General features: G+C 32.1%; 1 protein-coding gene across 1 annotated transcript; it reads left to right on the top strand.

The window, feature by feature from the left end:
- Window positions 1–2,234: 2,234 nt before the first annotated feature.
- On the top strand, window positions 2,235–45,524 carry Smp_165430 (hypothetical protein; the record flags this gene model as incomplete). The annotated part of the gene is made up of 8 exons (XM_018789168.1): window positions 2,235–2,465; window positions 6,805–6,993; window positions 9,449–9,652; window positions 10,808–10,990; window positions 14,149–14,299; window positions 26,896–27,146; window positions 27,884–27,974; window positions 45,463–45,524. The coding sequence occupies 8 exons, from the start codon at window positions 2,235–2,237 to the stop codon at window positions 45,522–45,524; spliced, it is 1,362 nt and encodes a 453-aa protein (XP_018654638.1).
- Window positions 45,525–72,089: the final 26,565 nt, after the last annotated feature.

The following is a 72,089-nucleotide window of genomic DNA, read 5'->3' on the forward strand; positions in this document are numbered from 1 at the left end:
GTCACCTACCGTAGCCTAATTTGCATGGCAATTAGCCACTATTCTGTTTTGTCACTCATGTTTTTAGCTTGTGACATAGTATCAGATCAGGGTAGGCCTTGACCGAATCTGTGAAGAGCAAGAATAATAGACATGCGGGAGCGCACTGGAACAACTGACTGGTCAGTAAATACTAGCTCATCGATCGATGGAGCAAGGTCCGTATTTAAAGCCTAGTTGTGTCCCCATTTATATCGTTCTTAGTGCCACATAGACCTAAAAACTGTCCACTATGGCTAACTAAACAGGTCAGGAAACTTCTTAGACGCACGATGAAGTATCAAAGTATATGTATTTCTACAGATTCCGAGAAGTACAAATCCATTTCTTGTAACACTAGGAACGAATGCGAAGCAGTGATAAGTAATTCCAAACGTTCATATGGAAGACAGTTAGTTAGGTATTGTGAAAATAGGCCGAAAAGATTGTTTCCGTATACGAGGAAGAGGATTCCGAGAAGTGATGGAATTCTACCACTTTTGGTGCAAGAAAATCCTCTGATATTAGCAAAGGATGATGCTAGTAAAGCTGAAGCCCTATCAGAATATTTGAATAAAGTTATTTTTACCATTGATGATGCAAGCCAACAACCAATTATAATGACGATCTATCGATAGTTCCTGTGGTCGCTGAGAAAAGATATGTTTTACTATTAGTTTGACATCTCAGACCAGATAAGTCCAGTGTTCCCGAGGATGTCCATCCTAGTGTTCTGAAAACCCGGGTGGATGAGATTGCTGAACCTTTGGGAATACTGTCTCATATGTCTTTATGACAGTCCAAACTGCCAAAAGACTGGAAAAACGCAATTGTCAGCCCGGTTTATAAAACGAGGGGTAGAGACTTTGTAACTACCAACACGTTAGTCTGATCCATGTAGGTGTCTATCTAATGGAAATGAATTTTAGGATTTTCATTCTAAGTGTATAGACAGAAATGGTCTTTCATTCAAAGAATAGCACGGTATTAGGAAAGGACTATCATGCCTGAAAAATCTGCTCACTGCAAGAGAGGGTTGGGCTTCAGATAAAGATAGAAATATTCCAGATGTGATTTTCATAGATCCAGGTAAAGGCTTCTTCAAGGTCTTTTGGCATGGTCTTAGATTAAAAATGGAAGGTTTTGGGATTGATTATGAAACCATAGATAGGAAAAGTGGCTGTTTGAGTGATAGAGGGCAACGGGTACAGGTGAATAGGACTTTATCAACATGGGATTCTGTAAAATGTGGAACTCCTCAACAAACAATGCTTGGCTCTTTACATTTTACTTCATTTAAATGACCGACCACCTGTAGTAAAGTCATCTGTTCTACTCTTTGCAGATGATATCGAGATTTGGTGAACAATAAACAATATGTCAGGCAGGATAATATTACCGGATGACTTAAGTTTGCTGGTTGAGTGAATGGGTAGGTGGTCATTAAAAGTTAGTTCTAGCAAGAGTGTGGTGATGAAAAAATATGGTTGCGACGATTCATCTCACCAAACAAAACGTGTAGTTATATTATCGTAGTAATGGACTATAAAGACCAAGGAGTCGTAGTGAGCAATGAACTCGAAACTAAGAATAACTTCAAGGTTGCTGTTACCAAATGCTTCGGGGTTTTAGGGGGTGTTTGTAGGTCATTTCATTACTTGGACGAAATGTCCGGGATATTATACCCGACTTTTGTGAACCCGAATCAGAATATGGAGCTCAAGCAGTAGGCCATTGTTTCAAGTATCAGGCAGGTATACTAGGACGGCGATGGACCGAAATAGTAAAAGATCTCAGTGGCCTACTTTATTAAGACAGACTGGGACGCTCCAACCTAATTTCGTTATCTTACCGCAGGTATCAGGCCGATCCAACACTTGTTTGCAGAATGCCGGATGTCTTACCTTCTACTTCTATCTAGCAGTGATCATCTGGGAGGAAACCTCAAGAAAGTTCACCGATTAATGAATTACTGGGATTATCTTCCAGAACACATAACACCAGCACCTTCTAAGGATACATTCAATCGAGGTTGTATCTACAGAGCACTCAAAATTACATGGATTAACATAGGTCGACTGACTTCCTACCCTCAATACATCCAAACCATCTCGTTGCCTTATTGTTCAATGAAACCATCTTGATAGTTATTGCCTATCGTATTGTGTGCGCAAATTAAACTTCGATCTTGTTACCGTGATGATATTTAGATAAAGATGTATGACCGACAAGAGCGAATCTTCACGTTTCAAGAGAAAACGGCAACCGATGAAAATTTGGGCCCAGGATCATATTGCATTCAGGCTTCATTAACCTCTGGGTGCGATGTTGGATACGCCCCGTTCGAGTCACTGACGGAAAGAAAATTAAATTTCAGTTTTTCAGGTGCTGAGTCATCCCCTTCGCCAGCGGAATACTTTCCAAAGTTACCCTCTGAAAAAGTCAAGGTGAAAATATGCACTACCTATTTTTCTTCTTAAGAATTATATTTCATATGATTCATTTACAGAGTTTTGCACAAAATAATCATGAAGAGTAGTAAACAACACACAATATGTTCTGACAGCCATTTTTCATAATAAACTTAAGGTTATTTATTGATATCTACATGAGTTGCTTGAATTTGTTTATAACCCTGGTTTTGGGTTTTTCCCCAAAATAACTTGAAATTTCGGGAAATCTTCAAAACGTTTCAGGAAATATTGAGTAAAACCCAAACTTTCTTAAAAGTCCAGAGATTGTTAAATATAGGTACATCGTAAAGGTTGTGTATTTATGTCAACGTCTTTGAGACATGTATTCAAAAAATAACCTGTTATGTTGAAAATTTGTCTTGAAAGATTGCTGGAATTAAAGATTGACAGAAATGGCTTGTGAAACCTCATGACCATCGTTTTTTATCACGGGGACTAAAAAATATAACGGGCGAAATTTCGTCCAAACTCTCTTTATGTCAATGTTTTTCTATTATCCTTTCATAGACTAACTAAATATTTTAAAGTAGATCAAGCTAATGGCAATAAAATAAGAATAGAGAACTTTTCTGTAACTCTGAGATGTAAATATCGGATTGACTCAAACAAATTTTAGTCTACATTAACTTGTCGTATGTTTAGTTTGGTTACTCCCATGAATTTCTGTTGCACTGCAGTGTTATCGTAAATTTGACGTACCTAGTTTTTAGAATGTGTTTATTACGGTGTTTAGTGACCGTTTGGTCAAAGTTAGTTGTGCTTCACAAATGTGGTTTGGTGACTTTGAGATATAAGAGACTTTTATTTTGTAAATTAAAATAGGACGTATAAGCGAGCGTTGTTCTTTCCACTAAAGCCTTCACATAAACTCCTTACTCCAAATAGATTACATTTAACACATCTATGAATTGTTTTTTACTGATTTTTTGGCAAATATTTGACGGATAATAATATCGTTTGTTTGGTTGTATATTTTTATGCGGAAAATTTTCGGAATATTTGTTTGTCGAAAATTACACTAATGGAAAAAGGGTTTATTTAGCCTTCTTGTTTGCTTATTCAAAGCCTTAAGCATAGTATCTCAACAGAATGCGGGTATTAATCAGAAAACGTTTTGCTACTGTTAGAAATGTCCTACATGTAGCCTTATCACAAAACTCCCTTTGTACTGCCTATGGTTCTACAAAAATGACCGCTCATTATTGCTTCTAATTAAAGAAGTCATAAAGCAACTGTAACAATTTGAGTGGGAAGCTTCGTGGCTTAATTCATGGTCTTTTAGCTACTAAACTGAATTAGCATTGTAGTCTACGATAGCGAAACTATTAATAAAGGGATTGCACTTTACTTCTAGAAGTACTATTCATTCAAAGAATTTGAGTTATGAAAAGAGTAAAGAATTTACTTGTTGTCACAACCTTTTATTTTTCTTCCTTTTAAGGAATTCTGTCAACCAAGCTGGTTCTTAGAATGCCAGCAGGTGTGAGTCTGTACATTATCTAGCGTATTTTGTAAATGATCCTTATATAAATAAGCTAACTCACAACCATGTCTATGAGATTTAGTGAATTACTTGTTTCTTTTGGAGTACGCACTTATGAATAGAGCAAACAACTTTCAGTAATCACATTATTGGTTTTTCAGATAATTTTATGCAAACTTAACAGCACAAAGGCAATTTTGTATGACAAACTGGCTGCTTGGCACCGATTTTACTAACTAAAAAGATAAAACATAATTTTACTAGCAGCTAGTTTACTTTAAGATTTTTGAATCATGAACTGATGTTATGTGCGAGTGACAGCACAATTAGCGTTTTATTATGAGTTAACGTTTTTAGTTGTATGTTTAAGTAAATGGTCAGATATGAAAGGTCTATTAGTGACCATTAAACGGTGACATGGCGTTCTGATTAGTAGGAAAGATACAGATTTTCGTCAAATTTTACTTGGCTGGATCCTTAAATATCAAAATTTTCATTCATAAATATTGCAAAATGTGGAAAGTAACGGCTGTATTTAATTACATCTAATTAGGTGACCGAAAGTGGTTTTATTGAATTGTCAAATCTGGGAACTAAGAAGTAAAAATGTCCATCGGTTTGGTTTTTGAGAGATTGAGCATCTGAATTATGACGCGTAGGTTAACAGAAGGCCAGGAAACAGTAAAACATCATAAATCCCTTATTATTGCTATTGTATAAATTTCTATATCCTTCAGAAGGTGAGTTTGTATCAGATATGAAAAATGTTTAAATGTCCTGTGAATCATCAAGTAGGCTGAACATAATTGATCATAAGGAGCTAAATATTTCTCGTGAAACTTTGTGGTTTGTCTTTTATGAGCTCTAGCAAGTCACTATAGGACACTGATTTCGTTTCACAGATAACTGATTCTTCAGAAGCAGCTGAATTAAGGAGTGTAGAATTAAGCTAAAGCATATTAGGTCCTGTATTTCTAACACAGCGATAAGAAACAAACTCCGCCTGTAGCTCTTCTGGAGTTACTGCCGGTCCCAAGCCCGGGTAAAGGAGGAGGGTTGGGCATGGGGTTATCGACCCCATCCCGTAGAAAACTAACTCGCTAAAAATGCTAACCAGAAAAAATAATGCTGGTCGGCGGCCTATGCTCCATTGGGAGTAACAGGCGTAAGTTGTTGTTGTTGTTGTCCAGGTAAATGTAGTAAACGTGAATAGTCAACTTTTATCGACAGTAGATGGGTTTAAAACTTATTCATTTATCTTCCACGGACCTGGAGGAAAGATATTTCTGGGCACCAATTTTGTACTATTTTTACTTAAAATAGGTACAAACAAAATTTAAAATCGCCACATCTATTTTGTCATTGCATCGGAAAATAAAAATGAACTTAAGTATTAATATGGTGTAAGCAAATTGTAATCATAAATAGTATCACACTACCAAATTTTCTGTACATCAAATCAGGGATTGTAGAAATGAAAATATGCCCTTATATTAAGATTAGATATGGTTAAAACCAGTCATATTTTTCCCTTTACAAGGAAACTGAATTTTATGAAATAGCTTGTTTGAAGAGTTACTAGCTGAAACCTAAGCAGTCTTTCGTTAGTCATTCTAAGGTAAAATAACTAAAAGTGATTAAATAATTATGGACAAGTAGACGTTTACCAATAAGTAAGGAAGCGATGATCAATGGAGGTAGCTGGATGTTAATAAAAAGGAATACAAACTAATAAAAGTATTTATTTAGGTATAATTGTGGTCGTAACTCTCGATGTTAATCTCAAATAATTATATATATATATATATATATATATATATTCAGCATACCAGTCTGTAATGTGTGAGTCACAGTTTAGAGCGTTACATTTTCTAGCTTGGAATATTTGTTTAATTTTGATTGTAGAAGTTTAGAAAGAATCTTGTGAAGAATCTCTGTTCAGTGTTAGGTAGTTTTGGCCGAGATCATCCACAATGTTTTTACTTTTTACTGAGTCCATTGTACTCAGCACTTAAAGTTATTTTCCGTCCATTCAAGGGGTAAATAATATATATTATAGTGCATTTTCAGCTAAAGATTTTATTTTAGGCTTACGAAATTATCGACAACTATCTGCTATCCACCTGTTCACTGTAACGTAGCCCTAGATAGCAGGTAAAAACATAAACGTATCAAAACTCAGGGTTTAAAATAAGACTTTTAGTGAAAATTATACCGTAATATACAACTTTCGCTCAATAAATGAGCTAATAAACGGCTGGAATTATCGAGTGCAACACAATTAGTGAACATCAAAGGAGTTGAGGATAACTTAAGCCCCAAGTTTTTAAATATAGTTACTATTGTGAGTAAAAAAGCATCATTAGTAGTTATTATGAAAACCAATTATATTCTGAATTAACAAATAGTCCATGTACATTTTAAGTCTTTATAGTATGGGGTGGCTTTGGAAGTGTAATACGTTCGCTTGAAAGTTTTTATTACCTGCTATCTGATAACATGGAGCCTTTGAGTTCACAGTCAGAAGTTGGCGTTTCATTTCAACCGGACCTATGGGAAACATGTCCTATATTTTAATGTGGATAATGTCAAACATTTCAATAATTACACCGAATTTTTAAACAATATTATCTAATAATCAAAGTAAATAATTACCTTCGTTTTTAAGTAAACAGTTTAAAAGTATTAAATTGGTCTTATTGATTTTGAATGGCCTGTATTTCATACTTAAAAGTATTGCTCTATAGTCATTTTTGTGCGCATTCATGTAACTATAGGAACCATGTATTTCTTATTTTAATCGTATTTCTGCTCTCTCAATCCATACAGGGATGTAGTTCTATTGCAAATAAGGCTAAGCGGTTTCCATCGTTTCACTCAGATGGACCAGGACCTGAAACATATAATATAGTATCAAAATGGGCAGTCAGGAAAGCGGATCCGCATAGCCCTCGGCTTTCGGAAAAGATGAAAAATCAGTCAGCCAGCGAACAAGACAGGGGAAAACGGTTAACTTCTGTAAGTTGGTCGTGCCGTTATCTAAGAATATAGACTAATTATAAGTTGGACAGTTATTTAAGTTGATGAATATTTGTTAAATACTGGGTAGATCAATAATATATTTTTAATTTTTATATTCCTTGTATCTTTTATCAGATTACATATTGCACTTGCCAACCCTTGGTTATAGGGTAAACCTGAATTTCGTTTAGTAGTAACTTTGGTTTCTTCTGGATCAGATGTCAGTGTAAAACTGATATTTCTATTTGACCTATCTGTTTGTCACAACTTATCTTGACATCTCTCTGAATCGAAGCAACGAGTAGGTTCATTATAACCAAAAAACAGAATATATGTCTTCCCTATCAGTTTACAGACATTGAGAAGGTATATATTATATGCAATTGTTTTATTTAACTGGTTGCTTTCTTACCCCACTAGGTTTTATGTTGAGGCATGTTTGATTATAATAAGCAGACAGTTTATCAAACCTCCTTTGTGTCAATCCAGCCATAAAATATGTATACCTGTATAGACTTTCTTTTAGAAAGAAAGTTTGGTCACCTCGGTTTTCTGTACAGTAATAAGTATATTGAAAAAGGATCACTAATTATTTATTTCATTTTCAAGCCGAAAGTGACTTTATTCTCTATTTAGTTCTAAGCTTTCCATTGCATTTTGTATTATTTTCCTTTCCATATTTCTGTTCTTGTCAACTTCTTCACCATGATCGGATATGAGATCTGAAAATTCGGAAAGATAAGAGTTCGTAGCAGAACTTAATTTAACGATAATCAGCTGTCACAGATACCAACGATATAATCTACACGTGTTTTAAAGGAACAAACATTTCGGTCGATAAGGTTTCTAAAGGAGTAGGCATAGGAACACAAATTTTTCTAAAGTATTCACCGTAAAGTGTAAGATAAATTTTAGTGGATGACAATAGCAAACTATTTGAATTGTAAGGGTGAGACAGGATAAAAGGTGGTCTTAAGAAATATAATTACATCAGTTAGTCAATCAAACGCAACATGGATCCTGGCACATGTGTGTATCGGTTCAAGCTCCTATACTCTATAAGCACAGCGAGATGAAACTGTCAGATTTCATCCCTGAGTAGTAGAAGTAGTAAAAGTATGAATGTTTGCAGAAAAGATTAGGCATCAAAGATACTATTCGATAAAATATAATCTAGTCTTCACAGACTGGTTCTGTGTCTTGCTTTGGCCAACCCTAACTTTCTTTCGACCTACTCCTACACCAGCCATCATTTCAGTCGATTAAGATTCACTATCTCATCAGTCTAATTGCCATACTTACCTAATATTCTGAGTTTAATCTCAATTGCTAACTACACGGTATTAAAATGTACGAGCAATACTTTGAAGACATTTAGGACCGAATACTAGTAACCTAATAATATCCTCTATTTCTAAAGACCACACTTCATAGTCAGAGAGTAGGATGGAATGAACTGGTGCACAGTAAGCTCATTCTTCAGTTCGTAGACAGATATCTCTCTTAAGCCACAATTAACATAAATTGGAAAAAGCCATTTACGGAGGGGAAGTGGTCGTAATAATGATTTCCAAGTACCAAGTAAGAGGTATTTAGCCAAAGGTGTCCTCGAATTACTGCTACCGTATGTTGGGACCACTGAGTGAGGAGTGATGGGGATTCTAGGCAAAGATTAGTGATTAATTGGTGAGGTTATGAATCTTCATCGACTCAGGTGATTAGGACATATCACATATGCCAAACCATCCCACACCTCGACACTCGATATTAAGTTGCGTGTTAATATGATTAAAGGAATAGCTGTGTGTACAATACTGTCCTTTCATTTTGTCCTCATTTTCTCATATTTTTCATTGTTTTAATTTGACATCTTTATTTACACATACCTTGCACATTTTCAGTATGTAATCAAATTACTCAGAATACCCTAGACAAGGCTCTGGTTAGCTGCATTTTTTACTATATTACTTAAATACTGCGGATAGACTTCTCAAAGGAACTTTTTTTCTTAATTTGGAGTTTTATAAGTAGTCTTTTAGGAATATCACAAACCATCATAAAATCTTTCCTTGTCAGTAAATCATTTCAAATCCTTAGAAATTAAGTAATTCTTATGAAGACCGTCAACATTCCTTGGTTTTTTGTTTCACAGACATTTTCACTGTTGTTTGATGAATAAGGACCGCTTAAAACATGTAAGAATTCCAAGGATTTGTTAATGTTTATGCCTGATGGGTTGTTGTAAGTCATTTTAGAGTACGGTAGAAAGAATACCTATTTAATTAAGTAGACTGTGCGATTCACTGTTATTTTTTGAGAATTGTGAATGATGTATTGATAAATCAGGGTTTATTTTCGTATGACACGGTTTATCTGCTGTTCATGTCATCTCAGAATGTTTATTATTTGAAGCTAAATTTGATGTTCTTATTCACGGTAAATTCCGTTTCAGTACGAGATAATTCCTGATGTTCGATTTCGAGATGTACCAAGCATACCTTCTGGTGACTATGTGCATGGTTACGAAGAGGGTCTAGATGGTCGACTTCACCCTCAATCTGGACCAAAAAGGGATGTAACACTTGGTCCAGCGTTTTATGGGCCTACCAAAGACCCTGTTTTTACGCGGTATAAAGGGTGTGGTTGGTCAAAGAGTGTGAGTTTTTCTTTTGCGATTTTCATTACAGTTGATTTTTTTGAACGATGTTTTTAATTGTGATATTTAAAGTAAGATTACTCTTTGGTAGTTAAGTAATTCTAGGTTATCCAAGTTTAAGTTTCACACTGTCGTAAACCATATATTCTTGTAGGGAATCATAATATTAATTTTAAATTTTATAGCAATGATTTTATTAAACAGAAACAGAAGCTGTATAACAACATGAAACAGTCTTAGTCAACTATTTCCTTGGAAATTTACAGCGTTATTTTCTAATCTTCTACTTTAGCTAAAGGTCAATATTCTTTATTTAGGAAAGCGTATATACAAAGCATTCTCCTATATTCCGCAGTTTACAAATAATAATCTACCGATAAACGATAGATTTAACCTTAAAAATAAATGAAGTATTGTTTAAAAAACTTTGTTTTATGAATATATTGCAGTAACCATAGTATTTTATACCGAAATAGAATTTTCAAGGATAGTGTGCTCATATAGAATTTGATGAACGTCACTAAAGGCAAGTATGTAAAATATAGGAAGGCGAATTATCATGTAGCTATAATGGAGGGGAAACCATTCCTTTATTTGGTATTAAAAATATTTTTTCTGTACAGAATTTAAAGTTGGCAACACTTCAAGATTTCTCGTAGTCAATTTACAGATCACTGGCAAATACAGGTGATAATATTTGTGAATATTTTAAAGTCTCAATAATTTGGACTGAATTCCCACTGGTCATTAGAAGTAACACTGGCTTATGGCCACTAAAATGCATCCAGGTGCTTTTAAAAAAATAAGCTAAATGTCTGTAATTAACTCAATGTGTGGCTGAATCCCACATGCAGGATGGTGGATGCTCACCGCCGAGGAGTCCCATACTAGGACGGAACATCCGTCCAGTATTTTCGGGTTTTCAGTGGGGGTCTAACATCGATCGATTCATGATCTCAATCAAAAACGTAACGACCTCCACAACCCCATACTGATGATTCTAGTTTTTGCATTGATACAATTACAGTTTGTAGCTATCATTCGTTGCAAAATGGTGATCATTGTAAATATGTCCTGGCATTTTTTCTATGAGTTACTTTTGCTTTCCGCAAATTTTTATTCTTACCACGTTGTATTTTTGTTTCTATCTTTCAGACTTCGGAACGTTATCTACCATACAGAGCTTCAAATTCAGTTGGTCCAGGGAAATATGATCCTTATAATGATCCTTGGCTAAAACTTATTGAAACTGCTAGAGAAAGAAGTAACATTGAGGCTGAACATCCTTTGGCAGTTCCGAGATTCATGGATAAAGTTGTTTATGAATTACACAAACAAGTATCTTCCTTTTGTATCTAAATTTGGATATTTCCTAGTTTACTGACTCTTTTGTTATTTCCTAAGGCTAACTTCGTGACGTGTATATTTCTACTAGGTTTCCAGTCGTGATTCACACCTATATTTTAACTGAGTTTATTATTTTAAATAACATATGGATCAAGAACAATAAAATGATATTTAAGTTAGCTTGTTATCTACTTGGATAGACAATAGAAAATCCTCTGCAAACTACTGAAGTTTAGCCGTTGATTCACAGTTATTCACCGCATAAGCATGAGTTGATTTACGAAATTAATTAAAAATATTCATTTACTATGTAGGAAGTAATTTTAGCAAATGATTCTTTTTTTTCTACGATACATGCTGCCCATAATATAATTCTTCGGCCTCTCTTATAATGGCTTACATAAAGAGTAGAAAACATACTTAAAGTTTTGTTGAATGCGTTACTTAAAAGATCATCAACCACAGGTTAAAAAGAATCTTTTTTATTTTGCTCGAACTATTTATTATACTTTTAGAGATTAAGTTAACTTCATTTCAAACTAGTAACCTTCAGTTTTTTTATTTAATAAACTAACAGTAACAACTTGACTTATTTGTTTGATAGAACTTACACCCGATTTGTTCGTACCAGTATTGTTATTATTAAACCAACGCTATTAATCATACATATATAGATTCAAAATAATTTGTTGTCCTTACAATAATACGAGACATAACAATCAAAATTATTGAGTTAATTTGGTACACTATATATATATATATATATATATATATATATATATAAGCATGCATTAACTCAGAAAATAGATTAATAACTATTTGACTCGTCAAAATAAAGACGAAAATACATCACTGTGACGATGGTTAGGTACTTATATAAGAATGTAGTACTGTCAAAACAAAAACTCGCTACAGTTTAGATTCACAAACCCATGTTTGTGTCTTTTTTTTGAAGACCAGTTCGAGGAGCTTAAGATAATAACGTTGAACTAACCGTTTATCCTGAAGCAAAGCTAAAGGATCAATGTAGTTTATGAATTGAAAATCTGAATGTAATTTATCAACTGTCAGGCGTAATTTAAACTACCAATACTTCATTACACAAAATATTTTGAAGATCAATGGTAGTCTATATTTACATCATAAATTCATTGAGAAAACCAATTTATATTAGAAACTACAAATCGTCATCCCAAATTATTGCTACAGCCAAACTAGTCTACTAAAAACTCATGGAGACGTAAAAGCAAATGCTTTCCGTTAATTAGATAATAACATAAGTTGCCGAATTAGCAATGCGGTTATCCGTGAAATCTAGGATGGGCATTTCGTCCTATTTGAGACTAGTCAGCTGGACGTGCCTGGATCCCAGAGTTGATGTTCACTCCGGCATTACAACTCGACACTTTTAGTTTCTAACGTTTACGATCTATCCAAATGGTTACTGAGTCCACGTAGACTCTCATAAATGCAACGAGTATGAATTTTAGTTCAATTTGAAATGGTTTGGATTATCACATTGTTGATATTTTGACTGAAATTTGATCAGTCTAAGTCGTTATATATGAATTCTGTGCGGATTGCCTCGAAATATACATCATGACACAAGTTTGTATAGAATAGGTTAAATATGACTAGTAGCGGAATCAAAGACGCCTGTTTCGTCCTGTTTGCGACTCATCATATCCGTTGCACAGGTGGTTATGTTAACTCTATAGCTATGTGAATGTCGTAGGTGTTTGAAGCGAAAAAGTGTCGAATTTGAATATCGGAGTAAACATCAACTCTGGGATGCAGGTACATCCAGCTGACTAGTCTCAAATAAGACAAAATGCCCGTCATAGATTCCACTGATAATCACGTTTCATTTGTTCTTACAATTTTGTGTCGTAATGGGTATATCGAGGCAATCCGCACAAAATCCATATCTACTAATTTAGACTGATCGAATTTCAGTCAAAATGTCTACAACGCGATAACTCATACCATTCAAATCCAGTAAAATTAGAAGGTAAAAATATTTATCATCTATAACAGTTGTTAGATGTTAATATATATATATATATATATATATATATATATATATATATAATTTAATGACAGATTTCGCAAACTTTTGTTTATTATCAATATTTCGAATTTAATTTCCTTTTACTTTTTTTGCCACTCAATAGAACTTCCCTAGTCCCTGTTCATACAACATACAAGACAAGCAAATATCTAAGGCTAATGCGGTGCAAGTGCCTTTTAATACTGAAGAGCAAGTAATTCATACCTAATCTTCGCTAAGTTTTTTAAAGATTGTTTAAGTTGGTACAAGGCTTACATAATGAATATAGCGTTAAGTTTTTCCACGTAATCGCGGTGGCTCCATTTCTCGTGGAGAATCTTTATCTTGATATGTGTCTTCTAGCTGCTTCATTTTTCAATTTTCAATAATTCTGACTAGAATTGATATCTGTAACCGATATTTGACTACAATGGATTCAACAGACTTACTCACAGAGTTAGTAATGAGCTCTAAGTTTTCGTAGCAGTGCTATAATACATATTCTTCAATCAGATATGTATAAAAAATTAGAAGTGATCATCAGAGGGTAAGCGGTGACCAGGTGATTGTAGATAAACCAACAATTTATAATGGTTTAGGTAGGATTGCTTGTTCATGATTTGATTAAAAATGATGGTTTCTTAGGCCTAGATACTTTAAACAAATTTCTGTCCTACTGAAAATATGATTTGAAGGAACATGTTTTTAGCATGGATTATCTTTTATTATGAGAGTTTTTGTACGACTTTTTTCTAGGTTACCTAGATAACTGTAGATCTTTCTCCACCGAGTTTATAAGTAGCTCATTTTATTATATGTAAGTGGCTAAGTAGAAGTTTCAAGTTTTATCGATAGAAGAGAAAAAAATTTTAAGTTATATTATGTGTGAAAATAACTCCGCCAGTAGCCCCTCCGGGGGCTGTATATATAATGACATTTCACTCAGTTTGCACATAAATTTAGTTGTCGAAATAGTTCAGACTTCAAGGTAAATCTTATTATCTTACTACTGTTTATTAACAACTTTTTATCTTTATTTTCGATCATTAATTTCATTTTCCACAGATCAAAAGCTTCATTTTATTTCATATTTGTTAAGAGATTCAAAGAGAAAGTCATTGACACGCCAGGACCAAACGCATATGACTTAAAAAGTGGTGCGATTTCAAGAAGGTGGTTAAGGCGTTTCCAGCCTAAACCTTTTGATGCTACGTCTGAAAGGTTCACTACCCAAAGTGACGCAAGACCAGGTGGGTCTCAATATTTCACTCTCTACATCATGAGATGGATGGACTTTGTAAGACTCAGACGTATAGCTACTTCCAAATAAGTTTTTATCACCACAAATATTATGTAGGGAACCTATAAAGTCTGTTTAGTCCCTTAGATCATTTTGCCATAAAGGGAAATCCACCAAGATATGTTGATTAAAGCGTTTATTTTAAGTGGAACTATGATTTTTGAGTCATCCTAATTCTGGTCAAATTCTAAATGAAACTAAGGGTAAATAGAATTAAACATATGTTTAATAATTTCAGCATTCGAGATGGGAATAATACAATTATATGAAAAGTTTTGATCTGTTTTCCTGACAGAAATAATCGTATTAAAGTTTATAGTATGCTTGATGTTATAGAAAGTTCAGTGTGATTGTTCCACTTCCACTTTGAAATGTGGATGTTGTAAGTATATTCTCTGACTAGGATTTTCATGCTATCTTACCAAGGTCCTAGGGTTTCGATATAGATGTTTATAGTCGTCCATATGATTAGTCCCTCAGTGTTATAGAAAAGCAGATTACTGCTATGTTAGCTTTCATGAACTGTTATAAAAGGGCGAAAATTGGCATTCCACTATTCAGTTTATAAAAACTGATCTTATCTTGTAAGTACCTCAGAATTTATCTCATATATTGACCTTTTAGTGGCCCAATGATTTGATTCCTGTTTGAACGAGTGATGATGTTAACAAATAAAAAAAATGTCGGCTACCATCGTATATAATTATCCACTTAATTCGCGTCAGAGAACAATGGAGTAAAAGTAGTCAAATACGAGAATGAATTTTGGATTTTTGGGTGCTTTACACATACGTTGATCTAGATAGATAGTCAGAGAAACGAAGTCGAGAGGCAGACCGGAGAAGGCAAGTGTGCCAATTTCATTTAATAAAGCATGACTCAATATTTGTAGCCAGACAAAATAAACTAAAGACATGTGATGAATAGGATAAGCAACGGACACATCTATGCTCATATAAAAACAACCAATGTTTTAAGCAAACTATTGACAAGGTCAAAATGTGACTCAAGAGTAATAAACAAATTGGTCTGTCGGGAAGCTAGAAGAACTCATGTGGGCTTGGAATGGTACTAGGCACTACAGCGTATCTCATCTGATTTGAGATGGCAAGTGAAAGGACATGAATGTCTTTGAGACAGTAATTTTAGTTAACATGATCAGCAGTCAAAATTTGAGCTAAAGATTTCACAAGTTATACTTGGAGTACATATATGATGTCAAAAAACGCCAAAACTTCAATTTTAGTCGCTGTATTGTTTACACGCGTAGTTTTTCAATAAAATGATTTTTTTTACTGAAAATTACTGAGCAGTTAAATAAGGTTACTCAAATTTTCAAGATTTAGCATCCCTATTATTTGGTGAAATTTTATTAACTTTTAGTTTGTAACTTTTCATTATTGAACAATCCTCTTAACCTTTTCCATCCAAGGAATTTAAATCCGATTTGAGTGTGCTTCGATCATATTTAATTGGTCACGAGATAACCCTGTTGTCAGTCAATCAAACCTTTAACTATCAATGTTAGATTTATTAGTCTGTCATTACTAATAATGTCCTTTTTCCCGTAGTTATTTGTTTGGCTTTATTATTATCAGTTTTTCTGTCAGTGTAAACTAACTTCTTCAAAACTTTGTTAAACTGTTTAATAATACTTAATTAAACATTAGAATACATAAATGACTTCCAACGTCCATTAAAAGCACCTAGCGCCTTTTTGTCCCTGGAAATAAAACTGAGCAGTCCAAGAAAAATTGGCACAAGATACTCTATTTCAACCTTATGATCAGTGTAACACTTAATGACGGAACTTATTAAGTAGGCGTAGGAAAGAGATTTTAAGATTATTTTATTTAATGGGCTGAGAGTATCATCAAGAAATCTGAAGAAACTTTAGGAGGGGTGAGCTTCCTCATATCCTTAACCCCCAGACTTTGGTAGGGATACAAAGTGAGATTTAACACCTGATTTTTGGGTGGAAGTTTAAAGATTGTATTCAGCACATAGATACTGGTATCTATGATTAAGGTAGCTCTCAGTACTACATGTTTTAAGCAACGTTGTATAGAACAGTGGTTCACTTCCAGGTTTATCAAAGACATTTATTCTTATTGAAGTTATCCATACTTCAGTGAACACTTTTTGGAATGACTAGTTTTTTGGTACTACTCAGTTATTGAACGCTTTTCCATAATCTTCCTATTAAGTATGTTTAAGTTTTTAATGAGGGACGTTTTATTAGGAATTTTATGTCACCTGTAACGCTTTGAGTGAAGTTGGTTTAAGCCTGTTCAGCCTCTTCATTCAATTGTCCCTGAACTGGAAAAGTATTATGTGCCATCAACTGACCCATCTTGGTTTTTTCGATCCAGTTGTTTTGTCAGTTTTATGTTTCTTACTACTGACTGTTGAAGATGGTGTCAAATGACTATAAACATGTAAATTACAAATCCTCATTAAGTTCATAATATCGTAGTAATTGATAGGTGATTTTGAGGAAACCATTATGATATAGTTGGGTATAAAAAGGAACTACAGCTGTTCATTTAGATGAGAGGAGTTATACAACTAGATTTCCATAAAGTAGGTTATAACAGCTTGTTGTTACAGTAAATAACTTTCTGTGGTTATGACGCTTACTAAATGGAAATTATGATACGCTGATCGATTTGTGAAAAAGATAAGGTGATGCTTTTTCAAGATTCTTTGACTTTACACGATGTTTTACGATAATGGCTTGATATTCACGTAAAGGCTTATGAGAATATTTATATAGAAATTAAATCTGAATTCGTCTTGACCAAAATAAATAATGAAGAACATTTGACTACTCATGAGTAGTTAAATAATAAAAATATTAAACTCCAGTCAGTCATCCTTCGTTTCTGAAAAAACAAATAGCCTAAATAAAAAAAATAGGAGGATAACTTCAGACTGTCATTATTTTTCTAGGTGAAGGTAGTCAATGGCTAAATTTTTCTTAGTTGCTGACAGTTCAAATCTATCGTTTTAGTTGATTTAAGCAAGTGAGTTTTTGTGCTTCTGAAACAAAAGAATGTGTAGTCCACCTAATTTTTTCATTAGTAACAAGGTATCTCCAAAAACAAGCCTAAAGACTTCAGGTCTCTCTAATTCGATGTGATTTAATAGCACACGAGAAAATATTGAAAACAGATAGGAATGAATGACGGAAATGATTCTTTGGGATGAAGATAAGACACTAAATTATTGGATGTTGGGGAAATGACATCAAACAATAGCTGAATTGTCAAGATGGTTTGATTAAATTTGTTGATCTTTTTAGGCTTTAAAATAAACATTTTAAAATCATTTGGAGTATTTAACCTCTGCTCATCAAGTAAATAAAAATGAGTAAAAGTAAAATCACATGGGTAGATTTGAAGTTTACTCCAAGAAATGTGCCTTTATTTAGTTTTGGTAGTTAACATCGAGATATTTTGAAGAAATTTCTCTTGACGTTAAAATTTCAGTCACACTAGTCTACGTGTGTTTGAACTGACGATTGATTTTGAAAATTAATATGGGTTAATCATAAATAGCAACTGAAACAATGGAGACTTGTGTTTTGGTTAACTCTTAGTGATTTACTGTATTTCCAAAATTCAAAATACACTTCTTGAAATTAAAGAGAATAAACAACAAATCTTTAATACATCTGATTTAAAATGTATTTGTTAGGTTACTTATATCATTGAAAGTGTGGCTATATTACCGTAGTACTGTTTGCTCTGTTATTAAACGTCTTATCTAGTTACGGTTCAACAAAATCTTCAGATTATTGAATTATGTTTTTCGGAAATAATCAAATTAAATAAAACACTTGTTTTTATCTGACACTAAATTCTCTTATGCTGAATTACTTTGAAAGTATATAAATCCGTTTTTGATCGTTTTAGCTAATGCATATCATGGAGTTCTATAATGTTATCTAACTCAGAATTCCTTAGCAAATACAGTTGTGGTATCACTTTAATTATCAGATACAAGTCTGTTGACATACAGGATATATATATATATATATATATATATATATAACGTTTTTAATTCATGTTGAATATCGACTCAAGAGTTAGTCATTAACTGTTCTGACAGCAAGGTTCAAAACTAGTGTTCAGTTTCCCTCCACTTTCTTCTTGTAATTACTTTAAGGCAACTGATAATGTTTTTGTCTTAAAAATCTTAATTTATATATTCCAAACAGTATTGAGTAAAATAATATAACAGTCAACCTGTGTGTATTGTGGAGTCATTCTCTGATAGACATACTTAACCTTATGTGGGGTGTTACCGGTGAAAATGTTATAACCCACATGAATTTTCGTTGGGCTCCAAACAACTATTAACTATTTCAAAAATAGAATGAAATGTACATCTATATTATGAGATTATTTGCCCCTAAGCAAACCGAAAAGAGTAATCTAAGTCAGAATTCCTTAGTTACAGGTTTCTTCTTCGTTGAATAGTCTACTGATGGTCTTGAGTAATATTGTAGAGATACCCGACGAACTCCTAATGGAAAACTTATTCAAACTTGACTTTTAACATTAAGAGGAACGTAATTATGATACTGCGTATTTGTGATTTTAACCCATGAAATTAAAAGGTCTTGGTCCGGATACTGTTTCCTTTGTTTGAAAGTGACTAATATTCACTCAAAATGTGTTAGGAATTACTGTAATTATCTGTACTTCTTACCAATTGATGAAGTTACTAAGTTCAAGACTTTTAACTCAAATGTCCTTCACAGTGTCTTAGATGAAGCACTAGTTATACCCAGGTTTCTCGTTAAAAAGGATTGCATTTCGTTTCCTTGTTGGGTGCCTCCGCTTCCAATTGGTTATTTTTTGACCTAATTCGACTTTACAAGATAAGTTTATTTCTTAACCTATTTCCCTGTTTCATATTCAGTAATTTACTGATTACAATTAAACTGAGTTTGATTTGTCAAAATGCTTCAATAATCTCATTCTTGAATGAGAATAGGATTTCTTAAAATGAGCGTTAAAAAGAATTGTTAGGTAGGAGAGGAATTCACATCTTCCTTAAATCTTTCTATAAAGTAATTTGATTTCCGAATTTTGTTTGAATAAATTGTCATACTTTAACAAGCAACTGATTATGATGATGGGATGAATAATAAACTGAATAAAAACAAATTATGAAACTTTCAGTACATAGGTGATTTGATCATGTGACATAAATCCGTCATCTGTTTTGTTGCGGTACTTTGTTAAAATAATGATCACCGTAATAAATATCACTGGCAAGTCAAATTTTGTTAAACTCCTGAAGAAGATAGATAAGCAAGACTATTTTGATAACATCGTCTAAATAAATATTTATGCTTGTACAGCAATTGTAAGCCAGGTGAAACAAACAGGCAATAAGTCTTTAAATAAATCCCACTTTAATAGAAATTATTAAGAAAAAGAGTGAACCGCCAATTTCATCATATCACTGTATAAAATGTTAGTTCTTTTAACCATCATGGTGATATGAAATTACTTTTTTGTTTTTTAAACGAAGAAGTTATTTATTTTATTAATTCAGTAATAACAGATAGATGTCACGACAACTTTTTAGAATATTTATCACTCTTAATTTCATATATTAACAAACGACTTCATACGAATGACATTTTTGAAATTTCTACTTAACTAGCTCTCGGTGTACTGTATCCATATGTGAATAACACTGTTTGTGGTAAACACTCCTATCTAGGTATTTCACGTAGGGCAGAAAATGCAAATTATAAGATAGCTCACCTTTCTATTAGTTTACACGAATAATTCTATTTCAGAAAATGATTTTAGATTAAAGTCACTTAATGGGCTTAGTCTTAACTTTGTAAGCACATCCAGTAGTTGGTTACGGTAAGAAAGTATTCTGGCTGATGGAGTTACAGTTGAAACATATGTATCAGTCTTGCTTCTCGTGGGAAGCTAGTTATCCATCTCATATAAAGTTATAACAAAGAGCCCGGATGTACATGACTTATTTACTGTGTATAGTAGTAAAGAACAATTAATACGATGAAAGATATTGTTATACTTAAAACAGCAACACCCGTGCCAAAATATTACTTTCAATGATTCCGTTTATTAAGGCTATACTGTTAAATTAAAATAACTTCAGCATCTTGTTGTGCCAATTATTAAACCACAAGTTTTCCTTTGAAGAGTAGTACAAGGGTAATTCAGCAAAATTTAGACGGTTCTAATCATTAAAATAACAAACTTGCGAACATGATTTTCAACAAAGGATATAAAAAAGGATAAGGTGGTAAGCGTCGTAGTTTTTTATTTTTCTGAGAACCGTTTTTTTTATTCGATTTGTTGTAAATCGTGAAAAGCTGAGTATCAGTCTAGTTCGTAACTAAAACTTGTGGCTACACTAAGTTTACTCAAATACAAAATGTTTTCAATTTTCATTGTTATATTTTTTAAAGCCTAAGAACATTGGCCTTAGATAAAACACACTTTTCTCATACAATTTCCATTGGCTAGATGGTAATGAGTTAGGAATCCATTAATTTATATAGAAATTATTTGAAGGTTTCTAACTTAGAAAACGATGTGTTTAAGAGCAAGGTATGTATTTCTATCATATTGGTTTGATATGACTATTTAGTGTTAGTGGGATTCATACAAAGAACAACCTTATAATAATAATTGAACATAAATAAAAATAGACTGCGGTATATTTCAGAGTAGTCCAGAATATCACATTATTTATAGTTTAAAATAACGTAAATGAAAAGCAAACAAACTACAAGTACATTTTTTTTCGGTATAAGGCCTATACCGACGTAGATGACTAATTTTAAAGTTAACCAAGATTTTGAGAGTTGTGGTAAAGTTAAGTAGATATTTCCCTAGTATATAAAGTTATCTACTAAGTGATATCTTACATATTTTATGAATATAAGTTGGAAATAAGTAAAATTGTATGAACACATATATTTTGATATACTCGAGATATTTAGTGGATAATATTGCATTATGCAGTTGAGTTTATCATATAAAATATAATTCTGGAAATTATATATGTATATTTACACATAACTTTCTAGTAGGAAAATGGAGTATAATTAATAAGCAATTCATTCGGCTTAATACTGTCAAACTTTCGAATATATATATATATATATATATATATATATATATATAGCTTACATTTAAGACTGTATACTGTTTATATTTGTAGCATCCAGTCATTCATTTTAATACTTAATTCTTTCTGGTTTACAGAAAATATTATTCAGTCTGTCTTAATTTCACCTACCACCTGACACGCTTATGGAAAAATCCATGCAAATGCAGTGTCTAGATGAACACATGAGTCATCTATCACTTAAAATACCGTAACTGACTTACTGATTAAAAATTTAAAGAATTTCATCATAATGGAACTACGAAGAATGTTTATTGTTCCCATATTTTGATAAATAAAGGTTTTCATTGGAACTTTTTGCTGAGGAATATTCACTTGTTTTCCTCATTCAGGATGTCAGTGTTCTTATATTGAGGTCTTGTTTTTAGTCATTAAAACTGGGATCTTTTGATAAATGTATGACTAAATTAAACTCGGGAGGAATTTTTTATCAAATAAATCTTGATGAAAGAAGTATAAAACTTATATGCCGTCAGAGAACATAAGATGGAATGCGCTTGTTTGTTGATAAAGATGGGTTAAAGTCTGACGAACTAAACTTCACAATTCCGTGCTTTAAATTTTAATGGTCTAACTTGAGATAACGTACCATCTTGAAAGCTTATAGAATAACTGCTGCTGTATGTTTTGTTATATCAATCTAAGCCTTACTTAGTTGAACAATATATTTGTTTTTACTTTCATATGTCAGTGGTCTTGCTTACTCGTTGTTAGTTAGGTTTCGTGTCATTATTTATTAATAAAAAAATTTCTGGATTAAACAGGATATTATGTATAGTAAATCAGTAGTAAGGTGTTATATATCTTCTGATGTGCCTAATATTGTTTTTAGTTAGGTACAGCGGTTTTTTTTATATAAAGCTTACACTTCAGAAAGAACATCAGAAAGAGTGCTATAACACATTCTTTATAAGGTTATCAAGGGTTTACGCTTGACAAAGTAGTTCCCAGTTTATTATTTTCATTTAATGTGCATATAAACGATTGTCTCGACAAATATTATCCATCACTTTATAATGGCGCTGGTGTCTTCGTTAACAGATATCTCTTTATTAGAAGGCGGTTTTGTGGAGATTTTAGTAATTTTATGTAGTTGAAATCATCAGTCAATTGAAGCTAGACCACCATGGAAAACCTGGAAGCACTGGACGGCCGTTTCGTCCTATTGTGGGAGTCATCAGCAGTGCGCGCCCACGATCCCGCCTCGTGAGATATCTCTTTTCATGTTGCGAAAAAATTGCGAAGTAATTTGAACAACTAGAAATAGATTAAAACTTTGTAATCTAGTATTACTTCAATGACTATGTTTTTCGGTCACTGATGGGTTTTATAGAGTCAGTTTTAAATCAAACTATGAACCACTGTTGGATCGATTCTTAGTGGATTAAATACTATTCACTGAAGACAACTGATATCACGAGCGAATGCTCAATTTAAAGCCCGTCTTTAGAACTTTCCAGTGAATTGAATCCATAAAATGTACTAAAACAAAATATTTCATTTCAATCCAATGTTTATGTAAGTTCCATATAAAGAATAAATAAATATATTGCTGCAGAATATTTAAAAATCGACATTACTGCTGATGTCATCTTTTGTAGTCAACTTGGTATTCACCATGTTATTGTATTAAACTACTAATAACTTACACTCTGATTATCTGATCGTACAAAATAAAATTTAGAAAAATCTCTCGTTGGTCATCTTTTCGTTTATGAAAGCACAATAAGTAAGATGGATTGTGAATGTATTTTCCATGATTCCTATTCTTTTGATGAATCGATGGACGTATGAATTCGTGCCTCCGAATTGTAACAAGATGTCAGGTTGCAAAAGTTCAGTGGTCACGAAGTGACCAACCAAAATTTAAGAAATTTATTACAACATCATTCATTTCACTTAAAAACTACAATAAGATACAAAGGATAACAAAGAGAGTTGAAATAACTGACTCATTCACATTTAGATTAATAAAACTACATTTTTATTACTACCTTGCTGACTAATCCAAACAAATGAACAATCATTAAGCCTTTATCATCAATCGACACAATTTAATAAATCATGACCTTTAAATGATTGTTGACATTAAATAGAACTGCTTTTCTTTATCACTTTTTCTTCTCATGCAACTGACTACTCATAGGTGCACAAACATATGCATACTAATATAACTTACATATTTCGGAATATCATTGTTGCGCATGCTTATTTCAGTAATCACAACTGACAAGAAGTAATCTTTTTAAATTTTTAATAGTCTGTCATTTATTTCCCTAAACAGCCTAACAGAACATAGAAGTATTCGGTAACTACTGTTTCTTGTTATTAGGAAATTATGGAGTTGAAATGAAGGGATGACAAAATATAAAGTCCTTTTTACAAAATAACATAAACTTGATGTCTATTTAAGTAATGATTTACAAACAGTGCGTATTTCAGGCTAGTGATGAAACATTCTAATTTTAAGTAACCCGTATAACTAGCCTTTTGGGAAATATTGTTTGTATGTGTCATGTAATGGCGCCATAACAAGGTTTCAGATTTTTTAAGGTTAACTTACATATGTAACATAGTAAGTGTAACAGAGTGGCGCCATTCCACATGTCAACAACATGCAGTGCTTCCTGCTATGCATTCAAACATAGGGTCATCTTTTAAACTAGTTAGAAATAGGGTGTGGGTAATATTCCATCTTAACTTTATTGTATTAGAGATTATTATAGGTATGATTATCATCCTTTTCACCGGTCATCATTATCATTGTCACAGTAATATTTCTATGGCATTTTGTAAAATCTAGTCTACACAACTTTTCTATGCTCTTCTTTTTCTTCAGCATTTACCCCTACCCACAGTCTCAGTCGTAAAGATGATCTGAGAATTTACTTAGTTTTAAGAAAATACAGAATATTGTTATAACTAAAGTCTGTGGTCAGCTGTCATATTATTTCGCAACTATCCTGAAATTTTAAGCTGATTAGCAGGCGCGTATTGCAACAAATGTCATAAAATAGCTGGTAAACTATTGTTAATCGAGAAAACACCGTCATTATTTTTTTATCTTAAAAAACTGACTTCCAAAACAAGTCATTTTAATCAGATTTAACTAACCGGTTTCAAATAGTAATAATAATTAGATGAATTTTTATCTCATGAAAGACAATGAATTCCATGTTATTAATGTGTCATCGAATCAGTCTTAAATATATAGCTTCATATGGTATTTAATGGACGTTATGGATAGTGAAATATTTTCAATAATCTCTTTAAGATAGACAATTCACCATAATGAACGCTGTTGCGAATAGCCCTCAAGCTCATATATTGATCGGCGGTTTTAAGCTAAAATGGTGTTCTAGAATCTTTTTTCATTTATTATTGATAGACAGGTGATACTATGTTTCAGAGGAAGTTGTGCTGCGATCTTGCGAGTGTGCTTCGCATAACTACGATATTCGTTGATCATGATGTTATTTCCGTTTTTATTTGATCATATCTAATTAATAACTATGCATCCTATCTGGAAACCCTAAATAATGTACCGTTCAAAATCGGATATCAGTTTTGGATGTTTGTATACCATAAACCATAAAACTAAAAATTAAGTGTGAATACTTCCTTAATTTTAGTGAGAAAACCTTTATGACAAAAGGGTACCCAGAAATGCGATTTTTTAAGTTGCACCTTCATAGAAGATAATTTATGATCACTGTACAACTATTTTCGTGCCATTTCCTCTCAAAAAGAGTTTAGCATGTTCCTCTTTCATAACGGTATATGAAAGAAATTACTTGTTGAACTCTTTTATTAACCAAATTTAAACTATTATATTTCTCTCCACTGTACATGTTTTGTATGAAACTGAATGATGTTTCTCAGCTCCTCAAACCAGGGTAGACGGAGACTAAAGCCCTCAACCAAACGACAGTAAAATTACAGCTTCGATCACTGAGCCTTTACCCCACTCTGCTAAACATTATACGTGTTGCCTATTACGTTTCACTTTCCACGTCTTCTGGATTTGTTCTAAACAGGAGTCATGACTCTTTTGTTAGCTTGTAAGCGCATATTAAATTCCACGTTTGTTAGATATACAAGCAAGCAAATAAAATGACATAAAATATCTCTCAAGGAGTTGATTGGTTCAAATTCCTAAGTTTTATTACATCATCGTATAGAAAAATTAACACGAATAATCAGAGATAAGACAACCGCAAATAAGATTTGTGGAGTGGGAACATTATTTGGGGATGGTTACATGATTTAAACCAAAGTAAAGATAAATAATTAATTTACTGATTTACCACCGTGTCAATAAGCCTTTTTGACCAGTAATTCACATAGTTTTGGAAACCCTGCTTAGAATCAAAATATCTTTTTTGCCCTCATCAAACGAACAGTTGGGAGCGAAATGAAAAGATGCTCTGCTTTGATGTGGTGACTACTAGTTGTGTTCCATATTAATCGTACAATAGTTATCATCAAACTTTGTAGTTTGGATTGTGGCGTAAGTATCCCAGAGAATTACTACCTCAATATGGTGGACAAAAAACATATTTTTCCTCACACAGGTTCAGCTAATCAGAAGACAGAATTTCATTCTGGACTAGGTTATTTATCTGCATAGATAAAATAAGAATACAGTCATTAACCTTAAATCTATTTACTATTTCATTATTAACGGGGCATTGAAGTTTCAGAAAAATAATAGCATATGGTCTTTGTTGAAAAAGATAAAAAATAAAGAAGGGTGTGATGCTACTTTGAAGGAAAAGCTCTAAAATGTAAACCACATGAAATGACTTGTAAAAATTTACAAATCATGCCATAATACATTTTCAGAAAATACGGATATTTTTTTAACAATAAATGGTTTTTACAGATGTGTAGTGCACGTCCAGGACCCTTAGGTCCAGGCTTCGATCCCTAATGAGGTTGTGGGTACGAAGTGTTATGGAGTTTCATACTAGAATGAATCAGTTGTCCAGTTCTCCCTGGCTTTCATTGGTAATCATAATGAGGTCAATCTTTAACGATTTTCACCTACATAGACTATAAGTATAGCCGCAAAATAATTTGAGGCATGGTAGATGTGTGATTACATGTGTTTTCTACTGAATCCAGTTTTTACTCATTCCAAGACGTGAATCCAATGTCACACATATCTGATCTTGATAATCATTTGCAGTTTGCATGTGTAGATGTTGTTCATCTGATATTTTCAGTATATCGATCATATGTGGTCTGGATTGAGCTACTTTTACAAAGATATTTTAAAGAGTGTATTTCTACTCTAAAAAAGGCATTACAACATCGTTATTCTTTCCTTGTTTTGTTTTTAATATTTAGCCCCAAATAGTTATAATATTGATGATGGATTAACATGTCGCCTAGATTTTTCACAATCAGGCAAATGTGTGGGATTCGGCTCAACAGCCAAACGTATGAATGATAAGTTAATTTTCGGCAGAAAATCTAGCGATGGATTAAGTGACATTCCTGGTCCTGGACAGTATAATCCACAAAAATGTGAAGGAAAATATACTTCGAAAGCTTTTGGCATTCCAAAGGCTAAAAGGGAGATATCGATGCCTCAATCGGTAGGATGAATCACTAGAGCTCTTTTGTGATGAATCTAATTAAACTATTTAAAATTATTTTCAGTACATAACGGAATGGCATTCATTAGCGTTTTTGTTGATTTTCTCCATTTTTCAGTAATTTTTTAAAAAGATAAGATATTAAACTGATTGGACTCAATATTTATTATCCGTCACTATAAATTAGTTTTTTTGGAGGATGGGTGAGAAATACATGGTTCTCCTTCACTTGCTTAATTTATAATTATAATGTAGGTGAGCGTCAGCTCTAAACCGGTAACCGGCAAACCAATAATATCACTTGATGAGGGAGTCGTCAGTTGATTGATTATTGAGATATGATGTAGAACATGTGTATCCTGTCACCGAAACCACGATCTCTGTGTTAAGTCAACCAGCGATTTTGAAGATTGTATAATAATATCTGGTGATACATTTTATGATCCCTTTAAGACTGATAAAACGGTTTTTGCATATAGTTCTAACTTACAATATATTTATATTCTTGAGTTTATTAGCATTACACTTTTGTCATTAGAAGTTTGATTTTTTAGTGAGTAGGAATTGTTACAAAAGTAGAAATTGTAATTGTGTGACAACCAATATCGTGAACTATTTAATTTCTCGTGTACCAGTAACTTAGTTATTTTAGTAAGATTTCGAAGTAAATACCTGTAATCCGTATATTTAAGTAGAAATATTATGCCATGTTTTATTCTTTGTTTTCAAATTTTTAGTCAGTACCCCCACCCGGAACATATGATTTTGGAAAATCTTTTGATGTGACACAGTGTAAACGTACCCCAGCTATACCTCGTACTATAGAAGGTAGGCAAAGAAGAAATTGCTTCTCCAATACTGCAGAAAGATTCGGTAGACATTTTGAGTTGGGTCCAAAAGACCCTGATATGCCAGGCAAGCAATATTTTTCGAAGATCTGTTCAAAGTTAATATCAAATGTACTGTTGTATGTGATACAGTTTTTATGATATTTTCCATAAACGGTGAACTGGCTAGTCAGTGATACTTTAAAAATTAGGGATATTCGTAAAATATTTTCAACATTTTCTTATGTGAATATTACATGACCATTATAGTGTCAATAAAAATAATTCCTTATAACATGGTATTTTATTAACAGTGTGTTCAGGAATTGTAACTTGAAATCCATATACTATGTTTTCTAACCTTTGTACATACAATCTAGATCAGTTATTTTGTAAAAAAGAAGCAATCATGTTCTCATCTTGCTGTTTTTCAGGAGTAAATATGTTGAAGTCAGAAAAAATATTGGATGACTAAAACTGGTTTTATAATGCATATGACTATCAAAGAAAAATAAGTAAATATTGTCTCCATAGAATAGTGACGACAGACCCTAATGAGTGCATCGTCTAAGGTTTAGTAGAGTATAAAATAAGACAAAATAAGATTATATTTAAATACAAATAAGACCTTTTGGCTTTAATTGTCAAATTGTTGTAGCAGTCTCGAAGTTCTGATTTTCACAAGTAACAATGTGTACTAGAACAACATAACTTATTACACTGCCGCAAAACTGAAGAGCATCATGGAATTTTCTGATAGATGGTTTATTTAATTATATTCCGTATGTATTTCGACCAGGCTCTAATTGTGTGTCGTTTTATATTTAATTCAAAAATCCAACTGCATTTGTCTGTATAGTGAAGTTTAATTTGTGACCTCTCAGTAATTCCTTCGTTTTGCTACATATTCCGAAATTTCATTTTACAGATGCAGTGCATCCTAAATCCTTTTATACCATGATCGTAATCTGTAGTAGCGTTTTCCATGAGTTCATAGCTTGACGATACCAAGTGTTTCATCAATTCAGAGTCGGAAATGACGAAAAAGAAATAGAACGAGTTCACCTGAATGTATTATAACTGTTACACGCTTTAATTTGTTTGGATAAACAGAAAACTACGCTAACAGGTGATATTGAGGCAATCCATCCAACCTTTTGTTAGATATTATTTCAAGACTATGTCGTCCACATCAAATCTTCCAGTTTTTTTTGCACAGAAGACTCTAGTGGAAAAGCTGTTCAAAAAAGTGGATTTTTAAAGTTAGCTTATATTTAGATAAAATTAAACATTTTAGGAATAATTCGGTTGCATTCTAGTTTTTCAAAATAATAGAATGTGCTGATTAAGTACTGATTAAGTGGATTCAGATATTTGAACTCAGTTTGTAATACCTGAGTGACTTTGAAACAAATCGGGAAATAGGAAAGAAGCTAAGAAGCTACTTCCTATTTGAACGCCTTATGTTATATGCAGAGAGCAAGATAAATGATTGACAGAATAGCAAGTCCAAGACTATTGAGTGACTTTGGCGAGAGAAATGGATCAAAAATATGATATTATGCTATTTCAGAGAACAAAGTTGTGGATTTAATTCTTGGTGAGTGATCACAACGAAATATTATGGTTGATAAAATTATTTTCGAGTGTTTTAATAATTATTGAGAATAAATGTACATGATGTGTCTCCACTGCTAATAGGTCCAGCAGAATATTATATATTGGAAACTAAACCTCAAAAAGGAAAGTTTGTTTATCAGTCGGAGAGATTCAAAGAAACAGAAAAAGAACAACTTCCTGGTCCAGCAGATTACGAGGTAATAATAATAATAGTAAAACAATGATGTAGCTGGGATATCCCAATGAGTATAAATTTTAATTTCTTACGTTTCATGACTTGATATAAACCATTTGTTAACAGTTAAACAATAAATTGCCGGATTTAGCTATTGGTGTATTAACTTTAAAAAAGAAATTCAAATTTCTACTCATTGGAATACCACAAACATCCCTTAATTTTGTTACTAACTTTCTACTTAATGCTCAATTTATTTGAAATTATCGAGTCAAACTTGGTGTTGGTACCTCATTTACATGAACTTTTATCTTGTGAATAACAATAGAGGTTGGAATATTATTCACCCTTGATTGGATACATTGTAAGTAATGGTGCACTATTAAGTCATCTTATAAATTTTCATAAATATCAATACTTTTGAAGAAAAATACTTCAAGGTTTAGATGACTAATATTTGTACTAATGATTTTTAAGTACATTAAGAGCAGATAAAAGAGTTATTGAGATTATATTTTGAACAAAATCAGACATGATCGACTGTCAGTGTTTAATTGATCTTAAAAATTTCATTTCACGGTAATAATTAAAAATCTTTCACATTGAACTAGTTTTCGGTAAAACACCAAAGTAAGTGATAATCATGCATTATTTAGTGGCTAATTTCAAAATGGAATTTTGGAGTTCTAGTGAATAATCGTGACAGCATTCAGTCATGTTGGAAGTGAGACAGTTATTAATTTGGATTATGGTCATGCTGTGTCACCAAAGGATTGAATTTAGTAATGTAGATCATTTGGTTTATAGATAGTCGTTGTTCAGTGCTTTCTTATCTTTAGTGGTTCTTCAACTGGTATCGGTCCGTCAAGAAAACATTTCTGAAATTTTCTACGTCGATTTATTTGAATGCGTTTCTTCTATAATGGTCATTAATTTAGAAAAAACCAAGGTAATTCCAAATGCAATACTTTAGAAACAATAGGATGTAAGAAAACTGGGAAAAGTTAATAAAACTAGTTTTCCAATTGTAAATTACAGCACGCAAATAAAGATATTTGGAAAGTCCCACTTTTTGGTTAATTTAGGAAACTTAGTTATAGAAATCAACTTATGTTTTTTTATTAGAAATCGTATATGAACTCGAAAATAATTCCGAAGGCAAAACACTGTGAATCCCTGAATTTATTATAAATAAATATCTTGTACAAAAAGAATTTTCGTTATTTTTATGTTCATCAACAATATTTGATGAATGCAGTACGTAACTATATCTCTGATTTGTTTATAAAAAAATAAATATACGAACATATAGAGAACAGAAGTGACAAACTAAGTAGAACAAATCAAGCCAGTTTTATTTTATCAGATTATAGTCTCCTATCTATAATTTACATTCTCTAACTATCAAATAATAGTTCATTGGAAAATGACTAGCCGGTTGGTAAAGTAAATATTTACTAAGCAATTAAACCGAAGCTTGGATCAATGATTTGACTATGCTCAGAAAAACCTGGCCAAAGTAACCATGAGATCATTTGACAGTGATAATTTAAAGACATTAGGTATATAATTTGAAATATTTCAGCTTAGTTAACAACTTACGTAATTAAATATCTAATTTTAACCCAAGGTTGTTGTAATAATGTGACTGAAGCTTTGGTGAACTTTCAAAAAGTAATTATCGATATTTTTCACCACCTTAATAACTCCTTTAATATGGTCACCTATGACTTTGCTTCTAAAAATGAACGTATTATCTTAGGTTTGAAAGCTAAGACCTGTCTACTCAGAAATATATAATTACTTGATCTTCTCAAAAACCTATCGGTCTCCAACTAAAGTGAAGGAAAGTACTTTTGATAGTAAGTGGTTGGGAGTTGTAGGCTGGAAACCATGGATCTGGGTTTCGTGCTAGCTGGCATTCGTCAGGAAGAGTTTCTTACAATCTTGAGGGGACTGATGCTCCTTCTGGGATTCGAAAACGCATCACCCAGCATCATCTGTGACGTTACCATTGAGTTGTTTGGCCCTCAGGATGCTTGTGATCTATTCTCTAAATACGTAACTAATTGTTTTGCGCAATTCACCTCATTTTCTTTTGAGCCAAAACTCTTCTTCAGCTTTCGGATCAACTACTTTTGATTGTTATATGTATTTCACTATGAATCGGCTGCTATTTTATAGGCTGTAAACCTTCGATTTCACAAAAGCCGATAAAAAATTACAAGAGTATTTCTCCCGTGAACTGGTTTCGAATTCAGTATCGTTTGAAACCGTTGGGGGACTGAGTAGCTTCTGCACAGAAAAATCTCTGCCGTTGTGATAAATTGTTACCTTAGTATTCATTATGCAACTCTTTACAAACATGTGGTTTGTGCATAACTAAATGTCCAAGTATATTGTAAGGATGAAATCTTATTATTTCACCAAAACGTTTTAGAGTAGAAAAGATATTCATTGCAAAATATTTTATCAAATATATATATATATATATTATATATATATATATATTTTATCAAATAATTGTATTTATTAATCGATAGCTTTCTTTTGCTTTATTTCATCTCTAACAGTGAGGTAATTGTGTAAACATGTGTAGACACAAAATCATAAGTTCTTACACTGACTGGATAAAAAGTTGATTAATTTCCTGTCCATTTTCTTTATCAATATAAAAATAATATAAAGATTATAAAAGTCGTAGTAAGGAAAACCTAATTTCCTTTCTTGATTTGAAAAATATCTTTGAGATGCGTATAATATATATAGGTGATTTTTTTAAAAGCTAGAAAACAGATGTTACTATCATTACTTGCTATTTTCCCCTTCTATTATTTAACTGTGGAATTCAGTAACATGCACAGACATGTCCTATATAGTTCTAGCTTTGCGAATTTAAGACAAACCAGAAATATTTTTTAAAATGAATCTTTAGGGGTTATCCAATTTTATTTATTCGGCATATAGAACAAATGTTAACCAATAATTCGAAGAGAAATACTTCATGTTACTTAGTTCTAGTAAGCTTAAACATGTTGCTCACATGGTGAAACTATCTCCTGTATTTATTTTTATAGTAATAAGCTCCTGGTTTTTACGATGAATTTCCTGCCTATGTATCTAAATAAATGCTCAAGTTTTTAGAGCCAATGTAATTCAGTCAATTGATGGACTTGCTAAGTGCACAAACTATGGACTTTATTAAAATAGTGCGGTATAACTAGCAGTAGACGGTTAAGATCTTTCAACAACTGTTGGTGAATCACTACTTTAGGATTGTTTAAGCTTGTTGACGAAACCAATATCTAAGAAATTCATAGTTACTCTTGGCAAACATAATCTTGAACGTCACAGTTCTTCTGACCCTCCTTCCAAATTCCTTTCAAACTAAGTTTAGCCCACAAATTAGCTATCACTATCGATTTCATTCCTTGGAAGCCTGATAGTCTTAGTGCTTCTATGACAGCAGAAAAATTGTTATTTCTCAATGTCAACAAGAATGTTACACAAAGTAAATCATGTTTTCTACTTTTATTTATCTATTACTTTTTTAATAAAGTACATAACTTTAAGCATTTACGTCCTCTTGACAACTTGTGTAATGAATATATGTCGTAATATGATGTGTTAGTCTTTGATATTTACAGATCGCCTAGTTTTACTGAGGAAAATGATAAAAATTAAGACAAAAGGCATTGTATCACTTGAATTAAACTATAACTAGGGGTTATTAAAACTACTAAAAAAATTTAAAAATGATCCAGTTTAAACCACTCATCAAACATAGTGGAGGTATGAATAAATCCGAAGTTGTACGTTTCAAAATATAAAACTACTTAGTGTCCACACTCTAACTTATATTTAATGGTTCCAGGAGTTATTTTTTCATACATTAGATTTGATGTCATGTTGTGTTACCTATTAAATGTCAATATGTATGTACCGTACGTTCTTTTTCCATTCAGAATATTTTTGACTTGTATTCATCTAAATATTCTGATTTTTAAGGCATTACTGAAATGCCATATGAAAATTATTTGGGTTTGAAGTCTCAAAAAAGTGAAATCCTTGTCTTTATTTGGTGAATGTTGCATTGTTCTTGGACTCAGTGAAGTATATAAAAATCGTACCTTATATGAATGAGTACATAATGATAATTAATTCAAGAATAAAACATAAGCTCGGTCATTATTTTTCGTTCATGCGTTATTCGTTATCTGAAAATGTACGCTTTGTAATATTTGTCATTATTACTTTTCACTTCACCAGTAGTTCAAAACTAACTCAAATTTCAACAAAAATTTACCGTGTTTGAAAAAATGTGAAAATTTATGCAAGATGATAAATTTTCTTATCCAGACACTTTTCTCAAAACTATTTTTTTTAATGTTTGGATCATAAGCCTCCACATGTGAACATTTACGCAAATAAGTATTTGAGTACATATGCATAAGTAATACATCATATTTCATATTTTGTTCACCTCTTATTTTGTCCATTCATCTCTGTGTCATTTTTCTGCTAAATATTTACATAAACATATTAGTTTTGAATCCAAATATGGATAGGAAATGATAAATAAATCTAATAAGCAAGCCTATACAAGAAATTGAGTCATAATTATAATTTATGTTTCATATGTGAAGTAAATATAAATAAATTCACGTTCTTCATTTATGCATACATCTAAAATTTATGTAAACTCGAGTAGTTCTGTGTTGTTTCAAATATGTAGTGTTTATTTTTCCAATACTTCATTGCATATAGTTTTTTTAAAAGTAGACGAAGCGATGAAGAATTAACAAAATTGATATGAAAAAAAAACCCAGTTAAACTTGCATAGATGCATTAACCAGCTGGTTAACAGATGTCTTTTTTTAAAAAAATATTATCCCCTTCTCTTGCTGTATATTTATCTCTTTTTTACACTTTAATATATGCTTATAAATATAGGGTGGTGTCAGCGGTGTGTTTAGTAAATGTATAACTACCAGAAACTTGTTGAGTTACACCGAAAAAATTCAAAATATCTTTCTTTAGGACATAGCAAGTGAGGTGATATGTAGATGCATATTTGGATCACGAACAATTATGTCACGTAGTACGTTTATCATCAATATTTTAGTTCAAGTAATTTCTTGTCGTCAACAAGTAAATATAGGTTCCAACTTTTTGATTGTTTATTTTAAAAGTCTTTCTATACAAATTTTTATTAACTAGTGGTTATTTTGTGTAAAGAATTTATTTTTTATGTTATTAATTTCCTAGAATTTAGATTTATGTGTGCTGTTGTATATTTTTAAATGACATGATCATTGATATTATGGTTTAAAGAGATGTGGTTTAATTAACTTCATTTATGAACAATTTGGATTGAATCCAGTCAATATGTGGTTAGTTTCACACTTTGAAACCAATCCCTGATGATTATATCATCATCGTCAGCAATTAGACTTAACTAAAAACTTTATATTTCTACATATGTTTATATCACAGAATGCTTTTTAAATTTAGTGGTAATAAAAGAGTGTTTTTCTCAGTGTGAATATATTTAAGACGCTTCCGTCTTTATATATATATATATATATAATTGTGCTGTAATGAACCAATCAAAGGTCTTCTCTACCTACAGACGATGAATTTTTTTGGAAGGACTTCATTCGTTTTTCTATAGTTCTAAACCTCAATTAAGTGTAGTGAAAACTGATAAACAATTAAAATCCTCAACTGATTTCGTTAATTATTTTAATCAAATTGTGACAAAACAAGGCTTGGTAATTTCAAATGTTCTCTGTGTTAAATTATTCGATATTATTTTGTAGAACAACTTGTAAACTATGAAGTTCAGTAGGAATCTCGAAAATTCTTTTTATGCTCAACAAAAGCTCTCAGTGATTTTTCGATTGATATTATTAAATGGTTTGCTTTGAATCGTAAATCACTTCGATATACTTATTTTTAAAATTCCATAATATAAACTTTCAGTACTAATTGTAGCATAAATGATTTGAAAACTATAACTCTGAAACTTCCAGCAGCCACGAAGAAGTAAATCCAAAATGAAAACTTTTGATTTTATTTATTTTTAATCTTATTTAGGTAACTTCGAAATGTAAGGCAGAATTTTTCCTTATCGATGAGATTATGTTATTTACTTCTATGTCGAAGGAGGCTGATAATTATCTTTGTTGAGCGTAAGATGAAAAACTAGCATAATCATGCAAAATATTCAAGTTTCTTAGTTTTCGGCTGTTGTTATTGTTTATGCATAATTTACCTCATATATATCAAACCACATAACATTTAGGACCGTTTGTATAAAATGCTTGTTAAGTTAGAAATCTATATTCTTTCAAACAATACTTTTTGTGATAATGTTTTTCATTCATCTTCAGCACTACTATTTCGACATAATTGTAAGCATAAGATAGATAAAAAGTTTTCATTGCGGTAAAATAATAGACTTTTCATATTGATTCATTATGATATACGACGTAAATAGCTTGTTATCAATGGCGATACATTATCTGTACATGCATTTGTAAAATGAACGCTTATCTTGCTCCAAATCTTGACAACAACACTGCTTATTCTAAAAATAAGGTGACCTCGTTCTATTTTTACCTAACTGTCAAACGTTTCAGACATAATGTTCTATTTTCCTTCAACCCATTCCACCCCAAACAACTAAAGAATTAATACGTGAGTTTATTTATGAAGCATTATATAATTTATGATACGGATGATAACAGATTATTAGCACGTGAACATTTATACACGGAAAGGCAGTAATGATTTTACAAAGAATAGATGGAAACAACAATATAATAAATCCGAGGTAAATCATAAACTAGATTCATTCTACAAATGGAAAATTACGCAGAAATATCAAGAGGATTAATTATATAATAACCCCCTTTCACTTACTATAATAACTAATGGAACATTTTTTTGTTCTCTGGTAAGGAAATGAGAAATAAACCAAAAATATCTTCAAAACAACTTTATTAGGCGAATTCGGTTTGGTAAGTTAGTTATGTTTCTTGTGTAGATGGCCTACAAATGTTTTAGCGGGAGCATTCAGATTTTTTGATACTAGTATTTCCTACTGAAGATACAAAAGCGGGTTTGACAGTTTTCCAATCTTTACCATTAGGGTTAATGTGTGCAGATAATTGGGACAACAATTCCGAATCTTGAGTAACTCTTAAATTAGCGGGATACGCACGAAACCGTGGTCAACAGTCAACTCTCATAAGTCTTTTTCGGACTTATCAATTTAAAAATTAGACGGATATTCGATCACCGTCGAATACCAGCAACACCACCACCGAGAACAATGAAAGAGTTAGCTGTAGGAAGTTTCATATTGAAACTTCCACTGAAAGGGGAGTTGTAGGATTCCCATGTTGATGTAGACGCTTGCGTCCAACGTTAGAATCACTCGAAACACTAGTCGGATTCGCATCAAAATTAAGTTAACTCTCACATTTTGTTTTTCACTATCATCAAGAGAATTTGAATGAATGAATTTCACTTCAATCATATCATGTTCTGACCGATTGGAATATGAACCAGCACTATTACTATTATTAAAATGGTCCGTTTGGCTGTAGTTATTCATCAATGTAAGATTTGAAAAGTACGATTTTGGATTGACGGATCAGACTGCAGCACCTGCTTTAATCGCGCCTCAATTAACACTAATACGTGCACAGATCGACAGCATGTAGTCAGTTATTCCGAGGTATCATGAGAATGTAAAGTAAGTAGGCACAAATGAAGAAAATATACAAAGTTGCTATATAGCTCACTATATTTACATGATAATAGAAAATAAAATTTGTTGTTACAGTAATTGATGATTGGCTAACTGACGGAACATTCTTACAGAAAAACCCACTGTTATTTATCATTAACACCATGAGTTTTAGAATACAAATTTTTAGTTAGATACACTTTAATCAGAATATGTCAATAATATTCACCATTGATGTGAAAGAGGTGACTAGTTATCGTTTTGGAAAATACTGTGGTTAACAACTAGACACCAATTTACCAAAGTTTCCAACTCTTCGGTATGTATATATGTATATATACATTTATTGGATCTCCTGAGCAAAACTGATATAAGTAAACTGCTATCAACAAACTTTGACTTGGGAATTTTACACATATTTTTCTCAAAAACACCTGTTCATAGCTACATGTCAAATAAATCCGGCCATTTTTTCTTTTTATGTACCACAAAAATTATTTGTTTTTCGTGACATAAGTTCAATTAATAGAATATATATGTATGTACAAAAGATAACTGTTTCTGAAAAAATAATCTGTTTACATTAATTCCCTCTTAATTTTACATGTTTTAATACCGTTAAAATCACGCGTGTGATAAAGTTTCTTAGTCGTATGTTTAATTATTTATGAAAATGGCAAGTGAGCTTATTTTTCATATCCGAATATCAGTAGTTGAATTCTGATCCTATCAGCGTACACTAGTATTTAAAAAAATTCGTAGTGTAAAACTTTAAGCTAAAAAAACTAGTATTCGAACGCTCATTCTTAGGGAATAGTCGAGGGGCACCCGGTACAAAAATATTCTCAGCATGAGTTCGGTCTATAATTTCTTTCTTTTATGATTATACTTTGGTCATTTATTCACTTATACATGTTGCGAAAGCAGTGTCTATCTATTTATTCTCATTTTTTCGTATTCTTGACAAACAACAAACCTTTTATTCATACATTAGTAAGGGAAATAAAGTAGAATTTCGGGAGATATAGATGCATCTTGATACCATATAGTACATAATAGTTAGGTTTATCAGAGTTCACAAATGAAAAATGAATTAACTAATATAGTCCCACGTTTCGGTCATTTATTAGTGCTTATCGATTGGCGAATAAATTTAGTAACTTCAAGAAAAGCTGCAATTACCTACAAACAATTCACTGACAATTTAAACTATGAACTTGTATTCGTCATTGTATTTGCATGGAAAAAGTCAAAATCATTTTAAGCATCTTAATCTAGATTGTTTTTTATAAAATGTAGGAATTTAAGGATCAAGCTCCATTTGTTTGAGAAGCGTTAATAAGAAGTCACGACTTTTGTTAACGTGGAAGTAGGTTTTATCAAGTAAGGATTACTTTGTGAAGTGACTTTTTTGAATACTTATTCTACGTATGGTCTTTACGGTTGTTACACTATCCAACCTATCTCCGGTTGAATTTTCTCGTCCAAAAAAACTAAAAAAAAGTCACTAAAAGGGCTGACTTTGATTTTAAATTATCAATTACTCTGTCCAAATATCGATTCATTTTAGGGTGTGATAATCCTCGTTGTATGGAGTCAAAGAGTTTTTCTGAACTGAGTGAAGTGTTAGACCGGTCAGACAACATTGACGTTTTTCAACTAGCCAGTTTTCTAGGTATGCAAGCTCTTGGTCAATGCGTACCCTAGTTTTCAAATTGCTCATACATATGCCACTATGTTTATTTAAATACTTTCACCAAGATTTCCAGCTCTTCCAGTAAATAGCATATTACTTTTAGTCGTTAAGACGAACCCACAAACTCCGTGTGTCGTGTAAGTCTGTTCTTTCTACAAGTCTTTTTTCCAGTGTTATATTTTCAGGCTCGAAGTTAGTTTTCTATTCGTATTTTCAGTTATTTTATATACTATAATTTTGATGAAACTGATATTTTTCTAATTTCTATAAGAAAAATACTTTAATTAAAGTTACATAGGAGTATTGGATGGATTAAATAAAACTGAAAATACAATCATTAAATGTGTTTATGATTATTGAAAAATTATAATTTCTATTATGCAAAATGTTTGAATCTGGTTATTTTTAATAATTTAACGTGTTAGATTTCTGAATAATAAGCTAAATATAATTTTCTTTCGGCTAACTGGATATTACTACTCCATAATTCGTACATTTTAGCCAACTTCTTTGAAAATGAGATTTATGTTTTATGACGTGAATAGTGAAGATGCTATTGCTTAAGAGTTTTCACTCGAAATATTTATTTCATTGTAGAAATTGGATGGATTATGATGGATCGGTAGCTATTCAGTGGTTTTTCAGGGATATTTTAAATAATGCTTTGTTTAATGAAGAGTCCAAAGTAAAATTAGCGAGATGATCAGAATAACTGTAGTGAAAAGAGTTCGATCTACGGAAAAATTGTACACGACGTTCGTCAAATAATGTTATTCTTTATTAGTGTATTTCTTATTTAATATGACATTGATGATATAAGATTTACTTTCATACGGAAATCAGAAAATTATCCGTGTAGTTTGATTCAGTTTGACAGTTACCATCTTTAATAAATGGACATATTTTTCATAAGGCGAAAGAACTTATTACATGTCCCGAGTATTCTTCCTAATGACCTACGTGGAGAAATTCCTTAATTCAACTCAATAGTAACATTATGTGAACAAATGCATCCATTGATTTAGACTTTTTAGTAAAGCATTTGAGTACAAAAGTATCAATATTATTGTTAACCGGTATAATAGTAAGTAATGCTCATTTCATCAATGCTTTCTGCTAAAAACTGGAGAAACTGACCTATTCATAATAGAGAATCATGAAGAACTATTGTAAAACTGGGGAGATTTAAATAGGTCAACGGAACGTCGATTCTGAACATACTGAGTTATTTCGTTATTTTGAAAGTAACAATAACTTAATGTCTAGTTACATCAGAAGAAACTTAATTTATGAGTAGGAAATCTGATTTCAATGTCATTTCTTTAATTCACTATATCTTTTTTTAATACTCATCCTACTATGGAAATGTGATACTTCTTTTCCTAAAGATTCATGAACAATCAAATTCGTATTTATTTTTTTTGTATACTATCGGTATCATGATATTGGAAGTTGATGTATGTTGAAGATCAGATAAGGTATGATGAGTTTTAAAATTATGATCAGCCAGACTTGTCCCCCGTTCTAAGTAGATTATAAACACTTTGATTGCAAGTAAAATATGGACATTTTTAGAACTTTGTATTACTGGAAATAATATCGGGTAGACAAATCTTATTTCTCAACTTTATAGACAAGCTTCTTTAAGCTAATATCATTTTTGTTTTCGGATAAAATTATTCATCCCTACAGAAGGAATAAATTCATATATTCACCTCAGTCGTCAATAAATTCGTTTATTATCCAACACATTCTGTTGTTTGGAGAAGCAATTGACAGTCCTCAATAAAAATTTATAAACAAGAGTATGCTTTATATTTCTAGAAGAATGTTTTTCTGCTGCGCTGCAATCCTAATAAGTTTAGTGACAATTTAGGTGATAAATCGAAATGTTATAAGTTATCCGTTTATGAAGTGAACAATCATTTAAAACAAATCCCATAATTGCAGATTTACAAAGATATATATGTCAGGCAGCTTTATTGCAGTTATTAACTTGGGGATTTTTAATATTTTAATCAGATATGTTGGTTTAGCTGAGTATATAAAAAAATACGTTTGTCATTCTACGCAATATCAGATATACTTTATTCTTCTTTTCTGGTTCAATCATATATAGATTTTCACGATGCGCGTTAATGTACTTTTGAATTATTTCATACCTCTTTCGTATAAAATGTACAGATTTCGTAGTATTAAAATAGATGGCTAAATTTTGTTATCCGTACAGGTATGAAAATAAGGTTATGATCTTCTAAAAGCTTTTGAAATGTCATGTTGTTGTGACAACGTTATGACTACAAAGGTTCAGTTTATTTTAAAATGGTTTGCAAAAGAGTTAAGATAGAAATTATAATTCCAAATATAAGTTCCCAGGTTTTTGACTAGTAATTGGAAACTTTCCTCTGATAAACATGACTCCATTAAGACAGGACTTGTTTATCACCGAAATTCTAAATTGGAGGAAACTTTTATTCTCCTGCAACCATTAAAGCTAAGTAGCTTTGGATTATTACTTACAAATAATCCCGTTACATTTGTTAGGTATGTTGTGATTGAAACATAAACTTTGGATCCTAAACCAACCTCCCACTTCACGCGTAACTCTTAGTTATCGGTTAACATAAAGGTTTGAATGGGCAGAAACAGACATTGCAATGGTTCGTAAAGCCGTTAACTGATAATTAGGATATTGTCGAAAAGTCCAGAGGTTTTGGAATCAGATGTAACAGTGTTTGTATAAGGCATTAATTTTATCAATAACTGAACATCAGTTATTCTGGGTTTTTTTCAACAATTGTTTTTACTCTTATAAATAAGTTTTCACCATGTACTTCACTTAGTTTTTTGGCTTTAATTACAAAGTTTACCAATTTGTTTATTATAAATCTGTGTTTTGTAATTAATACTGTATGTTTATTCACTCATGAAAAGAAAGTTTATTTGTCACTTTGTCTTTTTGATCTGTCTTATATAAATTATCTTGGTTATTTTACAACAATTTTTATTTGTTTTGTTTAAAGTAGTGTAACTCAAGGGTACTTCTTTTAACTAGAATTTTGAAAATTTACAGCACAGAAACATTAGTTCGTAATAATTATCCTTTATCTTATAAAATCTATTTTATCGAAGATTAAAAAAAGTCTTTAGTAAATAGTTGTTTGACGATAATTAATGATATTTATTTATAAGCATTCGGCTGTCAGTAGCTTTAATTCCCATAAATGCACACATACAAATCATAATGATTAATACAACACGTGTTAATGCTTCTTTTGAGTCTTTTTTTTAAAAGAAATATAAGAAAACTTTTCAGTTTACGCTTCACTGTGCATTTATTGAATTCATCTAAGATCGCTTCTTTTTGGTTTATTTGGACTAGGCGTTCATATACACTAAGCAATATTACAAACAAAAAATTCTGTTTGTTTTTTTGTTTTCCATTTGCAACTATCTAGTGTTCTTTTGTCTACTTCATATAGATTCTTAAGAGGTAAAAGATGAATATCTTTGATTCACATTGTAAAAGAAGACTTTGCTCACTCAAACTTACCTGTATGTATGACTGATATATATGTGAGGATGAATAGAAGCACTAGTGTGTTATATACAGATTATTGTTATTAAATAATAGTGATTAATGTTCTTGTTCATCGCATCTTCTTTATCTACAGAATCAGAATTCTGTTCACTCAAGCGTATATTCATATAATTCGTCAAAAAGTGAACAAGCAAGGATTTTAATTAAAAGATAAATGTATCGAATTGTATTCTCTATTCTTCGTGATTGAATCATTCTTCACTTATTATTGTTAGAGAAAAGTAATTATGTGAGCAATAATAAGCGACAATAACAGTTGAATGAGAATGATGAATGAAATAATATGTAACACAGAAATAATTATCAATGCAATTTTCTGTTGGTCATTGTCAGTTTTATCCCTCTGAATAATATTGATTCTCATTACCTGAATATATATTGACAAATCTCTTCATTGATTCTAAACGACTTGCTTATTCTGTGGAGAAGTGATGGATAGAAATAATGTCTACTCACCGGTGGAAAAACCAGGAGATAGAAAAGTACAAGGAAAACAAACATTTTAATCATAATAGAGTTTAAGTAATATGCCAGCATGTAAATGAAAGTTCATATGGTGTCATTCTGTTTTTGTATGGATATTTTAAGACTATTATTAACATCTGCTAAACGATGGATTACCAAGAATCATCTATAATAATGGAATAATTAGTAGACCTTTAAATTTTTCATGAAACTAAAGCTGAAAACTAACATTCCGATGACATTTTGGTATTAAGTTAGATAAGAGTTTAAAAAGAAATGAAATTTTTACTCAATAATTGGTTGTAAATTCTTAATGTAAGGTTTGGTGAATTTTTGATCACCCAAGTCCGTTCAACAGATAATACGTGATAGAATAATTTAACAGTGGGTCAATATAGGCAGTCGTATTCCAACATGAATTTAAAAGAAAACTATGCATCGTTTGATCCTTGTTAATTACACAAGAGATAGTTCATTCTGATGAGACGGCTAAAAAACAAATATTTTATAATCTATATTAGAACTACCAAATTTCAGACTACAGTCCCTTAAGTGATACTCCTTAATATAATCGTTATAAACACATGTTACGTAAACTTATTCGACCGGAGAATCTATATTTTTTCGATTAATTCCATTTATCTAAAAGAGCACTTAGTCTCACAGATCTTTATCCTATTGCGCTGCATGGAATCAGTGGATTTTTAGTTAGTTCTTTATAAAAATATATTCAAAAGCCCACAACTAAAATAATTAGGATTCATCGTAAAAAAGCTATTTTGACAGTATATTCTGATATTCGCCCACAATTATAAAAAATGTATTTGCACAAATATAATTCTGGTCTATTATTTTACAAAATATCTTGTAGCTCATTCAGTCTCGTCATTGGCATTTTCTGAATACATTTATTGGTTAGCTGTATTAGTATCATATACATAGTCAATAGGAAGTCCCAAAGGTAACAAATTAACGTTGTACTAATTCACTTTCTCTATTTGGGACCTTTCCTGTCTCTAATCTGTTTTAATTGGCTTTCTTATTATTCAATTTGCAAGACATGAGTTTATCCTTAGTTTATAAGTTTATTAATAGAAAGAGCCGATCTTTTATAACCTTTGTGTACATTAGTTATTTATAATCTATCAGATCAATTTTTTGTGAGCTAAAGTTTTGTCAATTATTGTTTCGTTAATTTCTTTTTACAGAATATAAATCCATCTCCAGTACTTAAAAAGTTAATTTTATATGAATTATTTATACGCTATTACGGTCCTATGAAAAGTTACCGGTTTTTTGTTTGGTCAAAATTTCTTTAATGATGCACAATTATCGTTTGTTCAATTTTCACTTTAATATTTAATAATGTTACGTTTACTGGAAAATGTTTGAACACGCATAATTGACACATGTCAGCCTTAGTATATGATCTCGCCTTAACTTAAAACAGAGTGAAAGAAAGTTAAGGGTAATTACTTGGTGGCTCCACTATAGTGTATAGTCTAACTGTTAATCTGAGCACTTTAAATAGATAAAATATTTTTATTTAAGTCAACCGCTGTGATGAAAATGAATTTTTCACTTTCAATAATGTTTTATATGCTGACATGATCTGTTGATGTATAAACGATGTTTTGATCAATTCGCTAGTTCTTCTTCCAGAATTGCTAAAATTTAATAATATCCATAAAAATACTTGTTACATAAAACGCGTTAATTAAAACCAATCTTTAAATTCCATTTTTAAGTCAAAAATGTAATTCAACTCATTTTATTTAAAACAATATGAAATTAATCATATGGTCTAATGGACCACCCATATATGCAAATTCGTTGAAACTTTACTTTCACTATTCACTAAAATACACATTTTTCAAAGTTTAAGTTTATTCTAATGGATGATATTGATACAACATACAGAAGTATTATTTATAAATGATTAAAATACATTAAATATTATGTAAATATGGGTCAGATATACTCAGATGTCGCCAGTGGACATTTTTGTAGTCGGCTTGCTGTTTTAGTATAGTAATGTTTTAATATTTAATGCTATTTCTGTATTTATACACACAGTACATTTAATTAGACACCGTTTTCATTCACCAAATCGGATAAATACTAGTCCTGAAATAACTAAAATGGTTCTGCTTTACTACATTATACATTTAAGAGTTGGATAAGTTTTATCAGGAAAAAGAACTTGACAGAAATAAAGCCATATTAGACAAATAGTATAAAAGTTTATCATTACTTAATGGCCCTTGGCTCGCCTATAAAACTAGATTTGAATTAATCAAAATATTATTTGTTCACTAAATTAAGAAGTAGAGCAATTGACACTGTTTGTTTGGAAAAAAATATATTTTTAGATTCTGTGGGTTTTCTGAACTAAACACAATGGATGCAAATAATTGTGAGCATATAATTCCAGTAAACCCATGTAATTCAATATAACAGGTCCCAGTAGATTAAATATGTACTAGTATGTTGGATCACTGTCGTCATTAAAATAAATGTGAAGGTACGTCTTCGATGACACATGATAATTTTGTACATTTCATCATTAAAAATAACAGCATTACGTAACAAGAATTACTTAAGCAAGTAGTGAAAATCAAGACTATCAAGTCGAAGCTTTTCATTTTAACAGAAGGTAGTATGTTTAAAATTTCTAACATAACACGTGAGTGTATTCAAAACTAGTAATACCGAAAGTTCTGATACATACTTTTTCATCTAGTATGTCCGCTTTTCTAATGAATGAAACATGATTATAATTGTGATAGTATGGGACTCTTGTATCATTCTGACCTAAAGAAAAATGTTGTAAGCAGGCCAAATATACTTGCCAAAGTATTTTTACCTTTTAGTTGAAGGAACAACTAAGTCGATTGTTTGTGGCTAGACAACAACAGACTAGAATTCATAAAAACCGACTTTAATTCACTTTTAAAAAGTAGTGAAAGCTTTCATCCCTAGCCATTAATAAAATTGCTTTTATAATGTGCTTTAGAGACCACAGTTGAGGTCTCTTATGGGTATTATTTATTTTACTATTTCTGTATATCTTTGTAATCCAATCAAGCAGTCTTGAAAGATGATTCACGAATTTTAGGTTTTTTTCTTTGTGAAATGACTCATTGAACAAACACAAATTTTTAGCTGGTGCCAGTGATTTAGAGAGACTTTGAGTGTTCCAATTTTATTAGGAATATAAGGTACATAACTTGACACGTCAAATTTATGTTTGAAAAGCCACAAGTTTTCAAATTACTTTAATTTGTATAAGAACTCTCGTCTAAATTAGAGCGAATAGTTTCACAGTATTTGAGCGCCGAGTTGATGTAAGACATTAAATAGGAATAATATATATATGTAAAATCTCAGCGAATGAATTTGTAGTAAATCCAACGTTTTGCCTGGCAATCTGGTCCAAGCTTTTTCAAGGAATTATAATCAAACATCCACTTTCATTTGGTTTGTCATAAGTTTACGTAAAATATCGCACTATCAGTAAAAATGAAAACATGGAAGTGGAAAACGATTTCGATACTACTTATTTCGACCAAGTGGAATTCTTACTTTGTTACCTCTATTTTTCAAGCCCATATATATTGTTTCACCAGTTTCTAAATTTGATCGGCTTAGTAACTAAGCCCCAATAACTGTCGTTTTGCTTCAATCTGTTTCTGGAATTCAAAATCCTGTTCGCAGAAATATGGAAGAATGATTTGAAATTTAGATACTTAACGTTGTGTATGAAATGGCTAACTATTATAAATATATAACAAGCCTTATTAATATCAAGATTTTTGTTCATTTTTAACAAATATCGTTAAATGTCCTCTTTTATGTAATCATTCTCATAATGTTTTGTAACAGCTTTACTCTGTAAATGTTTTATAAATATTGATTTTGAAATAGTTTCCGTCTGTTATCTTGACTAGTTGATGACTTTAGTTAAACAATGTATTATTATTCTACTACTGGTATGATCATTGTTATACTCAATTTTTGTTCAACAGCAATATAGTTTGTCGTTGGGTATAAATGTGAATGTAAAAATAAGCGAACATTCATTTGTATTATCTGTTTTATCGGATATATATGTTAGTACCATCTCACTGTTTACATTCCTTTTTCATACAAATAAAAAGCTGGATATTTTAGGATATGAATTAATGGAATTTTTATGAAGATTAAATGTCAAGTCAAATAAAAAAGGAAACTTTATCCGAGAGTTTGTTTTTTGTTATGGTATAAAAGCGTACTTGTTAATTGCATAAATATATAATAGTCAAACGCGGCGTTCTCTTCTAGTATTTTCATCAATTCAAAGGCACCGCCTGAATAATTTTCTGTCTACAATTACTTTCCCATTTCATCAGTTATCTCAGGCTCAAATTTTTTGATTGATATGACTGGAAGAGCTTTTGGAAGTAACTAGTGCAAAATTTAAAGTATGGCTAGATATTTTCCTGTTACTGTGAATGGAAATACGTGTTGTTTATTTTTTAACTAAGTATTATTAATTGGTTTAGGTTTTCTGTATCAGGCGCTAGAAATTCATATTCACTTTCTAGGTAGTAATAATGCGGTGTGACTCTACTCCATTCGATATTTAAATTGTAATTTGATATAGAAACATGTCATTCAGTATATGACTGTTCTTTTTTTTCTTTTTTCCAGTTATCAGCCACTGTCGCTGACTCAGTGTTGAAAACTACATTCAATGTAACACTGGATAATTCACATTCATCTAATAAATGGTGTGATGAATCTGTGGTAGTAAAAATATGATGTAATACTACTGTTCTGTCATATCGGCATTGTGTAGACTTTTTAAATAATTAAATAAGACATAAAAGATGCAAATCGAAACTTATTTATTCTAATTGCTCTACGCGTCTGATTGATGCACACTTTAGATGCACAATATCAGAGACTACGTAAAAAATTTTGATGTTATGTAGTAAAATAATATTTATTTATAATATATGTACTGAACAATATAGGTTTTTTGTGTCAGATATCTTTGTAAATCAGGTATTTCTAATCGATTCTTCTTTCCTGATTAATTCTTCAACGAGAAATACCATGAGATGTATCCTCTCCACAACTCGAACACTATTAGTAAATATTTAGAGAATTAACCGAGTGTTTAATCGTCTGCATAAATATAACAATTACTGTCAAGATAATTACTCGTTGCCGAAAAAACGAAATAAAGTTACGAAAGAAATACAACAATAATTTTATAGTGTCTTCAAACTTCCAGAAAAGTTTCTCAAGAATTTTAGTTCCCTTAATCATACAGGTAATTCTGAAATTGAATATCCTGTAAATTAGGTATACTGGTTATACATTTAAAACCACACTTAAATTGGATAACTGTTCCCGTTTAATTCACATTCAGCGGTTTGCCAGTAACCACGTTACTCAGAAACAGACGACCCAATTCTTGAAGTGGGTACTATGGCTTTGTGAGAACAGCGATTTATATTAAATAAGATTAATTTAGCATCGAAAGCTGGTCATGTAATTTAGTAAGCGTCAGTATGTTAAAAGCAAGATCTTTTGCAGTTTACTAATTTTACAAGTTATCTGAATCAAGATTTTGTATTTAAGATTAATTCTCAGTATATTTCATCCTGAAATTCTTGTTAACTAATTAACTAATTATCATAGTAATTTATGATTAGAATTAATCAAAAATACAGTTTTGTTGGATAAACAATCTGGGAGAGGTTTATGAAAAGTAAGAAATATTTAGTTGTTAGGGTTTATATAGTAACTGACTCTACAATTATTCTTAATGTTGGAATAAAATTCATTTTACGGTAATGTTAATCACGGACATTATGGTGATTTCGGAGCGTCCGTTGCAATTTAACTTCCTAAGACATGAAGCGTATTCATTTTTTAAATGGTTAGTTTGAAAAGTGCTTATTATCTAGAAATTTAGGAGAATGAATAATACACTGGTATGAACGTAGATTCATAATAACCCGGATCATTTAGCTATGTAATCGTCTTTAAAAGTTCCCATCTGTATGACATGCTTAACAGGCACATAGTACACTCTATTTTCCGAAAATAACCTATATAAATTATCCAAGACAAAATTAACAATTTTCTATAGAGGTTTATACCATAGTATAAGCTTTTGGAATTCTTAAAGTTTGCATCATTAACGAAGCTAAACTGACAAATCTAATAGAACTTGATAAACCTTGACACTAAAGCTTCCCTTTCCTAGTGTTTTCATTACAAGTGCAATAAACACAGTTACCTCTTGTTTTCGGACTTTTGAAATTCAAGTTGAGGATATCGAAATCATGTTCAGTGAAAAAGGGGAATATGTCTGATTCGGAATCTTATTCAAATATTGAGAAAAAACATACAGAAAACTATCACAAGAGTGTCGATTGTTCATGACTTACGATACCTAATTCAAGTATCGTACGGTCAGCTATACTTTCTGTAAATACCACAAAACATATTATTCTTTTATAAACAATAGGGATTATTGTCTGAGCTGAAGCAAACCCTCCTTTAAAAAAAGAACTTGATTTTGGGACTTCTCCTAGGTTCACATCAGGTAATTATATCCGGTAGTTACATACGAAAATGACAATTGAATTACTGGTTAACCATGTTTATTACTGGTTGATTTTAATTAGTACTGGTTCTCACGAAGTGATGTTTGATTTATTCACAAAGTTTTTGAAAATTGTGTCATAGAGGAGAATTAAAGATCGAATGTGACAGTAATTGCCACATTCGCAGTTTTACCATCTTACACAATGACTTCATCAATTTCCTAACACGAGCCATGCGCTTAATTTACTAGACAATAAATCAACAGCGACGACGTATTTTATCCTGAAGAGTTTCAGTTTTTAAGGAATTCAGTTTCAAACCATTACCATTTGATCAATAAATAGAAGTTGATAGAAATGTTCATAATCAAACATATAAATTTAAAGGTAGTTATTTACTATCTACTATTTATATGAAGGAAAACGATAAGCTATGAGTGTTAAGAGAATAAAATATTCTAGCAGATCAATAACTTAAATATACTTTTTGATGTTCCGAAATAAAGCGAAGCAAAATAAACGAACACCAAGTAGAACTTTGTGACCTTAACTTGGTTATTCGATACGATCAGTGCCCTTTTTTCTTACCTTTTTATTTCTGTATTCTTGTATAGTAAGTTTTATCTTTTTTTAGAATTTAAAAAAGGATTTTAAGAGCTTCTTAAGTTTAATACTTTTCGTAAGTTCCTAGTCCATTTACTAGTTCTTCTCTAACTAATAAAACGTCTTTTCGTTTAGGGACAAATAAATATTAAAATAAATGAATATTTGAATGAGGTGTTAACAACAGATGTGGTAACAATTCTATCAACAAAATAAAAGTAGCCAACTAGATGCATTCCGCAAAATTTGATATTTCTCGTACCTTAATTTGAATATCAACTAGAAATGGGAGACTGAAACTGTTAGTTATAAAACTGTTAAGATCATGGGTAAACCTACAAAAAATGGTGCAAATAAAACATAAAAGTTATTCCTGTTTTACTATGTCTACATATCTAATAGCTTTCATATAAATCATCTAATAACTAAATGATCTCTATCTTAAGATATGAACAGACAAATATGTAACATGATTATTCCTACTTTATAAATCCTGGTGCATATTGAAAGATTTATATCAATTTTACCACGGGAAAGGAGATTTAACTAAGGAATTTTTCTGACAACCTACCAGTTTTGCAAATCTGATAAATTCAGTTTCCCTTAGGTTGATGTAAAGCAACTGATAAACATTCACTTTGAATTAAGATAATCTAGCATTTACGTACTCAAACAATCACTTGTTATCATATATTGACGTTTCAACAAATTCCTGAGTCGGTAAATTCCATAATCACGTAGATTGATCTAAATTGCAAATCTTGTTAGTTAAAATGAATTGCAGATTTTAACGCAAATGTGACCTTACAAATGGCTGATAGTTCACTTCTAGTTCCTAAGAGAATCTACCTTTAAACTACTTAGTCTTTTAGTAATACTTAATTTTTTTCCCTAGACATCGACTACAAACAAATCGTTTTGCATTTACATGTTGGTAACTAAATTAATCTATATCCAGGGCACTTTATTTAATGTGGAATGGTGAGGGATTGAAAATAATTTTCTTCAGGCGTATTTGCTGTTTGCTAAGACTCGATAGAACCATTGTAATCTTATCCAACAGAATTACATTGGCGCACTGGTTGCAACTCAATGGCTTTTAGGTATATCAACCTCTACCTAAATGTTTTAGTCACAATGATTTTCAATAAATGGTTAGGTGATGAGGATTCATATCTCTGAGCCTTTGCTAATTTATCTAAAGTTAAAGACTTAATTTCAACTGGTAGCTAAGAGAAAACTTCATAGTAAAACCGGTGATTCCCGAAATCTTTCTCCTGACTGCCTAACATTTAAACTTTACATAAAGAATTCGCCGTATTTTTCATAGTTAAAATTTCATACCTTAAAATTTAAATAAAAAGCATTTTGAACTCAAATTCATTAAAGAAGAATTAGTGACAACACCAGTTATTTGAATAAGATTATCTAGCTCTTAGAAAAATATTTTCTAGAGTGTTATGTTGGTTTTTACCGATGTTGAATGACTACTCAAAATGTTTTGGAAGGAGTAAAAGTTATCTTGAGCATGTCCAATGTCTGCATATAGATATATCTTATTCATAATATACTGTGTTTGATTTAAGAAAACATTCTTCTTCAAAACAAAGTGAAGTAGATGGTTACCTTGTTGTTAGATAGCAGTAATCTAGTTTTTTATCTTGGTAGGTTTTTTCAAGTTTTACTGCAGATTATCCTGACCGTAGCCATTATCTTGACGTGGTGGTCTGGCTTTCCCATTGTGATAAATTAGCCAAGTTATATTGGCTGAAACACATGTTTCTTTAGGTCCTGTCATTTCAAGTTGTTAAGACAATCACTAATTCAGCTTCCTTTTCAGGTCCCTTAATAAGAACTATCCTTCCACGATGTGAGCAACCAGGAAGTGACAACCGCCTTCATACCTCTATTAGCACTTGAGATCATCCTTGTGGGCGATCGAATCCCTCCTTCACCTCACAATAACTCTTCCATCCCTACAACTAACCCTTACTTACCTTCATCACTACGCGCCACCAATGCTAATGATTTGAGTTCACGCAATCGTATTACTGGTTTCCCGAAACTGCACTCCAAACTACATGTTGGAGCTTTTAATGATCGAACCTTGTGTCGGATTGGAGAACAGGCTTCTTCAGTCAGGATTGTAGAATCTCGCACCATCGATGTATGCTGCATCTCCGAGACGCACATACAGGATCCAAGTACGGTCGTTCATTTGACCACACCTTGTCGATACAAAGAACCGGCACGACTTACTCTTTGAGCATCTGGAGACCCCACTGCTACTTCCGGGGCTTCGCTGGTGCAGGTATAGCATTAAGTTCTAAAGTAGGACAGGATTTGCTAGACTGGATTTCAATAGATAGTCGGAACAGTAAGAACTCGAGAAGATGGGGACGCACACCGTTACCTTTTCGTTTTCTCTACCTATCCTCCCACTGATTGCAGCTCGGGTGAAGTTGAAGATGGGTTTTGTGGAAAGCTATCCAACCTCCCTCAAAAGCTAAACGTTCTAATTTAGCAATAGTGGTAGGTGATTTTAATGCTCAAGTAAGTAAACTCGACCAAACTGAAAGGCACTTAAGCGGATTTTACGATGTTGTGGCTCTCAAAACGGATAATAGTGGCTGTCTGTTGCAATAATAGTTCAACGTCGAGCTAGAGCTTGTGATGGGCAAACCGAGAAAAACAGGCTGGTTTCAGACCTGGACATGGATGTACAGACCAAATATTCACCCTTCGGCAGTTTCCGGAACATAGACATACTTTCCGACGTTCAGCTGTAGTTGTGTTCCTTGACCTTTATTACGTCATCCGACTCCACTGATTTTGGGGTTCTGTGGCAGTGTCTGTCATTGAAAGACGTAACAGTTAAGCACATTAACTTTGTATAGGCTCTCTACTCGAACACTACTGGTTAAGCCAGAACTTATAGCAAACTGTTATCGGCACTGGTTACTTCAAATAGTGTCCGTCAAGGTTGTCTACTTTCTCCATTTTTATTTAACTTTACTATAGACATACTTTGAAAGATAGCACTCCCGTCGTCTGACTTTTGAGGGATTAATCCTCTACCAAGAGATTCACTTGTTAACTTAGAGTACGCAGATGATATAGTTGTATTTTGTGAAGACGCTGACAAAATGCAGTCTTCTGATCACCTTAAGCAATAATCCAAACATGTTTGGGATGCGGTTCTTTCCCTCGAAATGTAGAATGTAACTTCAGGTTTGGCTTGCGTCATCACCTGAATTAATGGTAGAGAGTAAAGTAGTTGAGTGCATCAACCGCTACACTTATCTTGGAAGGCTCATCGGTACTGATAGTCTGGCATTTGACGAAATCTCGGAAGATTCAGAAGGCTCGATTTGCTTTTGCCAACTTGCGTCACCTGTGACATAGGAAAGCTATCTGTCCGCCAACCGAAGAACAGTTTTACTGCTCAGCAGTTCGCTCCTACCTGCTTTATGGATATGCAACATAGGCATTAAGAGTAGAAGATATTCATAGGTTGATAGTATTCGATCATAGGTTATTTCGAAGCACTACTCGTGTGTTTTGGAAACACCAAGAAATGAATGCCTGAGTTGGGAATAGAGTATTAGGTAAGGATGGGAAATCGATTGATGAGGTAGTAATTCTTCACCAACTGAGGTGGTTGGGACTTGTTTACGTGTGTCTAACTACCCCATACTCGTACGTACGATGTTGTGTAGTCTAGAAGTAGGTTGGGAGGAAATTAGCGGCGGTCAAACCAAAGCATGATATCAGTTCATGAAGTCACAGACAATTAGACTTAGTTATCTTAATACATGTAGACCACCCCTCTGGAGTCCGCGTGATTATCGTAACCGGTGGTTCCAGACTTTGAATGGCATTGCTCAAAATCGTTTCCAGTGATGTGGGTAAATCCGTTCTTTGTCTTTCACCAAATTCTGAGACCCTAAATTCCTCACAATTATTTTGGGGTTTTTATTTTACTGAATTATATTTTCTTTTCGAGTAGTATCTTTGATGCCTAATCTTTCCTATTACCATTGATACTGTTACTACCTCTAGTAGTTTGGGACTCGACCTGATAACGTTATCTCCCTGTTCTTATTATGTATGGAAATTTGAATCGGAGTACGTACGTACAGGTCCTACTTTGTAAGCGGTTGACTGAATATTGCAATATGCAGTTTCTTTCAAGGAGGCGTTTTAGGTGCAGGTGATTAAAACTATTTGGCAATGGTATGGTTATTGATGAATGTGTAAACTGTGAGCCTATGATCAGATCATTTTGGCATGATTGAAGAAATATATTATTCATCTATATGGACAGAAATTAAAATCCATGTCACACTGAAGTATAAATTAAAAACAGACTTCCCTCATTATTAAAACTTTTATATTTTCGCGTAGGTTAAATGGGCACTTTCATCTTATTTTGTTAGAATGTTAGAATATATAAGAACACTCTTGTCAGTTTGTTGATTGTATATTTTATTTCTGCATGAATTATTCAATTTATAATGAACCAATACAAGTAATTAGATTAAAATTTGCTCATGTCAACATCTTCTGAAAGTAAGCAATTCTTGTATTTACTCAAATACAATGAACCAGAAACTTAGGATTCGCCACAATTATCAGTAGTTTCGTAAATGAATAAAAGAATACTTAAATTAGTATAACTACTGCATGTAAATAGAATTAATTTGGATGGCCTTATTTTAAGGTCAATTGACAGAAAATAATACGGAAAGAAAAAAATTAAATTCCTTTGTTGTCTTATTATATTCATTAGTTTTCATTTCATTATAATAATTGTATTAAATGAGGTTAACATTGTAGTGTATTTATAAATGTGATTGTTCATTTAATTAACACAGAAAATTTTTAATTCTTATTCACTTGTTCTCATGGATTGTCATCTGATAGTTCACCAATTTTACACAATAGTCATTTGAATATAACCCTTGAATAAGTTTGTTAGGTCTTTCAAGTATATATATAATGTACATATGATTACTATAGCTTTCTTTGTGTTCAATCATCATGCCTAGTTCTTCTGTTCACAATCGTTCACAATGCCTGTATATACAGTAACGTGATACCAATCATTGGCCATATTTACGTATGGAACTTTGTTTAGTTGATTATTTGATGAAGCACTACAAAACTCAATGCATATTTATTCATCTTAAGTGAACTCTATTCATTGAAAAACAGACTTTTTGTAATTTTAGTCATTTGTAACTCCTAATGAAACATTAGGGTATGTTGATTTCTCAGTTTTGAGTTCCACTTAGATAATCAATGAAAATTTATAAATTTCAGTCTCACCATTCTAAAAAAGATATCTAACAATTGTAAGTTTACTTTCATCTAGTTCGATTAAAAATTATTACTTTGAATAAAATAATGACCACTATCACCAACTGAAGTGACTGATACGTATGTTACGTATGTAAATTAACCATCTACATTGGCGTGCATTGTTGGCTGGAATAAGAGTATGTTGGAAGGAAAGCGGTGTCAAGATGCAGCGTTGTATCAGTTTATAAAGTTAGTGTTTTCTGTTCTGAGGTGTATTAATAGTTAAGGACTGTTTGATTGAGGTTTGAGGGATTACTATAATCCGTGGTTGGAGTTGTTGGGTGAAATGGTCCAGAATCGGTCATAATTGTACATACGCATTCACTCGTTGTCTTGTCTTAGATACTGAGTTTAGAAATGATTTTATATGTTCAACTCTGCGAGATAATTTTTATCTTGTTAGATAATATTCTCCGCGCATAATTGTTTCTTAGTTTCATTTAACTGTTATTACTTCTACTGCTTTTGTATTCATCTCACTGTTCTGACGTGGTGTGGCACATTGGACCGATTTAGCTAATACAGATTCTACCCTGGTTTTGATTTCACAATTTACCACTCCGATGTGAATATTACGTGTCACGAAAGTTCATCACTGTCATCCAGTAAATTTTATTGCGAGAAAAAGCGTGACCATTCACGACAATCAATTTAAGAAGGGAAGTATTTTGCTGGTCCTACTTCTATTACCATGAGTAACCTACTGAAATCAAAGAGTAATGAAAGTTGAAAATTAAAAGTTGATATTACGATTTCATTAACTTGAAAATATTCGACTAAAATCAATACAATGTCCATAAACTACCAATTGAACAAGTGTTCATAAAGTGATTATAGCCTACTGGTTTTTTTGTTTGATGTAATTAATTTTGTCATTCTATGTAGTACACCTGGTTTCGTTTATGTTCTAAGTTCTGGAGTAATAAGAAAGGTAGTGTAATTTTCACAATTAGTCCGAATAAGTAGTTGAAAGCATCAGTCAATTGAAGCTAGACCACCATGGAAAATCTGGAAGGACTGGACGACCGTTTCGTTCTATTGTGGGACTCCTCAGCGGTGCGCGTCCACGATCTCGCCTCACGAGATTCGAACCCAGGACCTACCAGTCTCGCGCCAGAGCACTCAACCGATAGACCACTGAGCCGGCATGCGATGGTGTTTCAACTATGAAAATACTGAAATCTCCACAAAACCCCTTCTGATAACAAATAAGTAGTGTTTTTTTTCTTGAAGTTACACAAGCACTCAATCTACGATGAGCATTTTAATAAAAGTAAAATTGATATATCATTTTTGTTATTTAAAAAACATTCTATGTTAATAGATTTCTCCATGAACTCCAGAAATATGTTCTAATATATTTGTATATTTTGTTTTTTGAGTTTTAAGGTTAATTTTAGAAAAGGAAAGTCACTTTATTGTTTTTAAAATTCTTAAATGGACTGAACCGGAAATAATTTCATTTACAGTTTTAAGTTTAACAACTTCGATTTACTTCCAGATTTCAATGAATATCTTACTTGAAATGGAAGCCCTTTTGTTTACATTCAGGTTCTTTTCAATCTACTAATACCAATACAACACACCTGATTAAATAAAATAGTCTTTGTTACTTGAGAACTGTTGCGAGTGATTTTTGTATAAAAAGTTTTACTTCACGAAGTAATTTATCACAGAAATAGTCCAAGCCTGTCATAAATGCAAATAGTTCCATTAGCATACTCATTATCATAAATTAGGAAATTTTGGATTGGTAATGTTGTATTTTCCTTTATCCAGTAAGCAAAGTAAGTCAAGACTATTTAAGGTGATTAATAGATGTAGCGTGTTGTTTATTTTATTGAATAAACATCTGTACTGATAATTATACTTAAAACTTAAATAAATCATTGTTAAAATATTAGATGAGTAGATGTGTATAATACGTATAGATACTTTTAGTTCATACTCGTTTACCGTCCACCGTTTACTAAGATATAATAGGCGTTATATACGAATTATGGTCTATTATTATTAGTTTAAATACCATCTGTTCCTCAATAGTTTTGAAAATATTTCAACGTTGTATAAAATAATTTTTTGTGTACTTTTAGGAGTGACGATGTTTGACTTGATTGTGTGACCAAAACCCGAGCGTATGTAACAACTTAGTCAAAATGAAATCATTTTCATCAGTCCCTTTCCTAATTGATGTTTAAAGTTTATAGTTATTATGAAACTTAATAAACGCATTTATTGCCTTCTACTCATTATGACAATCTGTAAATGGATTTGTTTTATTACACATGCTCCAATAAACTAACGAGAGGCACATGTTATATCAATGCGAATCTCATTGATGGACATAGGAAAATAGCATTTTTTACTTGAACTCAAAAGAATTATTATCCAATTGCAAAAATTCTTTTAGCTGATAATTACACTATCTCTACAGTTACTTACATTTTGTAAGTCATTGAATATACTGCTAGGTTGATCAAAGTTCGGTCAGGAATTTCAACAGCGAGATTGCTCAAACCCCTTTAAATTAAGTTAGATTGATTTGCTCATTAAATGACCATTCTGAAATAAAGATTAACATATTTCCACTACAAATAAAGGGTGCTAGAGCAAAACTGCTTGAATTTCTGCTTATTGAACAATCTGCTTAAACAGTTTTGTTGACATAATCTCCAATTTGAGAACATTTTCTCAAAAGTGTAGAAAAAAGCTTCTTTTGAAAGAATTACTCACAGATTACAAAACAAGTCTACCCTTTTATTGTGAGATCATAGTGTGGGGATGTTTGAAGTACACCAACAGTATATTGATCTCAACAAATATGACTGTTTTGAACATTATTTTGAAAAATGTTCATTACTATGATTTACAAATTTTATTTGGATTTTCTAGAAAACATAGATCGTAAGAATAAAAATACAGGGGGTTATTGGATCTGTTTTATATTGTCTTTTTAGTGGACAAAAACAATTTCACACTCTTTAAGAATCTCTAGCTATATACGCATAGTTGTGCAATACAAATTATAGGTATCTAGTTTAATCATTTCGACTTTCTATGGAATTAATCTTTAATGATATTTCACATATCTTAGTCCCATATTTCTAATAAGTATGACAAAATTATTTTAGAGTTTACCTTAACTGACTCAGACGGTCAGATATTTGGATATGAATACATAAGTTTATACTTTCATAATAATGGTTGAATTTATGTTAAGTTGGTACATTTTTTCAAGTATTATTTATTTCTTTATGTTAACAAAATGAAGAAAAACGTGATGTTTTCAGCTCAAATTCAAGACAATTAATTTTCTTTTCAATGAAGTACAGAGTGAATGAGAAGGAGGTTTATGGTTTACGTCGAAATGAAAAATCATTTCAATAATATACTTGATCATAAAAACATGTTGTCTTCGCAACACATGTTTTCATTTTGAGAAGTGTATATTTTTTTTCAAACCATAACTTAAAATTCAGTATAAATTGTTTACCATCACACATATTATTACGTACTTTATTTAAACGAAATTCTATTTGTTTTTCTCTGATTTTCAAAGTTGAAACTAAATCATACATTCAAATAATCAGTCGATTTAAGTCGATTAAGTGCTCTGGCGCGAGAATGGTAGGTCCTGGGTTCGAATCTTGCGAGACGGGATCGTGGATGCGCATTGCTGAGGAGTCCCACAATAGGACGAAACGATCGTCCAGTCCTTCCAGGTTTTCCATGGTGGTCTAGCTTCAATTGACTCATGATTTCAACTATGAAAATACTGAAATCTCCACAAAACCCCTTCTGATTAAAATTATGTGTTTCCCTTCAACTTTCATAAGAACAAACATTTACTTATGAAGCTAATTTATTTATTGTGCCTATGTTTTCATATCAGTTAACTTATCTTTGTTTATCTATGAGTTCACTTTGTAATCGTTTGGAGCTAACAGATTATACTCTTTATCTTGTTTAGATTTTTGCTCGATTGTTTTTTTTCGTGTATATATTGTTCTCTACTTCTCCTTCTTATCATCCAGTAATAGTTACTTTCAAAATTTCTCTTACATTCCACCCTATGATTTTTTTAAAAATGAAAGAAATTGTGCTAATTTTAGTACAACAGTTTTGTTGTATCTTATGCCTGTGCTACATTTATTCGTAGTACGCGGACGTTTTAAAAAAAAATTAACATATATAGAGTAGGATAGCACATCAACAAATGCGTAAATCGTGCATTCACCAAACTATCGACATAAACAAATATATGTTTTTGAAGAATTAGCCAAGGTTGGATACGATTATTTTGTTTGTTTTTTTGAAAAAAAGGAGAACATTTACATTTTTCAATAATATTTACAAATACATTAAAAAAGCACAAATCTTGGAAAAGAAATTGTCTTTCTTATTAAACGTAACATGTGGGTGGCTTACGCAATATGTATAATGTGAACAATGTAAATGCGGTTTGAAAAAAAATCTTTGTTCATCCAGTTTTTGAATAATTTATTCTTTCCTTTATTAGTACTTTTCTTTTTAGCAGTCATACACGTGTCTGTTTATATGCACCAACCAGTCTATGAACAGTAACCTAGATGCCAGTATACTGTTTATTGTTAATTAGGAAATCCATTGTCTTTACATAAAATGAATATCGTAGTCTTGTTTTATAACTCCATTAATTTCTAGTTTTTTGAGTGATAGAGAGCTATGAATCAACCTTGGATTCCTAAAAATGGTATTTTTCATGTAATAAACTGCTTGCAAACTTTCTCGTGGATTTGATGTTTGATATGTAAAGAGTCATTCACAAAATTTTCATCGGGTGCGAGTGGTAATCAAGAAATTTTAGAACTTATTTTTACAGAAGTTCCTTACAAATATTGATGAAGATGTTTTTTTCATCGACAGGTTTTACTATGTTGTCACTGAAAATCGTTTGACTTATTAATATACTATTAATACCATTGATAGTTTGAGTACATATGGGGGATTTATAAAGCACTGGAACCATGGAAATAAAACAAGCATTTATTTCTATTTTGCCCGTAAATATGCGTACATGATTCACTTAATATGAAGTGTCAAGTCTGCGGTTGGTGATTTAGTTTCATTGAAAGACGCATGTCTAATTTTCTGTTTAGATTGTCACTCAATATCAGAAGTTACAACCTTCGTTATTCAGTAAAATCGTTCTCACATATTCTAACATGTCATCTTCAGTCATCTAACATATTATTGTTTAGCAATTACATTACGTTTTGTTTGGCCTTGTCGGCTGAAAGTATCAAATAAGAAACAATGTTTAAATTCCTCTATATCTAGGGTAACTCCATCTGTATCCTTTTTAGAGTTACTGCCGTTCCCAAGCCCCGGTAAAGGAGGATGATTGGACATGAGGTCAGCAGTCCTATCCCTAAGAAAACAACCTTGCTAGAAAAACGCTAACTAGAACAAACAGATTAAACCACCTAAACTCTTCCCTCCGAGTTTGAGGGTCTTCATTCAAGAGAATTATGACACTTCATGGTTAAAGCTGAGATTCTTCGGAAGTCACGAGGCCGATGCCTTTTCTAACAACCAGAGCAATAATCAGTATAGGTGCATGTAATGTCCGGACAATGTAGGAGACTGGTAAAACCAGTCAAATAGCTACGGAAATGGGAAGATACAATTTGGCGGTGCTCGGAATCCGATAGATTCAAGAGAGATAGTGCTGTACTCTAATCACGAAGAAGAAAATCTCCCGCACTTTCAGGGAGTTGCTTTGATGTCATCCAAAGAGACACGTAAAATGCTTGTAGGATGGAAATCTCATGGATCCAGGATCATCAAAGCATTTTTCAAAATAAAGACGGAGGAAATCACAATGAATATCATCCAGTGTTATGTCCCCACCAATGATAGCAGTGACGACGATAATGAGCAGTTTTACGAGGGGCTGAAGTCGGTCAAAGTGAAGTGCTCAGGAAAAAACCTGGTCATTTTGATCGAAGACTTAAACGCCAAAGTCGGATTGTACAACACTGGGTATGAAGATACCATGAGATGACATGGACTAACTGGGGGAAAGTAGTGAGAATGGTTATAGATGGCACAATATTCCTCCACAAAAGCATACATGAAGCTATTTGGGTTTAACTGGATCACACTACACAGAACTAGACCAATCATATTTGCATCAGTAAAAAGTTCAGAAGGTCAGTGGGAGACGTCAGAACCAGGAGAGGAGCTGACGTAGCTTCCGATCACCATCTGGTGTTTGCCAAGATGAAACTAAAACTAAAGAAACACTGGACAACTGGAGAAACAGTATTACAATGGTTCAATACAGACTTCCTTCCAGATACGGAAAAACTCAACAAATTCAGGATAACTCTCAACAACAGGTTCCAAGGCTTACAAGATCTACTCAAAGAAGAGGAAATTAATATGGAGCAGAGCTGAAAAGTTATCAAAGAAGCACTAACTTCAACGTGTCAGGAGGTTCTGAGCAGAAGCAAGCATCATTATCGCAAGGAATGGATCTCTATCGAAATCTGGACAGGGTTCAGGAAAGGGAGAACAAGAAGACAACAGTTAACAACAGCCGAACAAGAACAGAAAAAGTCAAGACACAAGCTAAATACACAGAAGCAAACAAGCAATTGAAGTGGAGCACAAGAGCCGTCAAGCAAAAATATGTGGAAGACCTAGCAACCACAGAGTAAAAAGCTGCAAGAGAAGGAAATACGTAACAACTATATTGCATAACTAAGGAACTGTCAGTAAAATGTAGTAAATCAGAGAAACCGGTCAAGGACATAGAAGGCAAGTCATTCACTGAGATTCAAGAACAGAGGAATAGATGGGTAGAACACTTTGAGGAACTTTTAAATAGACCAGCTCCACTGAACAAATCGGACATCGAAGCAGCACACACAGACCTTCATGTGGATGTCACTCAACCAACGATCGAAGAAATCATGATGGTCATCAGAAAAACCAAGAGTGGGAAAGCAGCGGGACCTGACAATATACCAGCTGAAGCACTGATGTCAGACGCAGAAGTAACTTAAAAGATGCTCCACGTTTTATTCAGGAAGATTTGGGAGGAGGAACAAGTGCCGACATACTGGAAAGAAGATTACCCTATCAATATGCCAAAGAAAGGAGATCTGGATAAATGTGAGGACTACAGAGGCATCACACTGTTGTCAGTACTAGGAAAAGTGTTCAACGGAGTGTTGCTGGACCGGATGAAGGATTCAGTGAACGTCCAACTTTGAGATCAACAGATCGGATTCTGTAAGCATCGGTCGTGCACAGATTGAATCGCGACAGTACGGATTGTCGTTGAACGATCAATTGAATGGAATTCGCCGCTATACATCACAAGATGTCAGAAATACAAGTTTCTGTTGACTGAGATATCAGAAAAACATACTTATTATTAACTTCATATGAAGTATTGATTTCATTGAAATTGCGACTGCACTTTGCTAAGGAGTGTCAACTAGCAAAAAACCTGGGTACGATATTTTCTTCTGACTACTTTTAATCAACTGAGTGGAATTCGTCACTGTACATCAACTTCGTTGACTATGAGGATGCATTTGATAGAGTGGATAGGAGAACCTTTTGTAACCTTCTTCGACACTATGGAGTACTTGAGAAAATCGTTAACCTCCTACGGAATTTATACAACGGACTACACTGCAAAGTGGTGCATGGAGGACAGTTGATAGATGCATTCTAAGTAAGGACTGGAGTCAGACAAGGCTTCTTACTGTTCCCTTTCTTTTTCTTCTGTTGGTTGATTGGATTATGAAGACCTCGATATCTGAGGGGAAGCACAAAATACAGTGGACAGCTTGGATGCAGCTAGACGATTAGGACTTTTCAGATGACCTGGCCCTTCTATTCCATATACACCAACAAATGCAGATAAAGACAACTAGTGTAGCAGAACCCTCTGCATCAATAGGCCTCAGCATACACAAAGGGAAAACCCAAGTCCCTCAAACACAACACGGAGAAAACCAACCCAATCACGCTTGATGAAGAAGCACTGGAAGAGATGGAATTTTTCACGTACCTGGAGAACATCATCGACGAACAAGGACAATCTGATGGAGACGTAAGGGCAAGGATTGGCAAAGCAATGGAAACATTCTCACAATTGAAGAATATACGGAACTCCAAACAGTTGCCAGTCAACATCAAAACCAAAATCTTTAACAGCTATCAGCTAGTAAACTATCATGTTAGATCTTAGTTGAAATCCAACGTAATGCAACTTGTACTGATATGGGATAATATCCTAACACAACAGCATATATAAGCGAACAATATTGTTTTCGATTAGATCCTCATCAGGCTATACTCTGATATACAGTAATCTTTATATGCGTATACTGAAATAGTAAACCAATCAAGGCAGTTTATGAGTCAATGAAAACAGTGGAATAGATTACGTAACTAAACATAATAAGTAAAAAGTACAAATTAGTAATGTGATGACAGGTGTACTAGTTGTGATATCGCAACTATATATGTTGTTCTAAATCACTACATTCATTTGAAATTAATAGTTTCAATATATTTTATGGATAAATATATGCTGAAGCTGTATATTGATTAAATTAAGGAAATACTAGTCATTACTGTCTAAGCTAACGGGTCCATTTATAACTGATTTCTTTGACATCTTTAAAGTCCCAACCAGGCCGTAATTTATGTTATTTCTCTCACTCTTTAATTATCGTAGTTCTAATAAAATCAAGTTCTTTCGCCTTCAAAATCGGTTACAAATAAATGCCTTCTTGTCCATTTTCAATTACTATTAGATTCAACATTTATTAATCACCACTACTCGTACTTCAGATGATTTTATTTTGTATTTCATATCCACTTAACATTTAAGTATCTGTTTCAAGTGTTCTCTGTGAATATATATATATATATATATATATATATATATATATATATATATATGACAACTATTCAGTCTGTGTGAATAATGTGAAAATTTTGCAAGGGATAGAATAATGAATAGATTTGAATTAAACGGAATACTTGAATGTTTAATAATATGTAGTTGTTTAAACTATCTACTCATACGAATTGGAATAGGAAACTATAATTTGATCATGCGCAATATCGTTATTTGAGTCCATAATTTTACTGCAAACGCGAGCTTTCTCACCGTAGAGTACGCGAGAAAAAATATCAGGGATTTTAACTCATGAAAAATTTCTAAAGATATGAGTACAACCTTTCATTGTTGTATCCAAAATTTTTTGATATATATTGAAAAAGTCAAACTCAAGAGTTCTACACTTACTTCAATCAATTACTTAACTACAAAATACTAAATAGTCGGTTTCAATCAAGATTTTTACAGTAATTTGTGTTTTTAAAGTAGAAACAGTGAACTTTCTTGTAAATGCACTCGTCATTTTGAAATTCTCTTCCAATTATCTGACAATGATATGCACGATACTTAATGTTATATTATGTATTACTATTGTAATTTCGAAGTAGTATTCAATAAAACATCCATCTTTTTAAACGGATGATTTACTCTTTGTATCTTTAAATCACGTTTGTGAAATTTGCAAATAATATGATGGAATTTTCGCGGACACTTCTTATGGTTGTGGAATTGACCAAAACTGTATTTTCGTCAACCAAAAATACTGCGTCAATCGTAATCTGTTTACTGAAACTTTTTCAAAGATCAACTTAGGATGATGTGTCTGTTAGGTGGCCTGAGATAATCGAAAGGAAACTCTGAAATTATATTTTGTGCTTTTCGCAGCTTATCAGCTAGGTTTATCTCCAGTCGTGAATGATTTGTCGCCCCCTAGATGACTCCATCCTATGGAAGCCCAAATAGCACTGTGATACACCTCAAAGAGTGGGGCCCAGTGACACGGGATCGAATCCTCCATGGAATATGAGTCTACTCGAAACCACAGGTATACCTCGCTAATGAGTGCTTAACAGCAAGAGACGTCAGTTTAGGGTTTCCTGTGAACCATCTCCAACCGCCTAGCGTTTCAGCGCAGTTCACAAGATGTCAAATCAACTAGACTAGTAGCCATACTGCAACTTGATCGATAGAATGCAACCAGTACTAAGAAGAACTGGACAAATAAGACATCAGTCACTACTGAATGGTCAGTCTGTCGTGATCAATATATCTGCTCTCAAACGAATGAATATACGTAAAGAGCAATACTAATTTCAAGGCGATATATGTAATTATTACATTTCTGTGATGCAAAAATTTTCCACTAGATATTTTGTTAACCAATTTATAGTTATGGCTTCATACTAATGTTGTAGAACTGATTAATAAACCAACAACAAAAAATTGGTGGCTAATTATTAGTATGATAAATTCCGAATTGTCCATGCCATAAATTATGGATGATTAGGAAAATGATTAAAAAGTGAAATCGAAAGAGATAATCATAATAGTACAAGACATTATATATATACCTGACGATGCAAAGAGCAAATCATCCGTTTAAAAAGATGGATGTTTTATTGAATACTACTTCGAAATTACAATAGTAATACATAATATAACATTAAGTATCGTGCATATCATTGTCAGATAATTGGAAGAGAATTTCAAAATGACGAGTGCATTTACAAGAAAGTTCACTGTTTCTACTTTAAAAACACAAATTACTGTAAAAATCTTGATTGAAACCGACTATTTAGTATTTTGTAGTTAAGTAATTGATTGAAGTAAGTGTAGAACTCTTGAGTTTAAATTTTTAACTACTGTGACACATTATGTTGTTCACTTCATCATTGAATATATCACGAGTTTCATATCGTTGATTAGCAAAAACGTTACAAGAATAGCAACAGATAACACCCAATAGTGGTTCATGTATTCATTTGTTAATCTTTTACCTTATCCATGTAAAGTTGATAATAGATTAGGCCCACTAACCCAATGTATGTGTTAAAGATTAGTTAGGGATTATGTGTATTTGTTCAAAGAGAAGACCAAAAATTATTCTTTTCTCATAAAACCATATACGTAGGACGTAAATAACTGAAAGTAAAATGGGAATAACTAATCCACATAAAAATTAGTAAACATAGTTTTCTACTGATTTATTGAATTCGTTTTTCGTCTTAAGTAATCCGATTTACTACCTCATTGCTAATCATCAAATGTTTATAATATGACAGGAGGTTTCATCATAGAGGGATGTATTTAATTCATTTTATCAGAAATACTGATTTGTAAGGTATGGAATATCTGATAAATAATTTTCACAATAAGTTTCGAAAAACACAAAAGTAGTGCAGTGTTTAGTACTGCGAATGAGTGATGAAAAATTACAATGTACATGATTTTATAAATGAATTAAGATAAGGTCAAGGGTAAGAAAACATAACATTCACAATTATTAATGAGGTTCTCCTACCCCTAAAACTTTTGTCTCTTACTTCAGTCGATTCCGAAATAAACCCAAACTGTGTTTTTTCAAAGGTCAGTTATTAAAGATAGGCTTTCTTCAATATGGAGAGCGTGTCTTTCAGTAAGTTATTCTGTTTTTACTAAATACTCTTGGTCACATTAGTGATTACAGAAACCAGATAAGTGCATCAAAGTCATTTTGTGCAGTTTGTTAACGTACGTAGTGTTCAACATATATTTTTTAACGGGAGGATGATTTATTTGAAAGTACAGGATTATTTACCAGTTGACCTATTGTTTGCGAAGTTTTGTTTGAACCAGATTGTTATAATTTACTAAGCACAGAATAGGAGGAATTTAGCTAACAATGGAATGCAGGGCGAGAATTTCGTCTTGTTTGGGACCAGTCAGTTCGTTGTACCCGCATTCCAGAGTTAATGTTCGCTCCGGCATTCCAAATTTGTGCCTTCTAATTGAAACGTCAACATAGCTCCTCACTTGTGAGACAGGTATACCGAGTCCCAAACAGGACAGAACGAACGTCTTCGATTCCACTACTAGTCACATTCTATTTATTCTATACAAGCCTGTGCAATAGTAGATATCTCGAGGTAATCTGCACAGAATGCATATATGCCAACCAAGACTGATCAAATTTCAGTTAAAATAACAACAACGTGTTAGTCTAATCCATTTCAAATTGAATAAATCAGTTGGGATCTCAAATCCCGCTTTATAAAACGGTATAGATAAGCCTCAAACCAATCGATTCTTCACTAAATAAAATGCAAAATTGTATGTTTCAAATATGTTGATGAATATGAATTTATTACTCCCGACTATAATACCATTTAGAAATTGTATTATAAATAAATTTGTTGCTTGTTTTCTATAAAAATTGAATATTGGGCTGGAAATATAGTTTTGAATAAAGCGAATAATATTATTTTCATCAGTTATGGGTATGTCGTGAATTGATAACGTATTTTTCTGTTTTTTGCCAAGTAGTTACAGTTCACTAACCAATGAACTTTTGTTTACATTTTTTCATATTTGAATGCGGTAACCGTGGGAACTCTGGGTTTTAACTACACTGTGTTTCCAGCGTTATCTTTTAGGGGATTTATGATATATATAATTACTGTTGAAAACTGTGATGAAGGTATCTACAGTATTCTCCTGGAAACTAACATTTGATTATTACTGAGGACCAGACGTGTGAAAAATTATTTGATTCGGTTGGCGGCAATCATCTCTAAATTTTTGAATATAAAATGGAGTGTGACAAACTTTCGCTTCAAATTTAATGCTTACTCGCCCTCGATTATGTAGAAACTTAGGCTGCCTAATGATGGTTTAATGGCCCTATATCTGACTTCAGGTAGATCGTATGAATGATTGTTATTGAAATATATATTTCGCCAATCCTCATATATACTCATCGAATAAACTAGCGTTAGCATATAACAGAATTAAATAAGTCAAATACGAGAGTGGATTTGGAATACGTATATTTTGTACACTCGTTGATCTGGACAGACAATCAGAGGGACAAAGCTAAGGAAGTGAAGAGAAGAGAGCGAGGCGAAATGACACACTGTGGAGAAGGCATGTGAGCCAACTTATTTTAGCTAAGCGTGAATCCATATTTATAGTTAGACGAAAATATGTTACATGCTTATATAAAAACAGTTAAGGTTAATAAGAGAATAATTGACAAGGTCAAAATGTGACTCGAATGAATTAATTGGCTTGTCCGGAAGCCAGAATAAACTATGTGGGCTTAACATAGCAACCAACACTACAATGGTAATAGTTGTCTCTTGTGTTAGCTTCAACTGAGTATGCGTACTCAGTATTTCCTTTTTATTATAATCCATTTTTTCAGTATGTTGTTTACTGTCAATCTTTATATAGGAGTGAAAAATGAGGATCGTCCTGAAGCTCTACATCATTTATTGACTGATACGCTCAGTACTTTTCATTGTTTGGTCCAAGGTTCTGGGTAAACCTTTTGGTCTTTAGTTCTAATAATCCATTGTTTCTTTTTCCGTGTAATCGTTAAGTGGTCATGTATTCATTAATGGAATGTAATATTTTATTATACATTTTTATATATGAAAAGAAATCATTCATGTGTGAAAAAATGAGTAACTTGTAAATAAGAATAAACACAAAACGAAAAGGCGCTATATTAAATGGTTGATCAAGTGAAACATGAGGAATCGATTACTTCGGTAGTCAGTTTTTCGGTTCGCTTTCTACTCTTTAAATGAATTAGTGCATTCATTCATCCGAAATAATTTATTAGGAAAAGCGTGTATATAAACAAACGAATAATGTCATTTATTGAGGCTTGTTTAAAATTCTAATTTTGTACTATATTTGCGTGTTAATATGATAACAGAATAGAATTGGATTTAATTGTACAATTAAATAATTTCGATACGGAAAAATAATTGTTTTTTTTCTTTTAGTATCATTATGTTAAACAGTTCATATTATATGTGGGAAGATGTACTGCAGTAATATATAAACGGGGTTCATATCTTCCATTTTATTTTAAAACCCTGGCATCATGAATTTATAGGAAGGACAGCAGAACTGTTGAAATCATTTCACACAAAGGTTTTAAGATATTCCTAAACCATTTTTAGTTAACTGGTACTTGAGACTTGAAATAGAATATAAAGTTTCTAATATTATTTGATAAATCATCCCTAATTACTTTAGTTCTTAGATGAGAGTCATATTTTATATCCGCAAGTTGTTAGACATAGGATAAATGTCAGTACTTTCATCTTTCAAAATTCATGAGTGATAAATTATCTAAATGTTCTGATGGTGTTATCAAAAGAATTTTATTGCTTCTGATATGTCAAAACATCTTTTCTATTATTGTTACAGTAATGAGACTGTGAAACGCAGCTTCATCCTCACCTACTGTAACTAATATTTTTGAAAAAATAGCACTATAGAGGGAATGTATTTGTTCAACTTAGTTAAAAAATTGATACTTCGTTCGCAAAGACTTGTATCGAAATTCCGGAAGTACTTCATAAATAAATAATATCAGTCCTGTGATGTTATGAATAACATATTTACAACCTCATTCGAAATAAGGATGAGATTTCTGAAACAGCAAACTCTCTAATAGTTTTCGTCTGACCTTTGATCAGGTTAACATTTTTCTCAAACACATATTTAATGTAATCAGTTTAACACTGGATAGGGTTACGAAGAGACAACCGATTATGTTAATCGGCACATTTATTTTGCTGAACTGTTGGAATATGTTGAGGGGGAATTAAAGAAGGTTGACGTTTTCAGTGACAAAGGAACTTTTGACATTTTTGTATTTAGACTGCTAAGTGAACCTGTAGTTTACAGAATCTATAACTTCTCAAAAATGTGTGGTTTTTTAAACTTAAGGCTCAAAGACTTACAGTAGTTATTCCTCTTGAAGTACTGAGTTTTTCTGCAAGACCATTACACAAATACATGCTCGCTAGTATATTAATAACAATTTGATCAACGTATAAGATCACAACTTGAAATGACTAGGAAAATGGTGAAAAAATTAAACAGTTAATTAATGCAACTTAAAAACAAATTCTGTTTATTGCAAGCACCAATTTATTATTGTTCTCAGAATAATTATCCAGTTACTTATTAAACTGTGAAACAATTGCAGCGTTAAGGACACAATCATCAAAAATTTACTGAAATTTTATAACAAATTTTGAGGATCGTTTAAAATACACGGTAAATGAAACTGTTCATTAAGGTATAAAGCCCTACTCACTTTGTACTTCTGCCATTAGGTTCCATGGACTGAATAACTTAAGCAAGTAGAATAGGGGATTTATTGATCGACAGATTGAAAAAGTCAGTACGAATTACTGTTTAACGCTTAATTTCACTGAATGACAAGTACTTTAATTAAATAAATTCTAAAAGTGTACACTAATCCTTTTACATGGATCATCTTACTTTCATCTTACAAAGGCTCAGCGACATTGTTTCTGACTATAGACTGCAATAATCACTGAGGGATACAAGTTGTCAAGAGATAACAGTAAATCCAACCTCCATTTTAGTGCCTGAATGTCAGAGCTTATATATTCAATCAAATACTGAATAAAATTATTAAAACTTGTTTTTTAAGTTGCTTGTATGAAAACAAATTTCTTTCAGTTCTATGTAAAACAAAATTGTTTGTCCAATAGACCACCCGGCACTCACTCTGCCATCATGAATGATAATATACCTCGATAAAATCTATTAATTATCTCTGGTGAAGTCTCCGGCTATGTTGATGTCACTTTATATATACTTTTGAACGTATAAGAGTACTTTACAGGCTGCAGGAAGGTCTACTGGTGATCATTCTAAAAAGAATCCTAACTACAGGTCACACACCAGGTTTTTAAATATTTATTGATAACTTTCATTAGGAAATAAGAATAAAAGGAGTATGAAAGTGAAATGTTGATAAAAAATTTTATTGATTAGTTAGCTCATTGATAAGTTTGTAAAATAGTTTTTAGAACTGATTATCAGTCCTTTGAAATCTAAATTTACCAGTTTGATATAGAAGAATTTGTCATTCTAAAAACTGTTTTTTCTCGTTTTTTTAAAACAATAAGTTGACAGGCGCCAAGTTTGGCACACTAATTTTGTGAGTAAACTTGTACATCTACTTGCTGCAAAATAAGTATCGGTTGTCAAATTGGTTCAAGCATATATATATATATATATATATATATAGCTAGTTGGTTAGTTAGTTAGTTCATTGTTCAT

This window comes from Schistosoma mansoni, chromosome W (assembly GCF_000237925.1).
Source record: "Schistosoma mansoni strain Puerto Rico chromosome W, complete genome".
Classification (NCBI taxonomy): Eukaryota; Metazoa; Platyhelminthes; class Trematoda; order Strigeidida; family Schistosomatidae; genus Schistosoma; species Schistosoma mansoni.